Source organism: Danio aesculapii, chromosome 24, assembly GCF_903798145.1.
Source record: "Danio aesculapii chromosome 24, fDanAes4.1, whole genome shotgun sequence".
NCBI classification, from domain to species: domain Eukaryota; kingdom Metazoa; phylum Chordata; class Actinopteri; order Cypriniformes; family Danionidae; genus Danio; species Danio aesculapii.
The window spans coordinates 37353164-37425252 of record NC_079458.1 but is presented as its reverse complement, the minus strand read 5'-3'; the positions used below and the strand labels follow the sequence as shown (position 1 = coordinate 37425252).

The 72089-nt window shown below is 36.7% G+C and overlaps 2 protein-coding genes across 2 annotated transcripts; both read right to left on the bottom strand.

The window, feature by feature from the left end:
* Positions 1–32685: 32685 nt before the first annotated feature.
* Positions 32686–41199, bottom strand: cpb1 (carboxypeptidase B1 (tissue)). The gene is made up of 11 exons (XM_056450744.1): positions 41090–41199; positions 40908–40983; positions 40313–40437; positions 39813–39912; positions 39628–39729; positions 38286–38390; positions 38098–38208; positions 37782–37872; positions 35725–35927; positions 35488–35572; positions 32686–32979 (listed from the first exon to the last, which is right to left on the bottom strand). Exons 1-11 carry the CDS (start codon positions 41152–41154, stop codon positions 32792–32794), a joined length of 1251 nt encoding a protein of 416 aa, XP_056306719.1. The 5' UTR covers positions 41155–41199; the 3' UTR covers positions 32686–32791.
* Positions 41200–45112: 3913 nt separating this feature from the next.
* Positions 45113–61413, bottom strand: agtr1b (angiotensin II receptor, type 1b). Its single transcript, XM_056450913.1, has 2 exons — positions 61273–61413; positions 45113–46452 (listed from the first exon to the last, which is right to left on the bottom strand). The coding sequence occupies exon 2, from the start codon at positions 46338–46340 to the stop codon at positions 45261–45263; it is 1080 nt and encodes a 359-aa protein (XP_056306888.1). The 5' UTR covers positions 46341–46452; positions 61273–61413; the 3' UTR covers positions 45113–45260.
* Between the last annotated feature and the right edge of the window lie 10676 nt (positions 61414–72089).

Genomic DNA, 72089 nt, shown 5'->3' with positions numbered 1-72089 from the left:
TTAACAGAGCAAGGAAATTTTCACAGTATGTCTGATAATATTTTTTCTTCTGAGAGTCTTATTTGTTTTATTTCGGCTAGAATAAAAGCAGCTTTTATTTTTTAAAAAACAATTTTAAGGTCAAAATTATTAGCCCCTTTAAGCTATATATTTTTTTTCGATTGTCTAATTAAGGGGGGCTAAACATTCAGACTTCAACTGCATATATGTAATAAAAAGAAACTCAAACAGGTTTGGAACAAAACGAGGATAAGTAACTGATAACCCAAAATGAAATCTGTGTTATCTATCACTTTAAGGCTAATGTTACATTATGTTAAACAACAAATTTATTATTTATTTGTGGTTGACAGTTGGGTAACATTGCAGTGTAAAGATTTACAATAAAAATTAATTAGTGTTTTTGGGTCTGCAACACAGAAAAAATTATAGCAACCAGTTTCCAACATTTTTCACAAAAGTTTGGAATGACTGAATGGTGAAAAAGTGATTATAAAAAGTTATTTTTTGTGTGAACTATCCCTTTCTCCAGCTCTAAATAATAGCATCTGTGCCTTAAATTGAAGCCAATCCATGGAAGGTCAAAAATACAGTAGAAAAATAAAAGACTTTACCCAGGGAAAAAAAAAAGACGTCTTTGCTTTAAGTGGCCTGTCGAAGAAAACATTGAGCAGAACATAATGATTAAAGAAAAGAATTCAAAATGAAAAATAATAGCAGAGGATTAAAATAGAGCGGGTAAAAATACACGTTAGGGAAACACTACGCTCTACAGTAGGAGAGACATGTAATTTTAAACGTGCTTCTGTAAGTAATTATAGCTCTCGAATAGACAAAATGAACTGAAATGATAAAATACCACCTATGCCCGTCAAAAGAGTCGTGCTCCATTTAAAAGAGCAATATGTTTTGGCACAAACGCATGCAAGCTGCCATTTTTAGACTTACTGGGAACGCATGAAAGTGAATTAACCCTCTCACTGCTGATATTTGCACAAAAAATACTAAAAGCTACAGTTCATTTTAAAAATGTCATTTGAATAAGAGATCTTGCTTTCTGAGGATAATTTTTGACATTAATACATTTTTAAGAGGTCTTAAACGTACTGTGTCAACAACGGGACGTCCCATCGTGGTGTCTGCATCCCATTTGACTTGCAATTGTGTTTCGTATATTCACAGAAACCATATTGAGCGCGAGTAATGTCTGTTTAAAATGTCATTATATGAGTAAAATAATATTCCATCATCATGCAGCAATGGAGAAACAACATTATTCTGACCTGCACTAATAAAATATGTAAAATATGCATACTGTAAGTGATCACTAAAATTTAAATGATAAGTGCAAATATTTAAAATGGCAATACAAATAATAGTATTATAAAAAAAATGGTGTAAATTTTTGGTGTTAAAAATTAAATTTTTTATGTCACTACATAATTCTTGTTTTAAAAATGCCTGGCAAGATTTTTGTGATATACTGTAAACTAAACATGTCGTCGAACTGTTGTATAAATGCAATATCACACTTGTAGCACTGCGATGTGGCTGTATATCGTCAATTTACAGACACACTGCACTGCTACTCGTGTGATATTTTATATATATATATATATATATATATATATATATATATATATATATATATATATATACATACACATACACACATATATTTATACACACACATACACAGATATATTTATACACACACAGTTGAAGTCAGAATTATTAGCCATTAGATAAATTAATATTTATCCACATAAATAAACAAAAATGTTTTTATGAACCTTTAAAAAAATAAAATAAAATAAGTGTAGACTCAATGGGATTAATTTTTGGCTCCAAAAACAATTGAAACATTCTTCAAAATCATTTTTTTGTCCTCTAGAGCAGAAAGAAAGTCATGCTGGTTTGGAACAACATCATATTGCACAAGATTTCCTCAGTCAACCATCTTTTCGGGCACAATCTGCTGGTTCACCCTCCAACACTAAACAGGATCCATTTGTGCCAGTCAGATAACTGGACAAGATACGTTTGTCATAGATAGTGATCATGATCTATAGCCTGAGATCAAATATGTCCCTAAATGGTCTATAATCTGTTCTCGTGTTCTTTGAAAGATATGTCAAATAAGCTCCAGCTGCGCTTGAAAATGGTGCCGTAACAAGGTTAGAGGAAGATGACAGATGTCCCAAAGTGACATGTGATTGAGAGCAGTGTCCCGGCTCCAGTATCAGATCACACAGAGCTTTGATAAGCCGTTCTGTGATGAATTGACTGTCAGGATTCTGATGATGCTATCGTGAGTACAGTGTGCGCAGAATGACTTAGAGCTGTTTTATAGACACTAAGGAAATGTATTGGTAATGATGGATGACACTTTTGACTCTTCTACACTGTAAAAAAATTAGGTGATTCATGTTTTTATTAGATTTCCCCTCGTTTATTTATGCTTTTGAATTGCATTATAGGATCTTGAACTTCTTGTAACAAATTTTAACCTTAAAAACTATTTTTAATAGTTTATATGAGCAATATTACACATGTAGCAGTGCAATATGGCTGTATATCGGCACTGGTGGGAGGCGTGAATTGGTTCGAAGTCACAGGCCAAGTGCCTTAGTGTCCCAGCAGTGACTATATACAGCCATATTGCACTGCTACGAGTGTGATATTGCGTTTATAAAACAGTTTGATGGCACAATCATGTGTATAAAAAAGAAAATCAAATACGGAGAGTCTCAGAAACCCTTTTGTAAGAGGAACTACTTTCTTCCGCCATTCATCTGCAGCTGACTGTCAGTCATGGGCATTCCTAGGCCTATTTTAGGGGGGCTATAGCCCCGCTATATTTCTACTCAGCCCCCCTAAAACTTTTGCGGTTAGCTCATGAACTGTACACTAAATTATCGCCTCAGTCCCCTTTAAATTTGATAAGAAAATGGCGCCAGAATTCGGCTCCTCCCCCCGTCTTTTGTTTTTCATCTGATCAGCAAACACAGATGTGCAGAGCGAGAGAACAAGGTGTGTGTTTATCAACAAATTTTTCCAATATCTGCTGGATACACTTGTATTACCTGTACCCAATGTCATGGAGCAATCGGATTTTCTTGGTGTTCCCCTCATAATCATAGCTGTTTCCTCCAGCTAATAATGTAACTCTTAATGAACATTTCGCTATTTTCTTTTCCAAAATGAACTATCACTATAAAATACATTGAAGCGCATGTGGCATTGACTATACCATACGGTCTTGCACAAAAAGGATTATACAGTGACAGAACCACTTAGTGAATGTACTCATTTTAACTGTCACTGACAGAGAGAGAAATTATTTATTATTATGATTCAGACCGTGAAATATGTGAATTAACCTGTAGGTTCAAAATATGTATTATCATGCCATTTAACTAGAAGAGTGGCAGTTTTATTTAACACATGGAAACAAAAAAATGTACTTGATTATAGAAAGTGTTTTTTACAACAGTAAACCGGGGTGCTGAGCCTATTTGGCTCATTTAGAACTCAAATAGCTATGCCTGTCTGTATAATGCAGTGGAATACTGCTAGTTTAGCATACAAGCCTACCATATTAGGCAAAAATTACTTTTAAATTACTACCTATACATATATAAGTAGCTGAGCTGAGTAGTTTGTCGCTGTATATGGGCAGAGTAACACACAAGGGTAAGGGGTTAAGAGGCTGGACGAGTGCTGTTACTGGCAGAATATCCCACGGCTATTAGCCAATCAGATTCAAGAACCACATATAACTATATTTATATATTAGAACTATATATATATATATATATATATATATATATATATATATATATATATATATATATATATATATATATATATATATATATATATATATATATATATATATATATATAAATAAGGGGTGTGACGAGACACTCCATGAGAGGAGACGAGAGAGATTAGGGTAATTAGGCAAGTCATTGCATAATGATGGTTTGTTCTGTAGACAACTGAAATAAATATTTCTTAAGGGGTCTAATAATATTGACCCTAAAATGGCTTAAACCCTAAAATTAAAACTGCTTTTATTCCAGTTTAAAATTAATCAAATAAGAATTTCTCCAGAATAAAAATATTATAGGAAATGCTGTGAAAAATTCCTTGCTCTGTTGAATGCACATTTTCATTTCACCTGACAACAAAACTATTTTTAGATTCCACTTGGTTACCTGCATCCAACCTTTCAAATCTAATTAAAACCTGCCTCTGGGCACTTTTAAAGCACTGATTTCAATTATACACGCATTTTAATGAAGAAATCCCTTTTACATAAACAAATACAAACCTTACACACGAACAAAAGCTTGTCATCTACTTGGCACCATGGGTCTACACACACCCTGTCTGGACTCCCTGCGTTCAATAAGTGCATGTCGACATGTAAGGTGTGAGTGACATGTTTATTTTAGTTCACAATTAGTCTCGCCAAACCCACAACACTGATCTCTGCCCATGTTTGCCTGTTGATTGACTTGTACATGCTCCAACTGTTGCATCATTCTGGGCCCACGGCCAGAACACACACACAAGCCTACCATGCAAAGAAAAGGGTTATAAAACTATGCACACAAAACTGACTCCTTCTGAAAATAAATATGGTTGCATCTTGATTCATGATAGCTTCAGATATTACAAATAATTCAGCAAAGTTATTTAAAAAGATAGTTCAGGATTTAAAGGTCTCATGAAATTAAAATATATATTTTTAGATATTATTATGCATAGATATATACACTAGATTTCGCATACGGACCCTGAGCATGCGTCAATAGCACCACCACATTTGTACAGTGCTCCCAGACTAAAGTCAATGAGAAGATGCTGGACTTTAGCGCAGTCTACGGGTGTAGATCATAAGGCAAAGTAGCACTAACTTGCTCTAAATACTAGGCGTATGCTAGTTTTGTTGAATAAAATAAGCAAACAATGTAAATTAAATATGACAAGATGCTGCAGTGCTAGAAACGTGTATTATTTTCGGCTAAATGAAGTAACGACTAGTTTTTAAGAACATTATAAGAGTGCCTGATAACATAAGTGCACGCACCTCAATGTGTATACTGTCCACCCTAAATTATTGAATATTATAAATGTTGTATACCATTTCGATCAGAAAGCTGGCTTTGCACATTGAGATGCAGGGATACCAAAGGAGTCTTTCATAACGGAGATTCATTCACAAATGAATTGCTCCCTTTGTTAGAATAAGCAGTGAACGCAGGACAGGGGGTGTGTTTCAGAACATCGATTAGATCAAATTTAACAGGGAGGGAGGATAATACATTTCCATGCACACAAACACACACTCTTTGTTGGCAATGCCCGTGCAATCACTTATCGATGAAGGTATGTAAAATCGTAATTATATAGTAGGAAAACTCCCTATCATAGATATATCTATGTGTATATATCTATGGCTCTGGATGGCCAGTCCTCCACTGCACTTTGGTCCCCTACTCATTTCAAAGGAGCACTACCCTGTACTTAAATGATGGCACATTCCTACCAATAGACAACAATAGCGTAGGCGACATCTAATGTGAATATCTATGATGTGCTTGAGCTCAACCATTCTTATTGGCAGAGCAGTTGCGCTATTGGCTGTTTTTCAAAAAGGGGAGGAGCTACACTATGTCCCACCCTCTCTTCGTGTTTCGGTTGAGATGACGTCAAACATTTAATAAAAATGCTTATTTCAAAGCACTTCACAGGACCTTTAAAGGGATAGTTCACTCAAAACTGAAAAATAGTTTCCATTTACTCACTCTAAAGTTGCTTTAAAACAACTTTTTTAATCAAAAAGTTTTTTTTTCTGATGAAGAAGTCAAATGAAGATATTTTGAAGAAAGCTGAAAACCTGTAACTATGGACTTCCATAGTAAGAAGCGCGAACACTATGGAAGTCAATGGTTACATGTTTGTTTTTGCTTCTTTAACTGAGGAAAGAAAAAGAAACTGGTTTGTGACAAGTGAAGAGTGAGTAAATAGTGACATATTTGTAATTTTCTAGGTCAACTATGCCTTTATTTTTGAGATAACCCAAAATAAGCTAACTTTATGTATTGGTTGCACCAAACTTGATGTCTGAAAGAAACCATGCATGATTCTGTGCTCCTTCAGAAAAGGTTAATTGCATCTCAGGCTGACTGGACTGATGTTATCATCATACTGTCACATACATTTACTTCTGTTGTGTCTGCTGTGATGTTTAGATAAAGGATCAGAAATGCATTCACTTTCTTTTCGGCTTAGTCCCTTTATTAATCGGAATGAACAACCAGGATCATAAATCAATAATTCAAATAAATAAATAAATAAATAAATAAATAAATAAATAAATAAATAAAGGGTTGGTTAGCTAGTTCATCCCCCCAAAAAAGAACTCTGTTATGAATTACTCACCCTTTCTCATATCTTAATTCCCTGAGACTAGTGTTGTCACAATACTGAAATTTTAAAAACATCCATTTCCCACAAACATTTGAGCACTATTGAGCGCATTCTTAAACAGCGCTGATTAGCCATTGTATACATTGCCACAGATACAGAGACACTGGAGCATTTCAAAGCCACGAAGATCAGTTGATTCAACACATATAAATTGTTTGCAGACATAATTTTTTTCAGTGCACTGGTAATTTGTTGGATTTTATAATGTGTGTTTTTAATACTGAACACAGTATATCTATTAAAATGTATTCAATGGCAATTAGTCCATTAGTAGTTAGAACTAGCCCAATTTCACGGCGTAACAATTTTATTTACTGGCGAATCAATTCATATGATTTCACATGAATTCATTTGTATGAAAATATGTGAGTTCAATTGGGCTGTTTGCACTTAGTGGTAGGGTACAGGTCGGTATGCTTTTATGGCAGTTTCCACTGTCAAAAGGTACCAAATAGAGAACCGTACCATACCACTTTTTTGGGTACCCTTTCAGAAGGATGTCAAAAGAATGCCAAAAGGTGTAGCTAGACACCTAGCTGAACGCTATTGGTTTACAGAGATGTGTGACTAGTGCATACACAAGCAGGAGAATGAAAACAAAGGAAGTGTCATTTTTAAATACACAGCCGAGACATTACACCGTAATAATATATACATATAATAAAGCCATGGTCGACCTGAGCTTAAACAAACCTTGTCGTCATCTTGTTGAACAGTTACTAAGCCAATAAGAACAAAATCTGCCATGTCCTGTTACTGTTTTACGAGGCTGTCTAAAAGTGGGAGTGGTTTCACTTTCTCCAGAGGGCTTGTGTGCGCTCGCTGCGCATCTATATTTGAAATAAACTTCTTGAGCTGATGATAATAATGTGAGCATGATTACTGAAGTGCTTCTAACATCCGGTCCTTTCAGAAACGGACAAAAGTGAGAGTGAAGCACAAAAAAAACAAAGAAGAACCCAGAAAAAACTAAGCAGCAAATGATTGTTTCAGCAACCTAAAAGATGAACGAACTACCATGTTTAATTGTTATCATCATATTTTGGACTATTAGGGACTCAGAATTACTTTCTAATAGAAGTTACATGTGCTGGTGAAGATTAAAGATACAGATGAGAGGTTTGCACTGACTGTGGACTATATGTTGCATGTTGTTTTTGAACCCAAATAAGGACTAAATGTAAGTTGTGTGTAGTTTTTCTGTAATTGATAACATATCGGAGACTGTAAGGGTCTGTATGTGTTCATATACGCTGCATTTATTTATTTTTTTATTTTATATAATTGCAGACATTACAGTAGACTATTTCGCCCTATCATTGATCTGCAGTCCTAATCGAATCATGTTCATAGAAAAGGTAGTAATGAACATTTATACACAAGTATTTATGTGTATAAAGCATCTGTTTTGTGAGAAGTGCTTCTTATATGATAAGTGAACGACCCATTGAGCTTTAGTTTGATATTTCTTCGAGCGAGAATGACGTCAACCGAAAGCTTCTGTCGTACACCACATCCATTGGCACCATTGGTACCCTTTTGGCAGTGTAAACACAAGCCTGATAAAGGTGATCTGTACCCCACCGTCCCATACCACTCAGTGGAAATGGGCCATAGAAGGACGCGTGCCCCAAACCCCACACCTAACCCTACCCCTCATTAGGGGATGAGCAAATTGTACTAACATGTACAAATGAGATCACATTAACAAATATGAATTAGCATCTAAATTAAAATTGCTGTTGAGATTTGCTATGCGATGCGGGATTCTTTTAGCCTTGAGCATGGAGTAATATATTGCATTTTTTGAGCAACTGGCCCAACACTGTATTATAAATGATTCCGTTCAGTATTTATAAATTCACCTAGCAATGACAGATGTGGAAAAAGAAAAGTTTATTACGGACACTAGTTATATGCCAAAAGTAAACGCGCATATCTGACCATCTCAAGGATTCCAAACACATGTAGTAGATCATTTTAAGATTGTTATTGCCAGCGGGTGATTAATAATACAAAAAAACAAACCGTGGCCCCTTCCCCAACTTTCTTGCTCATCCACCTTTCTCAGGGGATACCTTTTGATTGAATATATTGATTTGCTTGAGGCCAGCTAGTAGCCTGCCACGGGGATTCAGAATAAACCTTCACATCGAATGAACACAGCGGTGTAGTCCTGCATCTTAAACAGGAAGCCAACTCGACCAACCTGTTGGGACATAAACAAAACCTTGCCTTTTACAAAACAAATTCAACTCATGTCGAAGGCGCAAGAAACAAGTTAGTGCTGGAATCAATGTCAAAGTAATAAACATCTTAACACGCGCGTCTGTTTAAATAAATATACTTGATACCAAACAAAGCTGGGAGATGCTGGAGAAAAGACTGATTGATTTTTATACTTTGTTAACAGACCTTCCACCCTGTTCACAATGAATGAGATGGTGAATTCAACGCACAGTAGAGCAGAGAGTAGTGAAATGCTTCCTCCTGGTGGACATTTATAGATGCTCTGTTAAATTTATGTGGTTCTGTTAACCTTAAAACAAGGATGTTCATTTTGCTTCCTGAGGGCCAGTTTCCTGCTGTTTAGCTCCAAGACACGTGTCCCATGAAACACTAGTCACAACAAAAGAGCTCAAAGAATTGTAGAAGCAAGTTGAAATAGCATGGCTGCTTAAACAACAGTTGTTCCCCCTTTGTTATTATTTTGAGTCATTGTCCTTCGGCTTCGTCCCTTTATTGATCAGGGGTCGACACAGCAGAATGAACCACCAACTTATCCAGTAAATGTTTTACACAGCGGATGCCCTTCCAGCTGCAGCCTAGTACTGGGAAACATCCGTACACTCTCATATTCACACACATACACTACAGCCAATTTAGTTTATTAAATTCACCTATTGCGCAAGTCTTTGGACTATTGGGGAAACCGGAGCACCTGGAGAAAACCCACGCCAACACGGGTAAAACATGCAAAGTCCACACAGAAAAACCAACTGACCCAGCCGGGGCTTGAAGCAGTGACCTTTTTGCTGTGAGGCAACAGTGCTGACAACTGAGCCACCCTTTGTTATTAATTCAGGTTTGAAATTGGTTTGATGTTGACCAACATTCATACGTTGGCCGTGAGACCTTAACATGCTGCAATTCAAGAATACACATGCGATTACAAAAAACGCCAGAGAATTAAGAAAAGATCGGTTTGACAGCAGGCGTGTTGCCAATCTTCCCAACGCAAACACCTAAAAAAAAACGTACTGCATTTTCTCACAATGCAAACAAATGAATAAAACACACTGCATTTTCTCACAACACATGTAAATAGCACAGAACACAACGGAAATGTTTCAAGGGGACCCAAAAATGTGACGACCAGGCTATGGGTTGTTGCTAGATCGGATATGGTTACGGCAAGAAGTTAACAAGAATAATTTTTATTATTTAATAAATTTCCCATTTATTGTATTTTATTAACATCTACCTCCATCCCAACCCTAAGTCCAAGTAATGTAAAAACAGTAGTTGTTAACGCCGACCCCCACCCCATCCCTAAACCCAACCGTCACAGTACTGCAAAAATATTAATTATTGTTATACAGTGTCATTAAAAAATGCTGCTATATTAATGTAGATATCGCACTTCCGGCCAGCTGCATATCTGATCTAGACTTTACCCAGGTAAAGGGCTGTGTCCGAAATCGCATACTTTCTCGAACTCTCGCATTCAATCTGCCCAGTTGGTGGAATGAACTCCCTAACTGCATCAGAATGGCAGAGTCACTTGCTGTCTTCAAGAAACGTCTAAAAACTCAACTGTTTAGTCTCCACTTTCCTTCCTAATCTTAACTGCCTCTCTGGCTATACCACTAACTGTACTCTCTCAAAAAAAAAAAAAAAAAAAAAAAAAACTTTACTAATGCTTTGCTTCTTAGACTTTACACACCTGAAACTTGTCTATAGCACTTATTCACTGCTGCTCTTATAGATGTGTGAATTGCTTCCTTGTCCTCATTTGTAAGTCACTTTGGATAAAAGCGTCTGCTAAATGACTAAATGTAAATGTAAAATACTTTCATACTATATAGTATGCTAAAAACAGTATGTGAGCTGAGTAGTATATGTCCGAATTTGTAGAATTCGAAAAACAGTATGCTATAAGTACCTGGATGACCTACTACTTCCTGCAGGATTCTGAAGTGCGCATCGGATGTATGCTACGCTATTCCATATTGCACCGTGAAAAAATTATGAATAGGAGTGAAGCGACCAACTGACGCGGATCACATGGTCATGACAAAATGACAGATGTAGTACCATTCAAACTACTGACATTCATACTGTATAGAATGTACTTTTCTAATGGTCGAGTAGTAAATTTGAATTCAAATGCAGTACTTCAGGCGGTTTCAGATGCAGCAATGTTTATATAATAGAAAACAAGCGAATGGTGTAAACGGGATGTTAAAATAAACAAAAAACTCACTTTTCAAAGTTCAACTACGACTTCACGAAGCAAAAGTCACGGCACAATAAATAAATCCCAGCCGGGTCCATCACTTTTTAGTGTCCTCTTGAAACATTTCCATTGTGGTCTGTGCTATTTGCATGTGTCATGAGCAAATTCAGACGTTTTCTTAATTTGTTTGCATTATGAGAAAACGTAAAATAACAGAAAAAGTACTGGAAGTTAATTACGAGGTTTGTAATAGACATTATATTCCTTTAAACTGTGACAAATGTTAATAAAAGTCACTTTTTCATTCATTCATTTTCTTTTCAGTCCCTTTATTAATAAGGGGTCACCACAGCAGAATGAACCGCCAACTAATACAGCATGTTTTAAGCAGCGGATGCCCTTCCAGTTGCAATCCTTCACAGGGAAACTTTTTCGATCTTCTCAAGGTCAAACGTTGTTGGAAGAAAGATTAAGGTCAAAGATTCAAAAGCATAAATAATAGGGGTGTGACGAGATCTCGAGCTACAAGATCTCGCTAGACTAAACCGCGATGAGATTTCTCGTTGAGGTGAAAAGTTGTCTTGTGAGTTATGATGTTATGATGGAGCGTGAGGATGAATTTAGCACTGAAGATCGGAGGCAGGATTGGATTTGAACCGCAAATCAAGTGCATTGCACACATCTCGCTGCCTCGAGATTTCGCGTCACTCGTTTGCTGGGGCAGGTGTGATGTAAACTCTCTTTCAGAGTTCAAAGATTGCAAAAATAGTTTTTCAGTTGAATAAAAATCTATTTTCCCTTCATATATGATCAAATAATTTGTTAATATTTAAAACTACACACAAGCACTATTTTCCATTCAAATATTAGCAAAATATTTAGCAGTGTTTGAAGTGTTTGTCTGCAGTTCTGTCCACTGTGAGAAGAACTTTGTTACTGGCACGATGTTGCACTGGGAAGTGAACACGAGGCAGCTTCCCATCCCAGTGCCAAGTGTATATTTCAAGTCTTGTTTAAAGGCACTTACACAGGCTGTGAAAGTAGGTGCGTGTTTGGGTTAACCAAGCTTGAGTTTCTCCCCCCTCTGGCATGCAAACAGTTTGGTCCATGCTGACGTGGCCATGATTTACAAGGAGGAGATCGAGGCCTGTCATGTTGTATGGAGAAAACCTGACTGAATACCTCACATCTGCAGAAACTTGGAGTCACGGTTGAATGTTTTTTTTTCCTCTGAACAGGTTCCATCAGGGAATCTCGGGGAACCTGAGACAGCTTGTTGCGCTCCATGGCAGACCCTGGTTGCTAAATTCAGATTGATGGCTCGCTGGGATTGGCTGAGCCGTGAAGCTGGCGAACTGGGGGGGAAGGAACCTTAATACAGTTAGCAGATACTCCTGGCCATGGCTTTGAGTTATATCAACAGCTCTCACCTTCCCTGATGAGACAACTCTAAATACACACACACACACACACACACACTTCACACGCTCCTGCAACTTCATGCCAAAGACCTGTCATAGTGAATGTGTTTAGCGTATGCTAAGTTTGACATTAAAACAGGAAAGGGAAAAGGATCAACAAAGGACAAGAAAAAAGGTACAACTAGCGAATCGTCGTCTTGCAGGGGAAAAAAAAAAAAGTTTCCTCCTGATGGATGGCTCTGGCATTTTTTTCCAGAGAGGAAATAGTCACATTCTTCTTAAAGCCATGCTGTGACTCTACCGGATGGAGTTCTGAAATACAGCCCAACAGAGAGCTCCGCTTATAACCCAAGCACATTTACGAGCCCCATCCGTCATACTTTCAAACAGAAGCGCCGGCAGATGGAAGCGGAGGGTGGTGGTGGCGGTGAGGAGAAACTCTTTCTCTCTTTGCCGTTATGAAGTTGTTTCTTGTCTCCTCAGCTTTGAGTCGAGTGCCAGTTGTGTAATCCGTAGATGACTAGTTCTGTCGGTAAATATTTCGTTGATATCATCTATCCCTGCCCTTTTGGGTTAAAGAGGTAAGGGTAAATAAAGAATTTATGGAATTTTGCCAAACATAAAATACTAAGGTCATATCAAAACATTTGTTTGATAGTCCTTACCTGCCTGACACAAGTAGGGTCTGTCTGTGGAGTGAAAGACAGGGGCATAAGGGGTTGGAGATGGACGCCGAGTAAGCTAACTGTCATGACAAAATGGATGAAGAAGTCAACAGGAGTTGCATGGTGGAGTTGGTAAATGAATGAGCATAATAATATATCAAATGAATTGGTTGTGGATAAATTTGAAGAAAACTCATGAAAACATCTGGTGAAAACGTTCTCTGGAAAGTAGTTCTGCCATCTTGCCAACAACATCCCATTGTGACATCCTCTAACTTACTACAAGTTACGCACCTTCATGTTACACCCCTGTCTTGCAGACTGCAGACACATACATTGGCCTGACACTGCAATCGTTCAACCAATGGTGAGGGTTTGGAGTGTGTGACTATTTGGTCACCTGAAAAAAGGAAATTGGGTTGGGAATTGGGTTTATTCCAAGCGGCAATTCACCAAACTTCTACTAAGGCTGGCTTCAAAATAGAGCACATTTCTATTGACCCCAATAGCTTGACACCCGGTGGTTGAACTAGGTATTGCATTCCTGGATCAAAACAAAAACAAATGCAGGTTGCTAGATTGAGGACCAACAGGAGTGAATCTGACGATCGAGCCTAAAGGCTGATCTAAATCATGTTCTATATAAAAGCAATGGCACGCGACAGAAGGAATATTTTACATATTGAAAGGGGTTTTTGTTCTAACCAACTCCTCGAATTGATATATTAGAAACGCTTCTATTTGTTGCAGCTGAACAACAGAAAATGAATCTGAATCTGCATCTCATTTCAAAGGCTGCTACTGTCCACCGAAGGTCTCATTTTGGTCGCGGACGCATGCTTTCTGAGAGGCTTTCTGAATGAATGAATGAAATAAACTGTTTTGCATCAAGGCAACCAGGGGTGCTGAAATATAATTGGCCAAACTGGCATTGAGAGGGACCAAAACAAAGACAGGAGTTCCGGCATGGAACTCCCATTTTCAAAGCAAAATATCTGACTTCAGCATAGTTTTTCAGATAAACAAGAATGTTCACTTGGCATCTTTCTTAAATATCTGCAAACATATTATGGTATGCTTATACTTTAGAAGAGTCAAAACCTTTAAAATGGCCAACTTCACAGCAGAAAAAACGTGTTTACAACCTGGTGCAAAAAACGATTTTGGTGTATATCTCTAATTTCATCCTTCATGACAAGATTTTTTTTAGAATTCATCCATTTCATTTAAGTCTGTATAGTTAAGGGCGTGGCCACTTGAGTGACAGCTAGGTCTCGCTGCTCGCCGTCACGGCACCTTAGCTGATTCTGACAGATTAGCCACTGAACTCGGCATATATATTGTATTTTTTCTTCAGTAACCTATGGGTGACGTCACAAACACTTCAAGCATATTTTTTTACAGTCTATTGTTTATTTATTCATATATTTATTAATTTGCTATATATTTATTTATATCTGAAATAAATAGACAGTTATCTCTTTAATACATTTGCACCCTAGTGTTTTATAAATAAAATTTTTTATTTAATTTTATTTTTATACAGCAAGACTAAGTGGTTGAGGTGTCTACTATCCATAGGGTCCTATGGAATTTGTATTATTGGATTACCATCCATCTTTTTTCTTACTTCCTCCCAAATTCCACATTTACATTTATATATTTTTAAATATAGATATTTTTTCTTTAAATATAGATATTTTTTATTAACAGACTTAAAATATTTGGCAAAATTAGAGAAAATTCACATTATGCAGCTAATTATGTTTGGTTGACTGGATTCCATGAGTCTCTTCGCATTTTCCACATCATTTATATCAGAGCTATGTGGCTCTACTTCCCAAAACTGATCAATATTTGTGAATTAATAACCACCTTTTTTATACCTAGTACACTCTTCTATGTTATAATATCGGAGTTGTGGCAAACACATCTGTGTCAAGTTTAGAAATGGGTATGCGTGCAGTCTGTCAGCAGTTAACAGAAGGCAATTAAGCGAGCTGTGTACAGTGTGATTTCATTAGGCTGTAACAGCTGTACAGTCGGTGAGGTAAGTACGGATTATCCCTCATACAATGAAATGTTTGTGCCACGTTACGCCTGCTCCAAAACGTCAAGGATTCAAGTTGATTGGACGCAACACTGAGAAATGTTCTCTTAAAGTTGAAGCTTCAACACAAATAAATAAAGTGCATTAGGCAGGGTGAGAGCAAGATATAAATAATAGAGCAGAATGGATTTTAAATTTGTCAGGCAGGTTTTTCCACTGCATTTCCAGATGATGTTTTGTTGCTCCGCGGCGGCCTCAGCGAGTTTTTTTCCCCCTGCTCTGGGTCCAAAATGTATGAAATCAACTTTCCTGCACATTCTCATTAGCCAGGAGGAAGCCTGGCCCACTGTTTGGGGCTCTGACGAAGTGGTGCTGGGAAGAGGTGAGCTTTATTCCCCATGTCTTGGGTCCTGACAGCTGGGGAGCTGACGTCGGCTCTGGCCCCCTCCGCTCAACCTCTCTGCCACTGTAACACACTAATGAGGCCCGTAATAGCTGTCATTGCCCATTGAGCTGCTGGAGGAGAGGGGAGAGGGGCTGAGGGGGGTTGGTGGTTTGGTGGAGAAAGAAAGAGAGAATCCTGGAACAGGAGTGTGTTGCTGTGCAGAAGCTTACTCTAGAAAAAAAAACGAAAAAAGGAGGAAAAAAGAAACAGCCCAGCCAGGCTCACTTGGACTCTGTGGCCACAGAACTGAGAAAGCTGCAGATTTACACAGAATTGGAGCGTGCCTTGCATGTCATGAGTGAAATTGAAACTAACTGATTTTTTTACCTCAGGCTTTGGGTGGAATGACCAAAATTGTATAGCATATATTTAGATTTTAATGTTTTATATTTAGGGGCGACAGGGTGACTCAGAGCTTAGTAACGTCGCCTCACAGCAAAAAGCTTGGTGGTTCGAGTCCCGGCTCGGTCAGTTGGCATTTCTGTGGTGTGGAGTTTGCATGTTCTCCCCATGTTGGCATGGGTTTCCTCCGGGTGCTCAGGTTTCCTCCACAGTCCAAAGACATGCGCTATAGGTCAATTGAATAAACTAAATTGGCTGTAGTGTATGTGTGTAAATGAGTGTGTATGGATGTTTCCCAGTACTGGGTTGCAGTAGGAAGGGCATCCGCTGTGTAAAACATATGCTGCATAAGTTGGCGGTCCATTCCGCTGTGGTGACCCCTGATGAATAAAGGGACTAAGCCGAAGGAAAATGAATAAATGAATGAATGAACTTACTACTTACTTATCAGCAATTGTGATAAAATGTTTCAGTAAAATATTAGGGAGTATTTTGTTTATTTTTTATTATAATAAAAGTACACTGAAAACTGGAGTAATGACACAAAAATTCAGATGCTTATTTCAGATTTAAATGCTTATTTCCAATTGTAACAATAGTATTTTACAATATCACTGTTGTTTACTGTATTTTGGAGCCTGCTATGGTGAGCATATAATAAACTTCATTTATAATCATTCAAAATTCTTCCTGTAAATATCCAGGTTGTTTGGGATTTAATGGAGTAAACTGTGCATAATGAATTCAGTCGAGCAGATCTGAGATTTAGAACCAGCTTGACCTCACAAACCACTGAGGGCTACATTCACAGGCCAAGAAAAGCAGCTAGAAACTTATGTAAAGATTATTTATCTCAGTTTTTTTCACTAATCAGGAGTGTGTTAGAAACCACCAGCCCTGGGAGAAAAAGAAAAGAAAAGAATAAGCATCTAGGTTCAGGAAATTAGTTTTGGTGCATGGTATCTGGGTCTGTTTACATGACAATTAAGTCATAGAAGTCATAAAAGATGCATGGCTATATCCAGAATCTCCCCTATACCCTTTAAATAGTGCACTATTTAAGGGAGCAGCCATTTCTAGTGGTGTCAGAAACCATAGTGGAAATTGTAAAGTGCACTCTATCAACCCCAAAATACATAGCAATAACGTTTGTACAACCCATGTACACTTAATGGGCTCTATTTTAATGATCTAGGTGCAAAGTCGCATGGGGCAAAAGCATTAAGGGCATGTCCGAATCCACTTTTGCTATCTTAAGGACGTAAAAATACGGTTTGCACCACGGCACATGGTCTAACAGGGTTGTGCTTGTTCTCTTTATGAGTTATGAGTGTGTTTTCAGCATAATGTGCATTAAAATGTGCAGAGTCTGATCTCCCATTCTCTTTAAGATTCAGTTGTCATGCCATGGCGCATTTGCTATTTACATGGTGGATTTTGTAAGTGGATAAACTGAACGCTTCACTAGCGAGTGAACAATTAAACAGAGCATCTGCAGCATGAGGATAAAGAACGAGCCTCCTCCGTTTGGCCTCTTTGCTTTCTCTTTACTTTACTTTTACTCTTTACTCCTTTATGTTCGTGGATAAGGAAACGGTGTTGTACGCACTTCACTGAAGACATCCATTAGCATACATATTTAATCTTATTTGTTAAGTACAAAGATTTGTTTCAAAACTATTTCTAAATTCAGTTCTAACTTCCAGCAAATGAATAAATAAACAATAATAACGAAGTGTGGAGTTATATCCAAACACACGTCCTATTCTTATGTCCCATATGGTGATGCATACGTCTCCAAAACCTGACAGGCGAACATATCTAAGCTTGTTTTTATTAAAACAAATATAAATATGCATATAATAAACAATACTGCTAATAATAATAACATTATACAATTGCAAATAGTCATGAATAAACCCCCCCACCATTAGATTTTAATATTTAAATTTGTTTTCATATGTAAAGATATTTGTGTATTAAGCAATGTGTAAGCGTTTGAACCTGATTAAGCGCATGACTAACGTGCTCTGCGCTGGACTTTAAACCAGCTTTTAGTTGGTCAATGGCGCAGTCTATTTCAGTTCCTTAAAATAGCAACGCAGAAACAATGTGCCTTAACACACCTCCTTTTAAAGACAGGCACACCCATGAGTTCACAAAGTGGTGCAAATGGATTTGCTATTCAAACAACGTGGCGCAAAATGTGAAAATTACAGTTGCACTGGTCTGAAAATAGCAACAAATCGCGCCATACACGTCTTACACCTTATTAACGACATAGTGCATTTCTGTAATTTAACTTCTGCATCTGTCCACAAGATGGCATCCACAGTGGAATCCTCTTTATGTAATTTTAAAAATGAAATATTATTTAAAGGGCGCATTTGTATACAAGACAAAAATCAAAATACTTTGTTTTATTCATAAAAGTAGGCCCACACGGAATCAGATTTATGCAGATTTTTAGCCCATCATTAAGTCTATTTATTTACTTGTGTAAATGTATGTACATTTATATTTATTAAGTTATAATATTGACTAATATGTAAATGTTCATTTGAATTATTGACAATACAGTTTGTAAAGTAATATTTTCTGTCTTTTAGTAGATATACTATATGATAGACTTGCTTTGTTTCCCAAATAAATGGACCTAGATGGATTTGCATTGTAAATATTAAATACAATTTAAAACGTTTTTTTATTTTTTTTATTTCATATATTAGGTTTTTAGTTACAATACTCCCAAAATAATTCCGCATAAATCTGCAGACTTTTTACAAAATTATCCAGAGAAAAAGCAAAAATCGTCAGCAGATTCTGTCTGGTCCTAAAAGACAACTTGCTAAGTGTTAAAAACTATCACAGGATCCGACTGAGAAGGATCTGATCATCTCATCATATATCTCATCTCATATATAAAGATATCTTACATCTCTAATCTTGAAACAGTAGATTATAAAAATAATAGAAAACCTGTTCAACAAGCCATGCAATCCGATATCCATAAAACAAATGGCGTATCAGTGTTTAAAATATTAACAGGGATCTGCTTCGGTCAAGGTAAACAACAGTGATTCCAAAGACGACATCTTTCAGATCGCACAGCATTTTTCAAAAACCAACATTTTCCGCATGCGTTTCTGATGGTATTTCCTTTTAATATGTAAATGCACAATGGGGTGCATGAATATATCTTTATTCCATGTGAACTGGTTAGCATCTGCAGAACAGTTTTGCTCAGGCTTGCGTCAGCTGCTACTACAGTACTCTGTGTGGGCACTGCTCCTCCAGAAAGCATAAATATCTCATAGATAGGTGGCCCATATATCGATGTGCTGTTCTAAATGTGTCAGGGGTCAGGTGCGAGTCAGAGCAGGATTACTAATGACTGCAGAGATGAAATGAGCTGCATCTATTATAAATGTTACGGGCTGCAAGTGTAAAGAACAATCAGCAACATGTTGAGTCATTGCTGACTAAAATATTGAATTGTTGGAGACTGGTGTTTGATTTATTGGCTTATTGTGCCATCTAACGGACAGATGGTATTATTACATACATCTAGGCTTTCAGCAGAACTTTGAATGTCTACATTAATCCAAGTACTTTTGGATATGGAAATAGTATTTTAAATTGTTAAGGCTCTCTGCAGAAAACGCTAAACATCATCTTACATTATATACAATTTAATCAAAGCTCACTAAAATGATACAGAGAAGACCAAAGAAAATAAAGATCTCACACTTATAATTCTTCAACTATATTAAGTTTACTTACTGGTGCATCTATAATGCATATGCCATCATACCTGGCAACAAAACAGCAATTGTGAGTAAATGCCTTACTATCTTTGAATGCTTGGATGTACAATTAATAGAGATTAAACAAAAAGTTCAGTTTTCACTGGACAAAACCATTGTCTGTGTGGACGGAAGGTCATAAGTAGGGAAGAGCGGGGACGAAAGTAATATGAGATGAAAGTACCAAAGCGATTTTCTCGAAGCCCTGACAACAGTTGCTTTCAAGGCTATAGAAGCACATTTAGCATGCAACCCTTGATGGAGCTGCCAAATATAATGTGATTTCGAGACAGACTCCTGCAGTTAGCGCCATAATTTTCAAGTCCAAGTTTTTAAGTGCAGAGAGTAAATTACTGCAGCAGTTCTTTTTTCCTTGCTGTGTTTCTCTTTACATGCATCACAGGAATGATCAATCTATAGGTTACTTAGTGCATTCTTAAGATTTTCAGTTTAAAAGTAAATGAGATTTAAATGGCAAGAGTTCCTCTGAGGACGACAGAAACACTGTTATTTATGTCCCACTGCTAATAGACAGACCTTATTTTTCACTTCCACATTACAGTTTTCAGTGTTTTGATTCAGATGTTTCATAAGATCAATGCATATTTCCAATAATAATAAAAAAAAAATCAAAAATTTTAGAAAATGTTATTATACTGCATTATTGGATTGCTTTAGAAACATTCGATGAAGCTGGAATTTAAAATGAAAATGTAGTTTAATATTTAATAAGTTAATTAACGTAATTATCCAGCTATGCAACTTACAACAACAACAGCTAAAAAGTTCACTAGATTGCAGTACTACCTGACAGATGTTTGCTTGTAATTTGTGTTTTCCATTTTTGCTTTTGGTTTGTATTAAAGGACATGTTGATAATTATTTCAGACTCTTTTTTTTACATTTTTAGTCTTTCTGAATGAAATATTGACTGGTTTGGCCAAGCAAATCACTTTACAAAAGCTAGGTAAAGAACTGTAAGTATATAATACATTTGGTTAACTTACATTTAATAAGAAAAATTACATTTAATCATCTATCTATCTATCTATCTATCTATCTATCTATCTATCTATCTATCTATCTATCTATCTATCTATCTATCTATCTATCTATCTATCTATCTATCTATCTATCTATCTATCTATCTATCTATCTATCTATCTATCTATCTATCTATCTATCTATCTCTCTGACTGACTATAGACTCTTAAAATTTTAATTAACTCCAAACTACTACAAGAAAACATTTCAAACTTGTCAGACTTTCTGAAGCCAGCATCAAAGTTTGATTTTGTATTACCAGCCAAATGTATTTGTGGCTTAAAAATGTGTTTCTGTGTGTGTTTCTTAGTGCATGGATTGGGCATAAAGTTAGATTTAAATAAACAAATTTCATTATCTATAACAAGTTAAACAAATTTACTGAACATGTTACTAATTTGCTGCAGCATGCAAGCTATGTGTTAAAATATGCAAGAAACAGGCTAATAATGTGTTATCTCATGCTAAATCATTATGATCAAGCTCAAAATCGACAAGTGCAAGCTTTAAAGCTACTTCAAACGTGACAATCTTGAGCTGAAACTTTTAAAACGTTTTATTCAGGCTTTCACAAGCCAACATCACCATTTGTCTTGCCTATTATTTATTCATTGATTGACTGATTTAATAATTTACTTAGATTTTGATTCCACATTTATGTTAATGTAATATCACTTCACGTTATGTCTATGCTTTACAGTTGTCTTTGTCTGAAATGAAATCTGCAGAATAGGTTTGTGAGAGCTGGCTGACATCTTGTGGTGATGAGCTGGTACAGCTGTTTTTACCACTCAAAAATACAAGGCTAGAACTAAAATTGCCTTCAAGAATAACATAAGCGACACCATATGATTTAGACCGTTTTCTCATCATAAAATCAAAAATGTGACCAAGATAATAGTTTAATTACTTTCAGGTTTAATTTAATTTTGACCTCCCAACTACATCTTGAAACTTTGAAAGCAATGTTTGTCAAGATCTTATGTTCTGTTTCTTCTGGACGGACGGACGAGATGAGAAAACAGTCAAATGTAATTTTGCAAAGATGCAACTTACAACAACAACAACAAACTAAAAACAACTTGCAACAACAATATATGTATTGTATATAACAATATAATATAACAACAATATAATATAACAACAACATTTCTAAATTATTGGACAGATGTTTGCTTGTTATTTGTGTTTTCCATTAGTTGTCGCTTTTGGTTTGTAATATATTACATGGTAAAGAACTGTCAGGATAAAATAAATGTGGCTCAGTTACATTCAATAAGTAATATCACAAGTTGTTGGACCAGAGAACATGCTCCCATAATGCAATTTGAAAGAGTACATTAACAAAAACTGCTTGTTAACTGTAAGCTAATGGGAACCATTATTTATAATGTTTTTACAGTAATAATGATCTATCTATTTATCTATCTATCTATCTATCTATCTATCTATCTATCTATCTATCTATCTATCTATCTATCTATCTATCTATCTATCTATCTATCTATCTATCTTAACGGCAAACTACTACAAGACTAAGTGTGCGCGACTAAGTGTGCAAAAGTGATATTGTATAATTGTATGTAATTTATTTTTTAAATTTATAATTTTATGGAAAACTACTAAATTAATTACTATAGTAAAAACTGTAGTGGTTTTTAACCAGACAATCCCAACTCAGAGACTTCCATCCCTCAATGAAGCAGAGACATGTGGCAGAGGAGTTGGGGGACTTCATAGGTGAGTATGAGGAGGGCGTGGGCGGGAAGAGTGATGGAGGCATCCAATTGGTGGTCAAAAGTAAGTCACAGTCTTAGGGACCTTGGCTTCAGTTGGGGGGAGGGGGGTGCCCAAAAGGCTCACACTCCACCTGGGTCTACCTCTTGCCACTGAGCACCAGCCCTGGTGACTATCTGGTCCATCGTTGGGAATCAGTGAGGTGCAGTGAGGTTTGTGGCTGGTGAGGTACTGACTCTTTCAAAGTCAGATTTACAAACATATCCACCTAATTATATTTGCCAACTACAGATTGTGTTTCATATACCTTATCAGCATTTTTTCAATGCACATAGCAGGTACATATTGGGCCAAGTAAGAATGTAAAATGTATAGCGGTCCAATATGCCTCCCAAAAAACACTCAGCTGGATGCTACAGTCAACTATAACAAGTGACACACAGCACCACGGCGGATGCGCTCACTCTCTCTCATTCACACTCACACACATACAGCACCATGGCAGATGCGCGAGCTCTCCGATTCACACACACAGGATTTGATCACTGGTCTTACCTTTACTTGTAAATGAAGTCCTGAAATGACTCGAATTGCTTTGAAATGATGGAGTTATCTTCTGTCCTGTCCGTTGAAGCTAGCCCTTCAGCTCCGGCATTGGTCGTCCATTATTTATTCACATTTTGATTGAAAGTCCAATTTTATAATACACATGTCTACATTGTATAAAAACATTTTAATAAAGCATTACATTGCTAGCATACACTGAGAAAGCAAAAGGCATGCGCTCAAGCCAGTTTCCAAGGGATCAGACGTGAGGCACAGCTCAGGCTGCCTCACCTCGCATCCTAAACTATAACTGAACAGGAAATATGCAAAATACAGTGATTTTGATTATAAAAGTGATTGAAATCATTTGAATCATACAGAAACTGCTTTTATAGCACAGATCAGTGGACACTTATTTATTTTATCATTAGTGTACATCTCATGATGGCAGGTGAAGATGATGACAGGAGAGGCACTGCCTCACCACCCTCCCCTGACCACACCTCCCTGCTGCAAACTCAGAAACCTCTTGAATTTGGGAAGGGAGTATTCCTCCATACCACTACATGAAACAAGTGTACTCATGCAAAGTGTTTCTGAGAGGACTTCCGTCTGATATGGATGAGGCTGATCTGGCCACACACACTTCTCATATGAATTATTTGACAATTTAGAACAGAGCTTGTGAATGTCTGTTTTTCTCACTGTAGAAATGCTTTTGAGCACATTTAGTGCTTTTAGACCATTGAAACTGGCTAGGTAAAACATAAACACCTGCAATGATATCCTTATATTTTATTTTTAAATCTCTAATGGCATACTGTATATATATATATATATATATATATATATATATATATATATATATATATATATATATATATATATATATATATATATATATATATATATAGCAGGTACATTTTGGGCCAAGGAAGAATGTAAAATGTTCATTGATTAAACATGCCTCCCAAAAACACACTCAGCTTGATGCTACAGACAGCTATAAGAAGTGACAAACACAGCACCACGGCGGATGCGTGAGCTCTCTCATTCACATTTACACACACACAGCACCACGGCGGATGCGTGAGCTCTCTCATACACACACAGGATTTGAACACTGGTCTTACCTTTACTTGTAAATGAAGCCTTGAAATGACTTGAATTCAGGGCTAGAGTGGGACTCCTTTTCAGCGCTGGAGTTTCAAGCCTTAGACCGACCCACTTCAGTTCACGACTGACTATATTAAAATAACATCATTTCCAATTCAGTACTTTTGTTAACACAATGTAATGTAACAGTTAACACAATGTAATGTTTACAGTATAAGAATCTATTTTCTGTAAGAATTAGTGCTCATGAATATCCAAACCTTGAATTGAAAAAATATCAAATACATATACATGCATACATACATATATATATATATATATATATATATATATATATATATATATATATATATATGTATATATATATATATATGTATGTATATATATATGTATATATATATATATATATATATGTATATATATATATATATATATATATATATATATATATATATATATATATATATATATATATATATATATATATGTATGTATATATATATATATATATATATATATATATATATATATATATATATATATATATATATATATATATATATACACACACACACATATATAAAACAAAGATTAAAATTAAATGTATTGAATTTTCTAATGACACTATCACATCGTTTTCAAGGAAAAACTGCTTTATAACTATTGATTATTTTTCATAAATATGAGAATAAAGGGTAGCTAAACCTCCAACACAATCCTTTAAAACATGACAATGTTCTTTTCTGTAATATCTGAATATATATTCTGTGCAAAATTGTTCACAGATATCCAGTCCTTAAACACAAATAAAGAATAAAACAAGTACTGCACTGTACTCTGACAGACTTTTTAACCACAGTATTACTTTCTAATGATGGCTTCATGTTTTTTCCCCATTTTTTTAGCTTTCTTATCAAGTTAAGTCAGAATAGTGTAGTGAATCACCTGACTTTATTAACTGTCTCGGGGCATTTTTCATTCAGCAGGTGTTATGTTCATTAATATTAATTATTTGAATTCTCATATTCACTCAATGACAATCCTACCTGCCCATTCATGCGTGTTGGGCTCATGACTGGTGCTTGGTAACGTTACGGGGCCTGGCTCTTCACCGTTAGCAGCAAACTGGACAAGAGGCTGCTGTAGCTGCTGAAAAGCTACAGTACAAGAAAACGTTCGGTACATCAACGGTGGTTTGCAGACATCGTTGTTTTGTACTGCTCCTGGCTGGCTAGTTTACTGCTAACTTACCGGCCGTTTCATCGTCTTCGTGTGTTGTTGTACTCTCGCTGCCGCTGGTTTTAACGAAAATGTACTCGGCTTTATTAATTCTGGCCTTTTCAACGGCACCTTTGCGCTTTTTGTTATCAATTTTTCATCTCTGGCGTATCTCAAACAAATGATTTTGCTGATGACTGAGCAAGGTGCCGCTGTTGGGGAGTCGAACGATAATTACGTCATCATTAACCTGCAGGCTGCAATTTGCTCATGGGGCTGCGAGAAAATTATTAAAAAGTGTAGCTGTTCTAAAATAATGAATTAAAAGAGTGAAGCTATGGTCAAATAACTAACTAAATAAATAAATAAATAAATAAATAAATAAATAAATTTATTTAGCCATTAGCTCCGGCATTGGTCGTCCATTATTATTCACGTTTTGATTTAAAGTCCAATTTTGAGACATTTTTTAGCTGAGATATTATATCGATTTTTGCAGTTTATCTGTTGTTAAAATATAAACACGGCCGCATAGAGGCTATATGAGGACGATTCAAATAGCGCCAACCTGATTTCACCAAGTTGGACATCTTTCTGTATTTATTTTACATCTGTGTTGATCCTGCAACGACATTCCAATCAGCCAATCAGAATTAAGGGATGCATTTACTGTTTATGTCAAGTTAAAGTTTACGGTTATGGGTTGCACTTCTACATGATTGTTGTCCACCTATTCCCTCTGATTTTGGGAATAATTTTCAGTTATGGTTGGATTTAGGGGTAGGGAATAGGTATGGATTACATTTTCGAACAAAAATGATGTACCATCAACATAGATGTTAATCCAGGATCGCATCGTACTTTGACATTGAACTTCATGACAAGTTAAAATTGTGTTTACTGCAAACTTTGTAATGGCATTTAAATTATACATAGATTTTTTTTTTCAATCAGGGATTTAAAAACAATGACATATCGCCCAGCGCTACTATCTTGGTACCACGCTTGAACTCACTAAGCTCCCAATAGTGAAATTCTTTCTCGTATGTTTGTACAATAGTAGCCTGCATGCCAAGTGCTTGATTTTATACACATGTGGCCACTGAAGTGATTGTATCCACAATACTATTGGATTTCAATGATTTCAATGAAAACTTTTGCGAATATAGAGTGTATTTGCTAATGGTGAGACGTTCCTGTATGAAACATTTGAAATTGGACACAGTATATATATATATATATATATATATATATATATATATATATATATATATATATATATATATATATATATATATATATATATATATATATATATATATATATATATATATTTATATATATATATATATATATATATATATATATATATATATATATATTTATATATATATATATATATATATATATATATATATATATATATATATATATATTTATATAGTGGTTTTATATATATATAACATTGAAATAATGTAAATAAATGTGCAATATTATTTTTTTGTATCTGTAAATTGAAAACAAGTTCTTAATATTGTTTGAATAATACTGCTTTTCGCCAACTTAATTATACTGCAGTCTGTAACTAATGTAATGTCTTACTGTATGTACTGTAGTTATTTTAAATACTATGGTGGTGCCATGGCGTTACTATCTGTTACTTTACTCAGCGCTGGTGCTGATGGAAATGACATTTCTGAATCAAGTAACCACAAGATGGCGTTAGAGTCATATCAAATAACGGTTGTTCATGGTTTCCATTTTTCAATAAATTATATCTTTTTTTTACCGATAATTAAAAACAGGGGTTCAGCTGCGATATATTTTTTGATACCAAAACGAGGTAACCATACTTCCTGATGTAACCAAACATCAAAAAGACACCAGCGAGACTAAGTGACAAAGCAGTTTACTGAAGTAAAAAAGGGGCAAGAGTTTAGTTCTTGTCTAGTGTGACCATTGTCAATATAATTTTTGATGTTTAAGATTGTGCAGTCTTTTCTTAGATTATTTAATTATTTTTTGGTCAACACACATATGGAACCATTTTGAATGTGCAGAGTAATTATATATATATATATATATATATAAGATATATATATATATATATATATATATATATATATATATATATATATATATATATATATATATATATATATATATATATATATGAATTACAATAAAAACGTATCCACATGCTTTTTATTCACATACTTTCCTCAGGATCCCCGCTTTTTCATGGACACCAAATTCAAGCACTTTTTAAATCACAAATATTTTAAATCGAGCACCTTTGTATTTCACTCCCCAAGCTTATGTAGCGCCATAAAAGTCCTTCCTGACTTAACATTTCATTTACACTTAATATTTGCATTAAAATGTCACAATGATGATGTTTTAAATATTAAACATGTTGATTGACATTTCAAACATCCATTTAAAGTCATGTCTAAAGAACTTTAATACAATTAGTTGAATTTTGTACTGCCAATATTCAATTTCATTTTCTTAAGTATTGATAAAACGCATAATTTGTCATAGTTCATGTATAAGATCAGGCTTTGAAAGCAGCACAGTACAATTGTTGAATTAACACTATAAACTTTAAATTCGAGCACTTTCAAGGACCTATGTTTGTTTTTAAGTACTTTCCAAGCCTTGATTTAATGTCTGAAAATCAAGCATGTTCGAGTACCCTGGGAACCCTGTTTCCTGCTCATACTCATAGTAGCCTCCCTGTGCATCACACTTAGCACTCCTGCAAAAGTATTGCATTTTGTGATTAGATGGCACGGTCTAAATGCAATCCAAACATGTACGCACTGTAGGTTAGCAAACGTTACCACCCGGACACACTAATGCATCTCAGCTGACCACTTGTGAGTGGATCACTGAAAATGGCTGTTGGAAACAAAGCTTGTATGCATCTGTTTTATATAAGGGGTGCAATCACAGAAAACCATCTCTTGTGAGTTTGGTTTTGTTACTTTTCCCATCATCACCATAATGCGGAAACCATCTGGATGTTCAAGCCAATTCACTTCACTTGGAGGTGGAATCAGTAACAGTAAGGTTTTAGTAATGGACATTGACAACCTTGCTTTATATGTCACTTTCTGTCAAGCAGAGTGGTTTGGGACAGTAATGGAGAACCTTAAGGCTATGGTTTCATCACACTTAAAGCTGCTGAGTTGGCAATTAAGAAGCTATTTTTTGATGTTATGTTGCTAAATGACCATCTAGTGTCTATAATACGTCAAAATAAGCCATTAGAGAAGTGCTTAGCTAAGCGAAAATCCAGTATATACCCATTAAAAGACAGAGTACAGACTTCATGTGTCCAAACCTCTTTAATAATTCTCTGTTCAGCTTTCTATTTCCTGTGTTCAGAAGTGTCTTCAGTGGAAATGACGAAAAGCATTGATTGTGGCTTGGTCAGAGCAAGAAGAAACGGATAAATACATATACATTTGCACAGATTAATCTATTTTAATTATTGCACAGAATAAAGAGTTTGAATATTTGGGTCAATTTTTTTTGACACTCTTTTAATTTATGAAAACTGAAGCATCAATGAAGTAGAGACCGAAATAAGGCTTGATACCTTTAATCAAGTATACTATTTGACTTATTTGATTGTTGTGCAGGAGAGACATCAAGTGATGAGGCTTGAACTCTATCAACTAATGGTATGTGTCCACATACCTCTTAGAACAGATGGGAACTACAAAAGTTGTCTTATGACATATGTGTATTTGTAAAGCGCATTTATTGTGTATGGCCATACACCCAAAGCACTTCACAATCATCACCACCATCATCACCACCAGTGTGCAGCATCCACTTGGATGATGTGATAGAAGCCACAGGACAACGGCGGCAGTGCGCTCACCACACACCAGCTATAGGTGGAGTGGAGAGACAGTGATAGAGCCAATTCGGTGGACGGGGATAATTGGGAGGGCATGATGGGCCGATTTAGGGACTTTGGCCAGGACACAGGGGTTACACCCCTACTCTTTACGAGAAGTGCCATGGGATTTTTAATGACCACAGAGAGTCAGGACCACGGTTTAACCTCTCATCCGAAAGACGGCACCCACAGACAGTATAGTGTCCCCCTCACTTTTACTGGGGCATTAAGACTCACACAGACAACAGGTTGAGCACCCCTGCTGGCCTCTCTAACACCACGTCCAACAGCAACCTAGTTTTCCCATGTGGTCTCCCATCCAGGTACTGACCAGCCTCAGCCCTGCTTAGCTTCAGTGAGTAACTGGTCTTGGGCTGCAGGGTGATATGGCTGTGACATGATGTTAATTCATTCATTCATTTTCCGTCGGCTTAGTCCCTAATTTTTCGGAAGTTGCCACAGTGGAATGAATCGCTAACTACTCTGGCATATGTTTTATGCAGCGGACGCCCCAGTAGCATCTGGATGAAGACTTGGATTTGCAAGCTGAGACTGCATATCTCAGAGATACAGTGTCAGACACAATGCACTATTAAAAAGCACTGCATGCAGCTCAGATTGCAACTGCACCGAGTCTGCATTCAGACCCCTCTCGGATGCCCTTCCAGCCGCAACCCAGCACCATGCTGGGAAACACCCATACACTCTTATGACACGTACAGTGTAAATTTTAGAACATCCTTGGGCCTCAAATATTTGACTAAAATGTCAGGACTCTGACTAGATAGCGTCACCAACAGGATTTTGCGCCTCAGACTAAAAATTGTATATCTCCAGAAAAATTCATTCTTAAAATGTAGCCCTACTGTATATAGACCATTTTGATGGATGTAAACAATAACAATGGTCCTAACATAATTCCTGTATTACATTTTTAATTTCCATAGCTTCCAAGAATCCAGAAAGGTCCACATATTGCTAAATAATGTTAAGATGGCTTTTTTAAAGTTAAGACATGATTAAATTGGCTCTTGTTAGTTACGAAATAGCTTGACAACAAGCAGGAAATGTTCATGGGCTAGTGACATCGCCACATTGAAATGGTCTACACATTTCTAAAGATTGCAAATTATGTAGGCAGAGGAATGTATGGCTCCGATGACGCCGTTCCTTTTCTCGCTTACCAGCTGACTGCTTACCTCCATATGGATGGCTTTTTTTGCTGTGACCAGTTTGTCCAGTAGCTTGCGGTGTACATCTGTGGACTTGAGACGCAGAGAGGAATTGACCTAGTGAAGTCTAGTGAAGACTCGTTCCAGAGAACAGGTAAGACAAAAACAAAAGCTAAAAAATAAAATAAACAAGTAAATAACAGAGTGAGAATGTGGTAAAAATCAGGGGCCGTTTCTTTTTCTGGATTGCATTTTCAAACACTGTCGGTTGGGTTTAGCGAAGTGGGTGGGCGGGTCAATCGGTGCTTTTTAAAACACTTGGTTGGGTTTAGGGGATGGTGGGGGGATCGATTGGTTAATCAGTCAGTAAGTCAGTCGACAGCGGCCTCTGGTGGATTTATGCGAGAACAGCAGGTGTAAACATAGCTTCTGGGACGTATTTTGCTCTCTCCAGAAATGTACAAAGGGGTATGTTTTTAGAATGAGCCTGGGTTGAGGAACACAATGTTAAGTGTTAGGTCTTGTATATGTAGGCATTGGGAGTAACAGCTTCAGTGAAACAACAACATTGTACAGAAATGCAATATACAAAACAGTTACGGCTGTGTGTTTAATTAAAAATCATCCATTTATGAGTATACAAGTATTACAAGACAATCTTCTCAATGATATCATTTAGGGCAGGGGTTTTCAAACGCAGTATTGAGGCCTGGTGTTCTTCAGATCTTAGCTTCAACTTGCCTTAACAAACCCGCAGGGATGTTTCTAGAAAGCCTAGTAAAAGCTTGATTAGGTGTGTCTGATTGGGGTTGGAGCTAAAACACCGAACCTACAGGATCGAGATTGAAAACCCCTGACCTAGGGGGTAGTATGGAAATACAGAGTAAAAAGAAATGGTCTGGGTACTGAGCCTTGGGGTACTCCACAATAAAACGTTGAGTCTATTTCATTTACTGACAAATAATAATATTAAGAAAGGATGACTATGCCTGACTAAGATCCAGTAACACCAATAAGGAGATGCAAGCAGGATTGGACGATATGAATATTTGTAAGTTTGCAAATCGGCGTTTCAGTAGCCAAATTGGCCTAAAACTCTTTATTGGGGCAATTAGTTGGTAAATGGCAATTAATTTGCAACTTTCAGTCATCTAAGTGCAGCACATCCATGTCTAATTTTAATTTGTTTCAAGCCACAAAAATTCTGATCATCTTTAAATTTACATTATTTACACATGATTACACTGTACTGACATTTTTCAGTTAATAAAAGGTGGTTTAATGCATTAGGACAATGATGTTATAAGTGATATCACGTTACACCAAACTATGAGTCTAGATGCAAATAAACGTACAATGCTTAACGCGCAATTTAGCTGCCTTCCTTTACATCAACAGTGAAGTGTATGCTAAATTTGGTCTTTTAATATATCTGTAATTTTAACATTGGTATTTAGTACAATAAAATGAATCATGGTCAGTTGAGGAAAACCTTGTTTTGCTCTCCCGTGGGCATTTCTTCAGTATAAGGGTGTGATATCAAGTAAAACTAGCATGAATTTTGTATGAATTAGCATGTTGCTAGTATGTTTATAGTATGAATTAGCATATTGCTAGTATGATTAGTATGTTTGTTAGTATGTTTCTAGTATGGATTGGTATACTGTTATTATGTTTCTAGTATGGGTTAGTATATTGTTAGTATAGATTGGCATGTTGTTAGTATGTCTAATGTAAAGTCAGTGGCAGTTTTTTTTACAATATAAGTCTATGGGACAGTTGCTAGGGTGCTGTAAGTGGTTGCTAGGGTGTGGCTAGTAGGGTGTGGCTAGTTGGCAGATTGGTAGTCTGAGTTAAATGAGCCCATCTTTAAGCGTATATGACAGTCTGGCGCAAAGTTATGAGGTCAGAAAGTTTGGTCCAATGTTAAGTCAATGAGACTTTTCTGAAATTTCCGGGTCAGTTATCGGAAAACCATATGTCGGATCAGTTAGAAAAGATATAGCAACTTAATTCAGTATAGTTTAGAGGTTTGGAGTTAGTTTGGTGGTTGTAGTATGAATGGTCTAGGAGGAGATGTGTTCTAAAAATAGTCTAAGAAGAAGAAGAAGAATAAGTTTAAGTAGTTTAGGAGTATGTTGGCTTTCAAGCCACCATAATAAAATATTTTTATCAATTGTATGTATCCACACAAAAAAAGGTTTGGGGTACTTTGTATAAGATAAGATTCAACAAAAAGACATCTGTGTTTTATTACTTTACTGATCATGATTATTTTGAGTTGTGCAGTAAATGTATCTCACATAACGCACAGCCATGTTTCATAAACTTTCTATCAGATGGTTCCCTCTCAGTACAGGTTGTTGAGGACGTGGTTAGCGATGTATTTGACTGCCAGCATGGTCTCCTCGCAAGTGGGCTTGATCTGGGACTCGGGCAGCAGGAAACCGTAACGGCCTTCATCACGCAGCTCAAAGGTGTAGGAGTATTTCACACCCAGATCATAAGCCCAGTCATCAGAGCCACCAGCAGCAGGGTCTGCGGTGAGATAAGGGTTTGGTTTACAAGATATCAGCAGTAACCTTCTCACTAAAGTGGATCTTGGTTTTCTTGGTCAGATGGTAGTCCTTGTAAACCATATAAAGGCTAAACGTTTGAGGTGACAAATGGAATCAATAAAAATGTTGACTATGTACTTATATAGAGTTGGTTTCAGTAAAAACAATAACACTTCACAATAAAGGATACATAGGTAATATTAGTTAATCCATGAAAAAATAAAATACAGTATGCTTTTACAGCATTTATTAATTATAATGTAACATTCAATGACGGATTACTTAATGCACTCATGAGTTGACAATTAACAATGAACAACTTAACATTGACACAGATATATAAATAAATAATGTAATAAATATGTTATTCATTCTTTGTTCATATTAGTAAATGCATTAACTATGTGTCTCGTATTGTAAAATGTTACCGTATGGAGTATAACATTGTTAGCTTAGCAACATGCTAGCATATTGGAATCGGCTGTGAATTGTGAGACTCCACTCAGGTTATAATATTACAAATAGATGCACAGATAGAAATAAGAAGGTCACTGCATTAAGTTTCCAAACTGAAATCGTATACGGAGTCCCAATTCCCATACTACACTACCTGACAAAAGTCTCGTTGTCGATCCCAGTTGTAAGAGTAGCAAATAATAACTAGACTTCTAGTTGATCATTTGGAAAAGTGGCAGAAGATAGATTTTTCCAATGAATCATCTGTTGAACTGCATCCCAAACATCACAAATACTGCAGAAGACCAATTGGAATCTGCATGCACCCACGATTCTCATAGATATCAGTCAAGTTTGGTGAAGGAAAAATCATGGTTTGGGGTTACATTCAGTGTGGGGGCATGCGAGAGATCTGCAGAGTGGATGGCAACATCAACATCCTGAGGTGTCAAGACATTAGTGCTGCCCATTCCATTACAAACCACAGGAGAGGGTGAATTCTCCAGCAGTATAGCGTTCTTCTCATACTTCAGCCTCCACATCAAAGTTCCTGGAAGCAAAGAAGGTCAAGGCGCTCCAGGATTGGCCAGCCCAGTCACCAGACATGAACATTAACATTCAATTGAACATTATTGAGCATGTCTGGGGTAAGATGAAGGAGGAGGCATTGAAGATGAATCCAAAGAATCTTGAACTCTGGGAGTCCTGCAAGAATGCTTTCTTTGCCATTCATATTTGGGTCATTGCGGAGATGTATGAAGGCAGTCCTCCAAGCTCATGGGAGTCATACACAATATTCATTCTGTTTACACTGCGCCACGACTTTATAGTCTATACTGTACATTATTTCTGTTAATTGACAAGACTTTTGTCTAAGCAAAGTCAGATCTTCAAGGCATGGTCATATTTTATTTTGGTCAAATAAGCATAATCTAGAGGCCTTTGCCTTTTATATAAGCCACTTCTGATACCAAATGATCAACTAGAAGTTATTATTTGTTGTTCCTAAAACTCAGATAGGTGACAAGACTTTTGTCAGATAGTGCATACATCCTAAGTAGCATTCGAAAATAAAATTAGCATGCCTCAAACTGTAGTATGTTAAAAAGAGTATGGCAAAGGTTCCCGAATGATCTACTCATTCATTCATTCATTCATTTTCTTTTCGGCTTAGTCCCTTTATCAATCTAGGGTCGCCACAGCGGAATGAATCGCCAACCTATCCAGCATATGTTTTACCCAACGGATGCCCTTCCAGCCGCAACCCATCTCTGGGAAACCCATACACACTCATTTGCACACATACATACACTATGGACAGTTTAGCCTACCCAATTCCCCTGTAACGCATGTCTTTGGACTGTGGGGGAAAAACCCAGGGAGAAACCCACGCGAACGCAGGAAGAACATGCAAACTCCACACAGAAACGCCAACTGACCCAGCCGAGGCTCGAACCAGCGACCTTCTTGCTGTGAGGCGACAGCACTACCTACTGCGCCACTGCGTTGCCCCCGGATGGTGTACTATTTCAGGTATATATTCAAAGTGTAGATCGGTCCATACTCTAACAGCTATTGCCCACAATACATTGTGCGTTGGATGTGAATTTAATTAGAACTACAGTACAATCTGTGTAAACAAACCACAACATGGCAGATACACGAGATCAACCGTCAAGTAGAGAGGCTTTGGTAAAGTTGTTCGAATGACAATTAATATCTAATATCTCCTTGTTATATTTAATCTGCAACAACAATGTGAATTTCTATAAAGATATGTTTGGACATTAACTTCTGAGAGCATAATTATCCAAAGACCTGAGGAGATTTCTCTGCATGAAAGACCCACGAATGGCAGATTAACCTGCTGCTGCTTCTCCAATAAGGTAGGTAATTACATATAAAAGAAATGTCAAGGGTGTGTCAAGTTGATTGACAGGGGATGTAATTAAGCAACATAAAAAAGTGCATACTTTTAGGATATAGTATAAGAAAGTGAATTGGCACTCGGCATAAAACTTTTGATACTCACAGATGGTCACAGCACCAGGGCCGCTAGTGTATTTGGTTCCATACAGACTGCGCAGAGCTGCAATAGCTCCTTGAGACACACTTAACTAAAGGATTGAGAAAAAGAATACATTACTATATATAAACTAACACTCGGGTCTTAAATCTTATTAGATATTGCTCAGTTACATATGAAAATATAATAGATAATATTGAAGCGAGCTTAAATGCATGTCTGTCTGTGTTTGTGAAGCGGTACCAGCTCAGAGTGGTGTGCAGCCAGGTCATATTTGTAGGAATAGGGGAAGAGGAGCAGCTGGGAATACGAGTGGACTGTCAGGTAGGCCTTGATGACGGACTTGTTGGTGCGGATGAAGTTGGCCAAATTCTTGGACTCAATCTCAGACTCTGGACTGCTTCCACAGTAGGTGTCACTGCAAGGGTTGCTGGAAGCTCCAACGGCTGGAAAGTGAACGGAATACATTAAACATACTATATATGAACCACAGAACCAGTCGCATGTATATATTTGTGAGAATAGCCAAAAGTGCACTGTGTCACTATTCATATTAATAATATGCATGTCTAACAACTTCATTTGGACACCTTTAAAAGTGATTATTCTTAGTGTTTTTATTTGATTATCTCAGCCAAATGTTGTCATATGCCAACAAATCATGCATCGATGGAAAGCTTATTTATTCTTTCTGTAAATAGAGTGATAAATGTTGGGACAGTATGGAAAACACAACTAAAAAAATAAAGTAGTGATTTCTAAACTTACTTTGACTTGCATTTCATTGAGGACAATACAGCAGCACATTATTTAGTGTGCACCTCATGATTTTTATAATTTTTTACTTAATAAACATGTATTCAAATGTTGGTTTTTGCAACAAGTAAAACAAAAGTTGGAACAGTAAAGCATTTACCACTTTATAATGTTACCATTCCTTTTCACAACACTTTTAGAAACGTTTAGGGACTGAAGACACCAAGTGTTGAAGTATTTCAGATGTAATTTTGTCCCATTCTTCCTGCAAGCAAGTCTTATGGTGGGCGACAGAGCGGAGTCTTTGTTATTGCATTTTGAGCTTTAAAATGCACCACACATTCTCTATTGGAGACAGGTCAGGACTGCATGCAGGCCAGTCAAAAACCTGTATTCTCTTCCTCCACAGCCAGGTCTTTGTAATGTGCGTGGAATGTGGTTTTGCATTGTCTTGTTGAAATATGCATAGGCATTCCTGGAAAAGATGTCTTCCTGAAGGCAGCATATTGTGCTCCAAAATCTCTATGTACTTTTCAGCATTAATGGTCCATCACAGAAGTGCAAGTTACCTTTGACCATGACAGACCCTGGCTTTTGGACTTGTTGCTGATAACAGTCTGGATGATCCTTCTCTTCTTTGGTCCGGAGCACATGGCATTCATTTGTTTATTTGTACCACCACACTGTATGATACTGCACTTATGGAGCTTTGGCAAAGATTCCTAAATGACTTTATATGATTGGTTTTAAATAATGAATGGTAACAAACTGGTAAGGATAACCTGATTGTTCATTTAATTCAAAATTTGATTCAAAAGGATAACCTGATTTAATTCAAAAACACAAAATGTTTTGTTGAGTCATGGCACATCTTGTGGTTGATTAAATGGAATGTGCTGGGGTCAGATGAGGTTTCAATTCGGATCTTCCTCCCACCAATTTAGTTTTTGATCGCAGCATATAACCAGCATTAATACGCACTCTTTTATTATAGACCTAGCTAGCATAGTATTGTTTTTTTTCACATGCTATTTTTTAGCTTGTTGACAACAATTTATTCATTAATTTTCCTTCGACTTAGTTCCTTATTTATCAGGGGTCACCACAGTGGAATGAACCACCAACTATTCCAGCATATGTTTTACACAGCGGATGCCCTTCCAGCTGCAACCCAGTACTGGGAAACACCCATACCCACATGCACACATTACAATGCAGCCAATTTAGTTCATCCAATTCACCTACACTGCATTCTTGGGACTCTAAAGAAAACCAGAGCATCCGGAGAAAACCCACTCGAACACCAGAAGAACATGCAAACTCCACAAAGAAATGCCAACTGGCCATGCCGGGACTCGAATCTGTGATGATCTTGCTGTGAGGTGACAGTGCTAACCACTGAGCCACCTGGTTGTCAATAGTGTTTTTGTGAAAATGGAAGGTCAAGGAAGTTGGTTTAAGTAGTTAATACTGTGTGGAGACTACACCTGTTTTAGTACACAAATATATAAGCACAATAGCTTTAAAAGGAAGCATGTACTCACTGCACCATCCAGCATTGAAGTTTCTGTTGGGGTCAGTACCGATACAACTGCTGCCACTGTTCTTGGACCGAGTCTTTCTCCACATTCTGTCCTATGGGATCCAAACAAACTCTTTGTCTACTAAAATACTGTTCGCAAAATTAAAAGTTTCATGGATAATGTTTTCCATTAAACCATGCTAATTTATGTTCCCCACATATATATATATATATACATATTCAACATATATATATATATATATATATGTTGAATATGTATATGTCCCCCTTATGTACAGTATATGTTGAATAAAACATAACACATGTTATGAACATACTCTGGTCCAGGTGTATTCATAGCCATCAATGTTGAAGACAGGCAGAACAAAGAAGTCCATTGTATCCAGAAGGTTGGTCATGTCAGGATTACTGCCATATGTGGACACAGCCTGATCAAACGAATAATGAAATTTAGATTTAGAGTTATCCTGAATTAAAGACACTGAATAAAAAAAGTCTTCTGTACCTCATTAACAAACCACTGGCAGAAAGCATGGGTGATCCATTCTCTGGCGTGAAAACCACAGTCCATAAAGACAGCTGGCTTATTAGACCCTGTATTCTTTCCAATCTGTACAAAATTTAAAAAAATAAAAATCATTATAGATAGATCAGTATTTTGGGACAAATTGCCTGATGAGTGAACAATTATACAACTCTTTAAATGTCCTTTTCTTTACTGAATGTGCAATTGAGATGTACTTTAAAATGTAGAAAAAGTTTATTCAGAAAGTGTAAACTCTACTTGCAGGTAATATTAATGAAGTGCAATAGTACTGCACAGCAGATGCCCTTCCACCATTACAACCCTTAGTGCTGGGAAACACCCACACACTTTACAACTCACACTACGGGCAATTTAATTTATCCAGTTCACCTATACCACATGTCTTTGTACGCTCAGCCCTGCCTACACTTGTCACCAATAACAAGCTGACCAATTACAGATCTTGCTCTTTGCCTTTTCACAAGGTGTACAGTAGTTACATTTTTTGAAAGGTACCAGACACCAACAAATGATATGCGACTGTTTCAAGGCTAATGCCCCATTCACACGGGGCGTGAGCGTCAACGCTTGACGGAGGGCGTTGCTAAAGTTGGAACTGACGTGATCAATATGGCAACTGTCTGAGCTGGCATATTTGCATAAAGTGATCTGATTGGCTGACACTTCCATAGGTGCTTGAAATCCCTAACTACTACAGCGAGCAATGCTGCTGAAGTAACGCCGATGGATCCACAATTAAATTCAGCAATTCTTAACATCACCCATTCAAAGTGAATGGGGAGCGTTGACGCTGACCTCTTGTGTGAATCACCTGACCTACCGTGTGCACTCAATGCAGAAGTATTAACTGGCCTTTATTTTCTTCATACTTCCATGATGATAAGATCTGAATACTTCAGCTCATCCATGAACATGATTTCTGCAGGAATTTCGTAGGTTGCAATGAAGATGACAACTCTTCAAAATATGCCTTTGTTTGTCATGAATATGTTCCCTCTAGTGGTGAAAATTACATACTGTGCCTTTTATATATGTATATGTATATATGTGTGTATATATATATATATATATATATATATATATATATATATATATATATATATTTACTTTACTTAAAAAAATGTTACTTTTTATATTTCAGTAAAACTAAAGCGTATTTCTTTTACCAAAACATATGCCAGAGTAATTGGTGGTTCATTCCACTGTGGGAACCCCTGATAAATAAAGGAGTAACTTGAAGGAAAGTTGTGAGTGTGAGTGAGTATTTCTTTCATACAGGAGTGTTCTGAACAGACTTTACCTTCAGAAGGTGCATGGTTCTTCCCTCATAAGTATTGCCGATCGACTGCCTGCTGATCAGGTCAGGGTTGGCAGAGCTGATGGAGATTGCCCAGTCATTGATCTGAAGATGAAAACATAACAAAACACATATGTCAGAGCAAAAATAATGTTTCAGGAAAATTGTAAGTGCACTGACAGTCATACCGTTGCCCAGCTGTTGTACTTTGTGTAGTCGTGACCCTTTGTTGGACTCTTGTTGTCCATCTGATCCTCCACAGCCTCCTGAACATTATCAATCATCACCCTGCAAAGACAATCACTCATTTAAAAGGGGGCCTTGATTATGATTTCACTTTTTTTTTTGGTGTGTGTGGATGTAATTTTGCCTTTTGAGAAAAAAACATTTACAACGCTCATATTTTCTTTGACAGAATTTGCTTTTTAAGGCCTACACCAAATGGCTTGTAAGAACTACACTATAAGCGTCTTCCTGGGTTTTTGACATCATGTCTCTGGGCAATGTGCACTAGCTGGCCAGTGAACCAGAACACATTGGGCCAGCTGACCAATAAAATAAAAAAAGGGAAGTACTTGTAAAATGTTCAAATATTGTCCAAATACCATCTACAGACTTCACCAATGTATCTTGGAGTATATATAAACTATTTTCTATTTCTTTGTGTCACTTTCTGTCCAGTACCTACTTGACTTCCATGTCGCTCTGCTGTAGGATGGTGGAGACCATGGCGAGCTGAGCTGCAGGAACGTGGATATCAACAGTCATGTCGATGGTCACGAGATCAGCACTGCGAGGCTTCCAGAAATCCAGCTGTAGAGGGTTTAATGTGCACAGTTACTGTTAGATTAGTCAATTAGATTTGTATTAAATCAACAAATAAAGCATTAGAGGATAGCAGTTGAAAGGAATAGTTCACCCAAAACTGAAAAAATATGCAATCATTTTACTCACCCTGAGAAAATTCCTTAGTGTTCAACAGAATAAAGAAACTTATATTGTTTTGGAAGCACTTGAGAAAGAGTAATTAGTGAGTAAATTAACTGTTTTGGGTTGGATACTGATTCGTTTGTTTATAGTGCGACCTAGTGGTCACGGTTTGACTTGCATTCATTGTTATCATTTTAAAGACATTTTTTAAGGAGAGAAACATACATAAAAAAATTATAATTTAACATAAAGAATAATTTTAACATTGTCTCTCAGAGCTTCTGTACAAAATAAAAATATATTTAAATAAACAAAGACATATTTCCTCATTTAAATAATACTTTACACTTTACCTTGATTTTCTCGCCCAGTTCCCTGATGATGGTCACATGGTCATCATTTATGGGTTTCAGCTGGAGGACCTTATCTCTATAAAATTATGCAGAAAAACATCTTTAAAATCTTAGATAGGCTATTACACCTCCACATAGTGTAATATTTCTTCATACCATAGTGAAACAATATCGATATTTACCCCACAAATGTGATTGGCTCACAGAGAGCCACAGCCACCAATCCCAAGAGCAAAAATAGCTTCATTTTACCTGCGTAGTCCTTCTCTCCACACAGTTCTCCTTTTATAAAGTAAGGCCCTCACAGGGACCACCTCCTCCAAAATATCTCCAAAGTTTTCATTTATGATTCACCAGTTGCACAAGGTGTTCATGATATTTTTAGCTATTTGAGACGACCGCTTCAGATGCTTTCAATCATTAATCGACTGAAAGACTGATCCCTAAATATTCACAAATTCACAGGAAGTTTACACACACATTAAAAAACTGAGTTTTATTTAAATGTTACAAACAATATCTCTTTTAGTTTCTGTGAGTTCAGTGTAGATAAGTACAAAACAATTCAATGAACTGTACATTTAGAAAAAAAGAGCAGTCTAAATTTCACACCAGAGAAGAATTCATCCTTATGACATAACATTAGAACCTAAATCACAAAATACAAACATTAAACAGACAATCTAAATCAGTTTTTTCATGTTCAGTGTATAAAGTTTTAACATTCAAATCTCATAGAAGTAGTTCATATCTTACTCAAGTTCACAATTAATTGATTTTATTATCATAATAAACAACACAAAGTCTGGAAACAGCACTAAAGAGACTCAAATCTCAAGTATTATAGGTAAATATGTAATTTTATACAACAGTTCTGTCTGGTTCTCGAATCTGATTGGCTGAGAGCCATGCGATATACTGCAATATCAGAACTTGTACAGCATCCTCACCCTTCTGTATTACTCCGCCCACAAAGACTGACAGCAGATCAATAAAAATCACTGCAGTTTGACAAATATTGCAGCTGTTGGACAACATTATTTTCCTTTGAGGCGTTTTTATGCAAGAATGTAGTTGTTTAGATTGCAACTATGCAGTTTATTCATAAATATTGATCATTTCTGAGATACAGCGCGTCCGCGTCCATCAGCCTGTCATTTAGCACAGCAAAGAAGGTAGACATTGTCCACCCACAAGATGGCGACCGCATTATAAGCCCTAAGAGGAGAAAAGATTATATTCTAAAAAAGTCAATTTCTTTCTTTTTTATGTTGCAGTGCTGTATTTATATCATGTAGTTGTAGTTTGTTGAGTGTGAGATGGAACTCACATGTCAGTAATTTATGTATTTTGTGTTAGCCACTCTTCGTATAACCCTGAGTTACTTTTTATTTGGCCATCTGTTTGATTTTAATGCATCTCCAGTTTTCGTTACTGCAGACGTGTTCAGTAAAAAGAAAGAAAGAAGAAATGCCTGCATGTGTTTGGGGTTTTTGCTTATCGCAAACACAACAGTAATCTGGTAGAGATTGCGTTGCTTTGGCTTTTTTGGGGTTAATTATTGTGATCTCCCGATTGCAACAGAGAAATACTGGGAAATCTCTGTAGACTGATGGCATATTATGCCGTTCAGCCTTATAATCTTATAATGTGAGCAAAATCACCTGTTTTGTCATCATTTTAGACATTATGCTAGAGAATCATTCATATACTAGCTCTAAAGTGACGTTGGTGAATTAGCAACGGTTTCTGCTGTTCTGACGTCAGCTGCACATGTGAATGAATAGAGGAAGAAAGTAATTCCTCATACAAAACGATTTTTAGACTCTCCGTGTTTGATTTTCTTTTTTATATACACGATTTGCCATCGAACTGTTGTATAAACACAATACTATGGCTGTCTATAGTCACTGATGGGACACTAAGGCACATGCCGATATACAGCCACATCGCACTGCTACGAGTGTGATATTGCTCATTTAACTGATGTTTAAACATCACATGCGACATATACTGCAGTACAGTCTTAAATATGGAAAAACACACAGCTGTATTTACAAAAAACAACAACTTTACATTATTGAAGACATTAAAATAACTAAAGTAATCAAAAAATTTATAATTATACACACAGATAACTATATACATAGTTCGTTGCAATATGCAATACCTCACATACATTTAAGGGTTTGTTTATGGTAAATATAGACTATTGTGAAAATGATAGTTTTAAATTAACAAAACTAAACAAAAAACTAACAAAAATCAAAAACATGATGATCATCATCAGAATCAGAAAAATGGTGGCAATGATTAAAAAAAGACAATATAGTCTTGTTTACAAAAACTGAAACTGGCCATGATAGATAGATAGATCATTAAGTATATGTTTATATAAATATTTCAATAATCGTTGCTTTCAGCGAAACATGAAGCCATTAGCAGAGTAGCTAGCAAGTGACCGCAGAAAATAAGACCGTAACCAAACCACGGCTTCTGGTTGATATGGGTTTAAGGTAGGAGTGAGTTTAATCGTCTCTGAAAGTACATATTAATATAATGATTATTATAATAATCTAATACATTTGATTAAAAAGGTTACTTCATGATTTTAAGATTTAAGATTTGTTTTAAGATACTGAGGAGTAACTTACATAAAAAACATCAATTATTATAATATTTTTTATTAATTAGATTGTAAGGTATGATGACCATCAATGAGAATGTCTAGAAGAAGGGAATTCTACTACTGACGGACAGCATAAATGCTGGTATACAAGTTTGGGCAGGAATATAGTGAATATTTGATGATCAGAAGTGCAAATGTTGTAGAGATTAACAAAGCTGTTTTGTAAATCCAAAATTTGCAGACCAAATTACATTACTAACATTAGATTAGGAAACAGAACAGTTAAAAAGACAACATCCAGACTACCTGGATGAATTATTAAGTTATCATTCATTTTCCTTCAGCTTAGTCCCTAATTATTAGGGGTCGCCACAGTGGAATGAACCACCAACTATTCTGTCATATGTTTTATTCAGCAGATGCCCTTCCAGCTGCAACCCAGTACTGGAAAACACCCATACACTCTCGCTTTCACACAAACACACACACGCACGCACACACACACACACACACACGCACACACACACACACACACGCGCGCGCGCACGCACACTCGATACGCTATTTTATATACACATACACTCCAATGTAGTTTATTCACCTATATTCACCTATAGTGTATGCCTTCGGACTGTGGGGGAACTCGGAGCACCCGGAGGAAACCTGGGGAGAACATGCAAACTCCACACAGAAATGCCAACTGGCCCAGTCGGGATTCAAACCAGCGACCTTCTTCCAACCACTAAGCCATCGTGCTGCCTTAACTTATCATATCCAAATTAAAGTTTGTACATAACAGTAGAATTTTGGCTTTACTCCTTTTGAAGGAAATTCGATTTTCATTTCAGCTAAGTGGTAAAGTCGGCAGTGGAAATGAATGTTGCACATCATATGCATCATATGTATCCTGTGTACATCCTACTTACATCCTATGGCCAAGAGGGAATAAATTAATTGTAAATTAAAAATGGCCCAAACTGAGCCTTGAGGAACACCAGGCGTGACTTGAGATGTTGTATGAACTGAGTTTGAAATGCGATCTAATCCTAGGCAGAACTTTTTGATTGATTGTAAGTGAAGTTTCACAAACTAATTTCGAGAGGAGCATGTGATATAATTGATTATGGCTGGCCCATCCCTAATCATTAGTAACCCAATCAGATTAATCCAAACTCACTATAAGTAGCCTGTCTAAAACTATAAGTAGCCCTTATCTTCGCATTCCAAAGAAACCCCCCATCCCTCCCTTCTTCCCCCTTTACTCTTTTACTAGGGGGAGCTCTCGAGAACTATCTGATCTCGTACCCCCTTACATGTTTTCGACCAGGTGGGAACCCTTGGCTCAATTTTCTCCAAGCTCAGTGTTCTCTCCCAGGACAGCATGGCAAACTTACTGATATTATCAAGCAATATCTAAGTGTGAACTCTTAAAATAATATACAGTTTTGTGTCTGTTACTTCCAGTTCATGACTAATATGTTCTTCTACTTCTGTATTAAGTACTTTTAACATATGTTTTATCTATGTCATATCTTTTAACATATGTACTTATCTTTTCAAAAGGGACAAGGTCTGTAGAAGCAGTGTGTTGCTGATACAGTAACTTAACAAAAGCATTATGTTTAGCAAGCTTCTGTAATGCTTTAGTGAAGAATGTTGTATCTTGTAGTACCTCAAAATCCCTCCAGAAAGCATATATAAATATAAAGGTATGTTTTAAACTTTTAAGATGCCTTAACCATGGAAGCTGAATCATTCTTAGAGCTGGTTTGATTAAGCAGTCCTGAGTTACAATGGGAGTTGACATCAATCTTTGAGTTGATGCTAAAGCGATTGCTAGCTTCTCCGGACCCACAGCTTAGCAACCTCAGTAGGTTCTTGCGAAAGTTGTGTCCAACAAATCCGTAAAGAATGGGGTTTACACAACTGTTTAAATAGGAGATGCAGATGGTGAATGGCATGGCTGTGTCAATAACATCCAGCGTTTGGCAGTTTTCCACCACGCCAAGCGTGGCCAGCAGCTCCATGAAGTGGAAAGCTTGGTGAGGAGCCCAGCAAACAAAGAAAGCAAGCACGGTGGCGGCAATCATCCGTAAAGTTTCATCCTCTCGAGAGCGAACACTTTTCCTCAACAGACCCCTGGATCCCAGAAGTGCCCGACCGATGAGGCAGTAGCAGGTGATGATGATGAGGAAAGGCACAATGAAACCTAACACACTTTTTAGCACGCTAAGAGTAACTAGAAAATGGATCTGCTTGCTGCTGTGCCACACGGCGCACAATGTCAAATTCCCAATATCGTAAACATCCCTGCTTAGCGCTGTGGGCGCACTAAGGAGCAAAGCAAACAGCCATATGAGTACACATGTGAGGTTAGCGTAAAAAAGTGTGCGCTGGCGTCGGGAGCGCACCGGATGTACGATAGCAAGATATCGGTCAATGCTAAGAGCGGTGAGGAAGAATATACTAGTGTATAGGTTGAAGATCACCAGTCCAGCACTTGCCTTGCACAGAAAGGCCCCAAAAATCCAGTGGTAACCTGTGGCTGTGAAAGTGGCCCACAATGGCAGAGTGATAAGGAAGGTGAGGTCTGATATAGCTAGGTTGAGCACAAACACGTTTGCTACTGTCTTTAGCTTCATGTAGCGGAATATGACAGCCACGACCATGCTATTGCCAATGATCCCGATGACAAAATTGCATCCGTAGACTACAGGGATGAAGGTGAAGATGAAGCTGTGTCTTCCAGACATACTGCAGTTCACATGGAGGTCCTCGCTCATTGCTGATGTTTGGTTCTCCATTTTTTTTTGGTCCCCAGCGGGTGTGATTACGTGACTATAAATGGGTTCCGCTATCCACAGGGTGTTTCTGCAGTAACCAACACCAGCTTTGGGATAAAGACCTCACCGGCACCTATAAAAAGACGAACAACAAATGAATGTCAGCCGCAGTCTAGAGGAAGAGGCATCATTACCACAGATACAGGCAGTAAACACTGTCTGTGACGCATGGCCATGAAAGAGCTGCTACTACGCCCTCTCATTAAGCTCTGTGCTTTAAAAGTGTCCTCAGTGATCATGCCTCTTCTGTTTATTAAGACACCATTAAAAACACATGGTTGTTGACTCAGTGTTTAAAATGGCTTTTACCTGGAACCACTTTAAAATGATCTTTAAGTTGAAAAGTGTACACTGACTGTTTATCGAAAGGTTCTCACAGTGTTGGAAAAGTATCTATCTATCTATCTATCTATCTATCTATCTATCTATCTATCTATCTATCTATCTATCTATCTATCTATCTATCTATCTATCTATCTATCTATCTATCTATCTATCTATCTATCTATCTATCTATCTATCTATCTATCTATCTATCCTTTTTCAAACTGCTTCTATCTATCTATCTATCTATCTATCTATCTATCTATCTATCTATCTATCTATCTATCTATCTATCTATCTATCTATCTATCTATCTATCTATCTATCTATCTATCCATCCATCCATCCATCCATCCATCCATCCATCCATCCATCCATCCATCCATCCATCCATCCATCCATCCATCCAACCAACCAACCAACCAACACAATCTCATGGCAATTCGTAACTTTTTGATTTAGAATTCGTACGATCTAATTTAGTACGATTTGCTCATCCGCCAATGACGATTGGGTTTAGGGGTGGGGTTAGGTGCCACGCCTCCTTTTTAAAATCGTACAAATCGTACGACTGAACTCGTACGAATTCGTACGAATTAGCCACTAAACTGTCAAAACGTAAAATACTTACGTTTTCTCGTGAGATCGGGCTGATCCATCCATCCATCCATCCATCCATCCATCCATCCATCCATCCATCCATCCATCCATCCATCCATCCATCCATCCATCCATCCATCCATCCATCTATCTATCTATCTATCTATCTATCTATCTATCTATCTATCTATCTATCTATCTATCTATCTATCTATCTATCTAGTTTTATTAAAATAAGCGTGTGGTCACTTCACATCTTTAGGAATAGAAATATACTACATTTAAATTCAAATGAGGTGTTGCAAAAAGCAAACAAACAATACTTATTGACTATATTTAATATTGTGTATGGTTGTCTTGATTTTTCATCAAATGTTTCCCATATTCATTGGGGAGTACTAATTTTTGCACCATTTATCCATCAGTTACAGTTATTCTACAGTCACATCTTTATTTCATTTACATGTATTTAGTCGACATTACTGTGCATTGAAATTTTAAAACAAATTTGATGAATCCAGCTGTGGTGTAAAATTAATTCTAAATGAGTTTAAACTGATTTTTGGTCCTGTAATTAGCCATTGTTGATTTGGTTGTCAGGTATGTGCACATTACATAAAGCATGTGGCATAATGTCACTGTTTTCACAATATCACAGTTTTGTAATTTACACTTGAACAATAATTTCTCATTTTTACAGTAAACTACTGTATTTTATTAATTTATAGCGGTAATATGTCTGTATTTTGAATTACCAACATCTACACATCTTTTGTTAGTTAGACAGTTAGACACGTTAGCACAGCCATATGCAGGTGGTGATGAGTAAGTTACATAATGAACCAAAGCTCATCACAAACAACTTTCCCCACAAGTAGAAAAGCGTATCAGTGTAAGGAAGGTGCTTAGTATCATTCACACAGCTAATAAACACCAGTATGGTAACACACATAAAATTAAAGTCATGAAATAAACATTGTTTATCAACATTAGATGTAACATAAATCTCTAATGTACATAACTAATGGAGAAACAGCTAAAAAGATTCATAGTAATGTCAACAAAAAGCATAAAAAGTGCATGGAATTCTGGGAAAGTCAGTTTACGGTTATTCGCCGTATATATTAAGGAAACATTAATAGCATTTCTACAGTTATTTTCCTGTTGAAATCACAGCCATTTTTTGCAGTGTGCTCACTATTACTCATATTTAACATTTTAGAAATAATTGAATACAGTAAAATGTTTGCAATTCGTAATGTAATCACTAACTGGGGGAATATGGTGATAACTGTTCTAGGATTAGTTCCAGTATCTGTGCTCATGAAGGTTGTATGGTAGTAAACATGCTTTTCTAACTACACCATTATTTGACTAAAGAGACAAGAAAAGAGAGGGAGAGAGAGAGCAATGAATTCAAGCATTGCAGAGCAGTTTTGTTCCAAACACACTGTGCCGAAAAGAGCTCAGTATGAGAATTTCTAATCAGCAAACACCTAAATAAACAGGTCGCCAGGGTCTGGGCTATGGAAAGTGCCTGTGAGAAATTCAAACCTGTTTGCAGTAAAAAAAAAATAAAATTGCTGCTACCAGGATAGAATGAAGAAAAAAATGATCGATTTAGAACATTGCTTATAAATGTCCACACTTTTAATAATAAAATACTGGATTAACAGTAATATAATAGTCTTCACTTTGCCACAAGGGGGCGCAATTTAGTGTTATTCTATAATCAGATACAATCCTAAAGGGCTGCTTTCACACTGTAAAAAACGCTGCAGCTTTACATTTTTAAGCTGAATCAAATTAACTTTACAAGTATTTTCAACATCAGTTAAACAGACTTAACACATCAAGTTCAAATTTGCATTACTTAAAAAAAATTAGGTTGAAACCTACTTAACTTATTAAAATAAGTTCAAGTAACAAAAACATATGTTGTCATTACTTTTGGACAGAAGTGTATGTATAGTGTCTCATATTAGAGTGATATAAACAAGTCCCTTTTTTAATTTCCTGACGTTAAACTAGTATCCAAATCCCATCAATTTTGAGGCACAAAGCGGTTTTCCCCGCCTACCGATATTGATTGACACGTGCCTATTATCATGTCTTAGTATTAACGCATATTATCGTGTCCACAAGACAGGATTTGCAAAGAAACTGGGATTAAAATTTCTGTTCCAGTTATCTGTGATCATACTTTACTTTAAGCAGTAACTTTGAGCTACACTGTGTGTTTTTAATAGCATTTGGAGCTATACTTTTTAAGCTACATAATGCATAACCACTGGAATCACCACTGAATTAAAATGTTGGAAATTCTTAATTGAGAAACGTAAAAGTGTTTATCAATTAAATTATAAAAGATGCACAACCTTCATCATTCTGTGAATTTTTCATTTGCACACCTATAACAGTTTAGAGCCGTTTCATTAATATTTTAAAAGAACATAGATTTCTTGGGTTTCACATGCCAGACATTGTAAAAGCTTGCCTTTTTCTGTAAAAGCAACAGCGGTATCAGTTGCAGATGTGGTGTTCATTGCGAGAGGAGCACAACACCGGTGCCAAGAGCAACAGGATAATGAAATCTCACTCCTGCATCTCTCCTCCTCTGGCCTGCTGCAATAAAGCAGTTCCGCACATGTCACCATTTGATTTAGTCCTGTTTTCTTTCTTCAAATGAGTGTAACAGTAGGCGGCTGTAAATTTGACTGCACAGAAACTAAATGTGCAAAACTAGCCAGGTTCTACTTGTGCGTGTGTTTCTCTGGATTCATCAGACTGACTCGCAGGATTCATTAAAGTACTAATATCGTAAACACAAACCTGGAACACTGACCTTAAACACAAAGCAGCAAATTAATGACCGTCGAACTGGATAATAATTACTCGGTTGTTCCTCCCAGACAGCAATTACATTAAATAGAAACTTTAAATGGTGTTGCAATAATAGGCCCTTTTTAGTTAGCCAAACGCCATTAAAAGGCCCCTATTATGCTACTTTAAAGGTTCCTCATTTGTTTTGTTGGTCTCCCACAATAGGTTTACATCCCTCTAAGACCAAATAACCCTTTTATTTTCTTATAATATCCACTGCAGCATCAGCTCTTTTTTCACAGTGCCTGAAATGGTGGGATTTAGGCAGGGTTGCCAAGTATTCACAAAATAAAAATAAATTAAAAAGTAGTGCATTGGGTAAACAAAGCTAGCCCAATGGCCAATCATCAAACTAGTGTAAAAAAAGGTATGCATCTACTGTATAACTCGTGTTCAGTACTGCATGCATTGTACGGTTTCTTTTATTATTATTATTTTTAATGTTTTGCTACACCTTGTGGCTTATATTAAAATGATGAATTATATTTTTAATGGAATGAACACTATTATAAAATTGCTTATAACTGAATGTGAAATTTATTTAGTTTAGTTTATTTATTTAGTTGGAAGAATTGCCGAAGACATGATCTTTTTTTTAAATAAATTAATTAATATGTAAAAACTTTAATCATCTTCACAAAGAAGAAGACTGGTTGTTGTTAGAAGGGATACAGCTGCAGGAAGTTAATCTATTTATTAAATTATCTATTAATTGCATTTTATTAATGTCTACCCCAACCCTAAACCCAACCCTAACAGTAATCTTTAAACAGTAATTATCCAGAGTACATTTGTTATGATTATCAGCGATCTAGCGGCTGCAGATTGCTAACGAACTACAAATCTGCCGGTTTATGAACTACAGATCCAGTCATGCAACACACACACACGCACGCACGCACGCACGCACACACACACACACACAGCTGAAGCTGCTTTTGAACTGATTACTGCACTTTAAATACAGCACACTAATGTACAGTTGTTGCTGAGTCTTGTTGACTGTTTAGTGACATTACAATGTGTATTCCATGTTTTGCCTTGCCGTGTTACACCCTAACTTTGTTTTGTTTGTTTGTTTATTCCTGTCAGCTGCCTATCTTTTTGACCATCTGCCTGTTTATCGACCATGACTCTGGATTTTCTGTATACATCTGTTTGCTCCTGTGTTGACCATTGCGTACCTGACCATCCCGCTAATAAATCCTGCATCTGGATCCTCACCCCTGTTGTCAGCATCCACTTCACGTTACCAAAATAATATTATTTATTAAATTATTCATCCATTGTATTTTATTAACATCTACATCTACCCCAACCCTAAACCCAGTTATCACAGTAATGTAAAAAGAGTAATTGCTGAGTATTATTCATATTATTTATTATATTTTGCATTAATTGTAGTTTATTAAAGTCTACCCCCACCCCAACCCTTAACCCAACCATCACAATAATGTATAAACAGTAATTATACAGAGTATTTTCATATTATTTATAAAATTTTGCATTAATTGTACTTTACCCTACTAAAAAAAAAAACAGCTTAAACCAGCCTAGGCTGGTTGGCTGGTTTTAGCTGGTCAACCAGGCTTGTTTTTGAGGGGTTTTGGCCACTTCCAGGCTGGTCTCCAGCCATTTTCAGCCTGGTCTTTGCTGGTCAGGCTGGAAGATGACCAGCTAAAACCAGCTTGACCAGCCTAGCCAGGCTGGGAGCCCAGCCAAAACCAGCTATGTCCAGCTTAAACCAGGCTGCTCAAGCTGGTTTTAGCTGGTAATTTTCTGGAAAAGGCTGGAAACCTGCCTGGAAGTGGCCAAAACCCCTCTAAAACCAGGCTGGTCAACCAGCTAAAACCAGCCAACCAGCTTAAACTGGTTTAAGCTGTTTTTTTCAGTAGGGTATTCATGTCCCTTACCTCAACCCTAAACACAACCACCTTAGTAATGTATAAACAGTAATTATACAGAGTATATTCATATTGTTTATCAATTTACTCAGTCATTGTATTTAATTAATGTCCACCCCACCCCAACCCTAAACCCAACCATCACAGTACTGTAAAAACAGTAATTATACAGAGTATTTTATTAAATTACCCAATAAATTGTATTTTATTAAAGTCTACCCCAACCATCACAGTAAACTATAAACATTAATTACTGAGTATTATTAATATGATCTATTAATTAAGTTACCCATTAAATTGTATTTTATTAACGTCTACCCCTACCCCAACCCTAAAAGTAATGTAAAAACAATAATTATACAGAGTATATTCATATTATTTATTAAACTACCTATGAATTGCATTTTATTAATATCTACCCCTATCCCAACCCTAAAACCAACCATCACAGTAATGTAACAAACAGGAATTATTGCTGTCACTCAAAAAAGATATATATATATATATATATATATATATATATATATATATATATATATATATATATATATATATATATATATATATATGTATTTGATAGGGTGAAAATAGATAGAATTTTTTGAGTTAAAAAAAAAATAATTTTATGTTCAATCAACTTAAAATGGTACAAACCGTTAAATTAACTTAATTTGAGTTGACACAAGATGAAGATATTGTGTTGAACCCAGCATGTTTACAGTGTTTACATCAGCATCCTCATCAGTATCCCATATAGATGTTACCAAGAAAACTCCTAACCTAATCTAAAACCTTCTGAGGCCGGAAACAGCGTTTTCTTTTTTTTAATATTCAAGTCGATTTTATAGTGAAGTGTAGCTGAATGGGATTCAACTTACTCTGCAACTTAATTTGAAGTTGAAGTGTATCATTAGCACCACCCTCTGGCTGAGCACAGACTGACCACTAAAAGTCATCCGCAGTCTAGTTAAAGATCCACTCAGTCTGATTTTCTCTCACTTCAGAGAGGATCCACGTGGAAATTCACCTCATCAGCACAAGTGTGACCAGTAAAAAAAACAATTATGTTCTCTGGTATCCCGCTGAGACGCCAGAGATGGGCTTTTTTACACTTTTTTTGTGGACTGGGCTTTTAAAGCAAACGGCTGCTTGGATTAACAGCAGATGGAAAGACACGGACATCTGTCGGACATTTTGTTTAGCTGAGCACAAACTGAAGCCCAACACGGCAGTTTAGCTTCTGTTATCGTGTTCTGAGTTCTCATCAGAAAGATGGAGCTGCCGCCATGGGAGTTGTGGACAACAAATATTAGTCAGCCTTAAAGTAAAACTGCAGCACAATAAAACATTGGGTTGTGTCTGAGCTCTGGAAATGTACATGTTTTTTAACAAAGATAATTACGTCGTTCCCAAATTTTGTGTGGCTCTTGCAGTATTTAAGTGTCATTGGTTTGTTCCTGGCTATTGTAAATTAATAATATTAAAAATACAGCATAATTTTACTTCCACATTAAACAGTGTTTCTAACGCATGGCTTTCTATAGTAAAGTATTGAAATGTAGGCCTATTTATTATAGCATTTACAATACCTTTTCAAATTTCAAAAATGTATTTCAAATATAATCAATATAGTATTTTGGCATTTGTATTTGATAGGGTGAAAATAGATAGAATTTTTTGAGTAAAAAAAAAATCAGTAGGCCTATTACTAAGAATCTACCTGATGACAAAAAAAAAAAAAATAAAAGAAACAAAACTATTTTACTCCAGTCCAGACATTTATCAAAAACTCTGACTTAGGCAACACTGCAGCAAGACAGATAACTAATTTTCAGATATTAAATTGTGGACAATTGCAAAAAATATATAAATTAAATAAATTGTGTGTGTGTGTGTATATATATATATATATATATATATATATATATATATATATATATATATATATATATATATATATATATATATATATATATATATATACACACATACATACATACATACATTTTGTATATGTATGTTTTTTTCCTTGAGTATTAAAGAGTTAAATTGCAATAAATAAATAACTCTTCACATGTCCCCCCTTTAAAATGTAAGACTGTTAAGAGGTTGACTAATCATTGTAGTTTTCTTTTTACAATAGGGATGATGGATATTTTACTGGCCATGCAATGGGTAGAAACACAATCAACAGATGTAGTGTTGTGTTCTGACTCATCTGCTTTTAATGGCTTAAACACAGTCGGAGATCCTCTTTAAGACAGGACTTACTATGTACTGTATCACAATATTGACAGACAAGATGGAAACATCATTAAAATAAGATGTATATATGGAAATTAAGGTACACAATCTGTCACTAGGGTGGTAACCTTTCAAACGGTACACTTTTGTATCATGCAGATGGACATCAGTACCTTTAGGGTACACTTTTGTATTGTTTTGGTATTGATATGCCCATGTAAATACCTGTTAGGAACACAAATGTACCTTTTAAAAAAGTACCAAACCAGTGACAGATTTTGTACCTTTACTTCTGAGAATGTAAGGTAGTATTGTATATTAAAAAAAATTATTACTGTGTGACATGTATTACTGTGCAGCACCCTAAGCAGCATTCTATATAAATATGTAGTATGTCAAAATAAATAAACCAATCTAATGAAGTATGAGCGACTCCTGGTGGTGTTATGCTGCCTTGTCAAACTTTAATATTTAGAACACACCATTTCAAGCAGGGGTGCCCAAACTCTTCATATGAAGAGCCAAAATCCAAATATCATTGATATCTGTGGGCTGAAGAAAAATATACCAAACTTTTTTACATTAAAGTTGCCATGAGTAATTTCCTAATTTATTTCATAAAATGTAAACAAATGGAAAACATTACTTTATATCCTATTACCTATTAACCTATCCTATTAACTAATGCTGTATGCATTTTTAAATGATAACTAATTGCAATAAAACATAAACAATCACATTTATAACTGTGAAGTACAATGCTGAATGCTCAAGCAGAATCTGCCTTTGTCTTGATTTGCTCACCAAAGGCCTCTATCCGTCAGTTGACAGTATGTACATTCTGAAATAAATCTGATTAAATGACACCATTTGAATAGAAACATTTAATTTCAGTTACAGTAGCTTTATGTAGCTTAACAATACAACCAACAAAATAAATTTCTCTAAACCATCCGATGGTGGGCCAAATCCAAGGTTACCATGGGTCAGCTTTGGCCCGTGGGCCCTACTTTGGGCATCTCTGTTTTAAAGAAATGACTTCAAGAAAGTAACCTAATAAATGAATATTGACATTTTGAATCATGTGGTATGAGCTTTTGTGATGATTACTCGAGTGGATGACTTGCTGTTATATGAGCAATATCACATAAGTAGCATTGTGATGTGACTGTATATCGGAGGCATGATGGGAGGCATGCATTACCAGGGAAGGTATACAGCCACATTTCACTGCCACTAGTGTGATATTGCGTTTATACAACAGTTTGACGGCATAATTGTCTATATAAAAAAGAAAATCAAACACGGAGAGTCTAAAAACCCTTTTGTAAGAGGAACTACTTTCTTCAGCAATTCCTTCGCATCTGCAGCTAATGTCAGAACAGCAGAAATCGTTACTAATTCACTAATGTCACTTTAGAGTTAGTATTTGAATGATTCTCTAACGTAATGTCTAAAGTGATGACAAAACCGGTGATTTTGCGCACATTTCAAGATTATAAGGCTGAACTGCATGAAATGCCATCAGTCTACAGAGATTTCCCAATATTTCTCTGTTGCAATCGAGAGACCACAATATTACTATGGTATAAATACGCACTATAACATACAAAAGAGAGACATCGATATAATTAGAAATTATGCTATTTTTCTCTTAGGGCTTATTATGCGGTCTCTGTCGCCATCTTGTGGATAAACATCATCAACTGTCTTTGTTCAAAGACAGGCTAATGGCCACCGCCTCTCAGAATTGATAAATATTTTAAAATAGGCACTGTCCTTATAAATAAACTGCATAGTTGCAATCTAAACAACTACATTCTCAACTAAAAAAGCCTCAAAAGTACATTATGTTGCCCAAAACCAGCAATATTTGTCAAACTGTAGAGTGTTCTCTGTGTTGCTGTATGTGGGTGGACTAAGGCCAAGGGGTTAAGAGGCTGGACAAGTGCTATTACTGGCAGAATATCACATGGCTATCAGCCAATCAGATTCAAGAACCAGACAGAACTGTTGTATTACTATAAATAAAATACTCTACAAAGTGATGCACTAGTAATACATTTTTAAATATGGTAAATTGTGCTCATTTGATCAAGTGCACACACAACACATTCTGGCTAGTCAACATGGTAAAAGGTATATGGTTTATATGGCATGTGCTATTCATAAATAGGTCTACTTTAACTTTTTGTGCTTTGTTTTTCTGATCTACTTTTTTCTGAATATCATGTCTTCACTTAAAGGTTCTGTATGTACATTTTGACTCTTCTAAATCATATAAATACCATATGTTTGCAGACATTGAAGACACATGGTAATTGAGCATACATGTTTATCTGAAATGCAATGCTAAAGTCAGTTATTCTGGTTATTCAGGTGATGATTAGTACAAAAACTCATTTTAATATGGGAAATATTCCAATGTCATCGCTTTTAGCTAGGATACAGCTTTTTTTCTTTTATAACCTGCTTTAACACATTTTTATCTGTTTTTAATCATTTTATTGTTTGTTTGGTTTTTTTTCTTATACTTGTCTTTTTTTAAATTCTTGTTTATGTAAAGCACTTTGAATAGCCACTGTGTATGAAATGTGCTTTATAAATAAACTTGCCTTGCCATGCCTTGCCTAGGACACCGACCCTCCAAGTTTGGGCACTCATAGGCTAATTTTACAAGTCCCCTAGAGTTAAACAGTTGAATTTTACCATTTTTGAATACATTCAGCTCATCTGGCGGAAGCACTTTTAGCAAAAATCACATCAGACCATTAGCATTTTGCTCATAAATTTCTCAATAATTTTCTTAAATGAAAAAGTTGCTATTTTCTAAGCTGAAAACTATACTCTCCTTCAATCATCAAGGAGCTTTGCTTCGGTACAGTGGTTGCAGCAGGTGCAAAAAAATTACAGATATGGTGTAAATGTAGGGGTTGGTGCTGGGGACTATTTTCAGGCACTGCATAATGTCATTACAGCAAATTTCTTTGATTATTACGCTGGAATAAGAGTAACATTCTATATCAACCTATAATATATCATCATTTTATTTTTCAATCTGTCTTAGTACACAAAAGTCAAACTTAAAAAAAAAATATATATATATCTAAGTTATGTTTTTATTTTTATTTTGAGGAAGATGCTAATGGTCTAATCCGATTCAATGATTTATGCTAAGCTAAGCTAAGAGTGCTACTGCCAGACTGGCTGAATGGATGGTAAAACTGTTTAAATCCAGCAGAGTTGTAAAATAACTCTATTTTCAAAAAAGTTACCACTGCCATGCCTATGCTATGTTAAACTCTTTCATAAACATGTCAGTTGCTCAAAGGCAGTGATAATTGTTGGTAAACATAAATTGTATAAATGAAAGTGGTAAATATGCACTTTTACATTACAGAAATGGGGAAGCACATTGGCGAAGTGGGTAGCACAATCGCCTCACAGCAAGAACGTCACTGGTTCGAGCCCCAGCTGGGTCAGATGGCATTTCTGTGTGGAGTTTGCATGTTCTCCCTGTGTTCGCGTAGGTTTCCTCCGGGTGCTCCGGTTTCCCCCACAAGTCCAAAGACATGCGCTATAGGTGAATTGGGTAAGCTAAATTGTCCGTAGTGTATGTGTGTGAATGAGTGTGTATGGATGTTTCCCAGTTATGGGTTGCAGCTGGAAGGGCATCCGCTGCGTAAAACATATGCTGCATAAATTGGCGGTTCATTCCACTGTGGAACCACTGTGTGGAACTAAGCCGAAAAGAAAATGAATGAATAAACATTCCAGAAATTCATTACTTTGTTGCAGAATGGTCATATGGATTATGTTTATGATGGATTGATGTGCTTCTGGGAGCTTTAAAAAACTTGGGGACCATTGTAGCTCATTGCAAAGCTGGGAACAGCCAATATGTAATATTTAGTGACTTGAGTTTCTTGTGTCCGTCAGAAATAAGACAGACATATACACCTAGGATGGCTTGAGGGTGAGAAAAATGAAAAATGAGGCAAATTCTGTTATAAAAGCAGTCTTACCAAGACAAAAGTGTGTTTTGTTTTATTAAATTATGTAGATTGATCTTACAGTAAAGAGATAGCATTGATATCATGCATTCATTTTTTTTTCAGCTTAGTCCCTTTACTAATCTGGGTCATCACAGCGGAATAAACCACCAACTTATCCAGCACTTGTTTTACCCTTCCAGCTGCAACCCATATCAGGGAAACATCCATACACACTCACTCACACTCATACACTACAGACAATTTAGCCTACCCAAAACACCTGTTCCGCATGTCTTTGGACTGTGGGGGAAACTGGAGCACCCGGAGGAAACCCACACGAACGCAGGGAGAACATGCAAACTCCACACAGAAACGCCAACTGACACAGCCTAGGCTCAAACCAGTGACCTTTTTGCTGTGAGGCGACAGCACTACCTACTGCGCCACCGCATTGAGATCCTCTTGAATTAAAACACACTGTCTGTAAGTTACACTGAGGGCAGACATTTTAATCCAACAACAAAAACATGTTGTCTCTCTATAAACAGTGTGTCTACATGACTTGAATGACAATAAACTTGAGTACAGTACATTCTCATTTAGATAGCAAGATACAAGTGTATGTTAATGACAGTCTTCCTAAATGAGCCATGCCATACTTTACTGTATGTGCAGCATAATGGGAACAACACACCAGACTAAACAAAGTATTGTGAGTCTCATAACAGGCTTTTTGCTACAATAACACATTGTCAATGTATACGACAGGAACCAAAGTAATCACACAGCTTGGCTTTTTCTTGAAAGTTACCACATTATTGTTTGTAGTCAATTTAAAAGGTGTTTCAATGTGTTCTTATGAATATTCAGATGTCAAATTTTGCCATATTACCATTATTGCATATTATTTCACAGCTGTCTGGATTCATTCATTCATTTTCATTGGTTTAGACACTAAATTATAAGAGGTTGCGGAATGAACAGACAATTATTTCAGCATATGTTTTACTGTTTTACGCAGCGGATGCCTTTCCAGCTGCAACCCAGCACTGGGAAACACCCATACACGCTTGCATTCACACGTTCATACTTTAAAGCCAATTTTGTTCATCCAATTCACCTATAGTACATGTATTTGGACTGTGAGGGAAACCAGAGCAACAAATGTAAATCATTATTGATAAAATGTTTGAAGTACATCAATGTAAGTTTTCATTTGTTGTCATTTTTGATATTTTATGTTGTCATGTTTCTATTTTAACTTCTTCATATGTACAAATTGCACATTTCAGCATCAATAAAGAAAAAAAAAACACTTTGTGGCTGTAAATGTTAAATAACAATACCTATGTATAAACAATTAGTAAGCATGGTTGGAAATTAAGCAATTAATTAGGCCAAATGACTTGAAAATGATGTAAAATTAAAATAAACCCATTGTGGATGTCATGATTAAAGTGAGATATGAAGCATTACATGTTGCATCAGATTTTCTTTTTTTACATTTTTGCACCAGGCATACAGTAATAACCAATAATTATATACGGTAGTATTCCTGCTGGGATTCGTATTGAACACAGTGGCCGGTTAGTTTTATTTATTTATTTTTATTTTTTTTAGATTAGATTCAATTTATTGTCATCACACATGTACAAGTACAAGGCAACGAAATGCAGGTTTTGTTCTTCTTCTGAGAATTCTCACTGACTGAATTCTGAAAACTGCACACATGATATAAGAGATTCATTTTGTTGCTTTACTAATTCTGACAGGACTTTTCGCAATATTGTTAGACATATTAAACTAACAGCTACAGTAGTTGTACCTCCTTAAAATATTCAGATAGCTTGAAGATTGCTTACAATAAACACAACACATACAATTGACAAGGTCATTCTAAAAACATCTATCAAATAAAAGGTAGTGTCCCTTAAAGGAAAAGTCTTTCTGACACTGGTTGCTACTGTTGGTGGCTAACCGGCCCAGATTAAAAGGTGCATCCCCATGTCGGTTAGATTACTGTTCTTATCAGGCCAAAAACACAATCACAAGTAATAGCACACCTCTCGTTTTGGAAAGAGATGCAGTATGTATGTCCATGCATTGTCATTTTGATTAGCAATGCAACATTTTTAAATGTAATATTTGTAAGAAAGATGGGTCACACTTTATTTTGAGGGTCCGTTTGTTGAATTTAAGTTACATTGCATCTACATTCCAACTAATTCTCATTAGATTATAAGTAGACTGTTAGGTTGGGGTTAAGGTAAGTTGACATGTACTTGCAACGTTTCTTATAGTCAGTTAAATGTGTGTTTAGGAGCAGTATTAGCAGATATTAAGCAGACAGTCTACTAATAATCAAATGGACTATCAAAATGGAGCGTTACCAAAAGTTCAATGTTTAAAAGTAAGAGGAAACGACCAAGAGCAGTGGTGATATCGATTACTGACTTAATAAGTTAAAACATTTTAAGATCAGTATAAAGTTTAAGATTAATATCTTCCTGTAAATAAACTATAACTATAAGTGCTGCATGTTCAATCATTTATATTATAGTTTATTTTTGTTGTATCTTATAGATGATCAGGTAACACTACAATAGGGATCTATTAGTTAATGTTAGTTAATGTATTTACCAACATAAACCAACAATGAACAACACCTTTATTACAGTATTTGTTCATGTTAGTTAACATTCGTTAATGAAAATACAGTTGTTCATCATTAGTGTTAACTCATGGTGCACTAACTAAATTTTACAGTCATGGATGTTAATAATGCATTAATAAATGTTGAACTATGCATAGTAAATGCTGTACAAGTATTGTTCATGATTAGTTAATATTAATAAATACATCAATGAAACCTTATTGTAAAGTGACAAATTATCAACTATGTTTAAACAAATACACATTTAAATGTATGAGAAAAGGTCCTACCTGATGCAGTGGATGACGAGAAATAACAGTTTCAGAATCTGAGTCAAACGGCATGAACCGCAGACGGGTGCCCTATTACTGAACTGCAAGAAACAAGATGAGGAACAGTCAACGCGCCTGACACTTCCACACACAAACACAATCCACCCCCCACTGATGAAAACATGCCTCATGTCTGTATTTCCACAGTATCTGCTTGTTAAGAGCACCACCCTCAACATCCACCCACTCAGCCTGAACCCTCCTCCCACCCAAGGCTCAGCGGTCAGTTGTTTCCCGCCATCCTCCCATGCAAAACGTGACAGCTCTAATTGGCCTCCCCCAAAGATATATTAATAGCACTATCACTATAATCTCAGACATTGGAGATGAAGAGGAAATTGGACATCTCCTGTTCTTCTTACATCCTTCAAGATCAAATGGTCCCCCTTTATATTAAGCGGCCTTAACTAATATGTACTGACACTAAAATTAATCAATCATTACAACATATTTATTGTGTAAACACGTTTTTACATCGTACTTATGATTAATTAAATACCTGCATGCAATTGCCTCTGTCATTATTTTCTGCAATTACATTTTTAAATACACTGTTGACCACCTTAACCTACCCTTAAACCCAGCCATACCACCAATCCTGTCCCTAACTCTACCCGTATTCCACCTCAAGAGAACCAGAAGTGTTTTGCAATACCTTCTGAACACAGCAAGTACATTATATATATTTTTTTTGATGCAAGCACATTGTAGTTAAGGTCATTTAATATAAATATATTCTATTGAGGAAGACATAAAAATAGATGCGAAGAATGGACTATGTTGCCAGTACGTCATGCAGCCCTTCTGACGTATTGACTGTACAAACTGTAGGGCTTGATGGTCAGATGTGACATCCAAGACGGGGAAGGATAGGGAAGGAAAACAAAGTAGGGAAGCTGTTGAGTAGGTCAGAGCTGCAAAACATGAGGAAGAACACGGGGGACTTATTTTTAGGAAAGTTCGATGTACTGACCCCTGTGAGGTCAGGTTGACTGATTTGTTTACACCATTGGAGGGATGTTCTGTCATGTTAGTTTTGATTCAATTTACCTCTATTTTTATTTGACTTAGGGTGCTTTCACACCTCAATTGTTTTGTTCCAAATCAGGGATTCAAGTTGTTACAACTTAATTCACAAAGCAGTTTCTAAATGGACCGAAATAGTTCAAACAAGTCATGTGCAAGTAAACTCTCCTCACATTGGCCAGAGTTTGGTTTATTTTCCAGGATTCCCCTTAGCTGTCATACGTCATTATTTCAATTTATGGTCATGAGAAATGAGCAACCCAGGCTCATTTTGAAAACGTACTTCTATATTCATTTCTGGAGAGCAGCAAATACATCCCAGGAGGTATGTTTTTTGCAGTTTTTGTTTTCGTGAATCCACCAGAGGACACTGTGTATGCTTTCTGAGATCTCAAATTTCTCTCGCAAGTGCCATTCGTGCCTGCTGTTCTTGCATAGATCCACCAGAGGCCGCTGTCAACTGACTAACTGACTGATAGTTCTGTAAACCAAACCCAACCAACAGTTTTCAAAAGCAATCCAGAAAAAGAAAAGCCCTCGCCTGATTTTCACCGCGTTTTCAGATTTTACCACATTCTCACCCTGTTATTAACTTGTTTATTTTTATTTTTTGGCTTTTGTTTTTGTCTTACCTGCTTTCTGGAACCGTTCTTCACCGGACTCGAACCCCATTGTCGTGGTCAACTCCTCTCTGCATCTCAAGTCTGCCGATGTACGTGGCAAGCTAACAGGACAAACTGATAACAGTAGGAAAGCTGTCCATAGGGACGTAAGCGGTTAGCTGCTAGCATGAAAAGGAATGGTGTCATACCGCCCCGTAGCCTTAGTTATAAAGACGAAATGCAGTCATACGTGCTTCGGGCTACATAATTCACGATCTCCAGAAATGTATATAAGGCTACATTTTCAGAATAAGCCAGAGGTAAATCGGAGGTAAGATTTTCCATATATAGCCTAATTTCAATTGTCAAGGGTTGTAAAATATATATATATATATATATATATATATATATATATATATATATATATATATATATATATATATATATAAGATTCTATTTCAGAAGTTAGTGATATTTTATATATATTTTTCATAGTTCAGTTAGCATGCTTTCACTTTCGTATTCCACATAAAACACTTTTAATAGTAGGAATGATATCTCTACTCACTACATTTTCATAATACACTGTGATTCCGCCTGGTTTGTTATTTTGTTGGATTTTATTGCTTTCTCACTACAACTGAACCGCTCTAGAGCTCATTTCAATCAAGCTGAGACCACCTCATTCAGGCCATGAGAACAGCTGGCATTTTTAGCCCTGTTTTGAAATGTTTAAAAATTGTTTGAAATGTTCGAAAAAGGGAAACAATACTATTTTAAAACTACAAAACATTATTATCATTATTTGATTACATAAAAACTATATCTTAATTTACAAAAGTCCAACAACAAAACAACAAAAATGGGAAGTCTTGAGAAAAGGTAGCTGCTTATTAAAAACAACTGTATATTGAGAGACTGGTGCTTTGCAGCAAAATCAGCCAAGACAAACTTTGCTAGGATGTGAAGGTTGGTTTTATCACCTTCACAAATGTTTTTTCAAATCACCTCACGAGGGTAGTTAAATACAAACATATCTCTCTTGTGGATTTGCTTGATATCTAAAACAAAAGAAAACAGGCAATGAGGTCAGTTGGTCAAACAATGAGAATAAGTTTGCCTAACACAGAGATTCGATAAGCCACTTCTTCAAATATTTGCCAACACAGGTAAATGGAATGACTACTGTTATATTGATTGGTTTTAAAATGATAATGACTTCATAGTTAGCACATTTAAACATTTTCATTCCAATTCTATATTATTGGAAAGTATCGTATGCATTTGAGTTGTTTAAGTGATACACACATAATCTGTACTAGCTCATGAATCTTTTAAAAGAACACTATTTGTTTTTGGCAAATAGGATCATTTTACAAGTTAAACAGTTGAGTTTTACCATTTGTCAAAATATTCAGCTGATTATTGGGTCTGGCGGGAGCACTTTTAGCGTTTAATCGTTAGCATCTCCTTCAAAAAAAATAAAAAATAAAATAAAATAAAATAAAAATCAAAGAAGAGTTTTGATAATGTTCCTATTTAAAACGCAGCCCTATATACATTTCTGGAGATTGCGAATTATGTAGCCAGAAGTTCGTATGGCTGCATTTCGTTTTTAAAACGAACACTACAGGGCAGTATGATGCCGTTCCTTTTCACCCTAACCAGCTGACTGCTTACCTCCATATGGACGGCTTTCCTGCTGTTACCAGTTTGTCCAGTAGCTCGCCATGTATGTCAGTGGACTTGAGAGGCAGAGAGGAGTTGACCACGATGACGGGATTTGAGTCCGGTGAAGAACGATGCCAGAAAGCAGGTACTGTGCGACAAAAACAAAGAAGAAAAATAGTTTAATAGTCTATTCCAATTGATGATTTATGCTAAGCTAGGCTAAAAGTGACCCCACCAGACTCAGAGATCAGCCAAAATTGGTAAAACTGTTTAGTTCTGAGCCTATTTTTCAAATGAAGTTTAATAATAAACAAATTTCGAGAGGAGCACGTGCTCATGATTGACCCAGATTAGCTAATCACCCACTTTAGCTAATCACGATCCTCCAATCAAAGGATCCCAAGTCCCTATAAATATATATATATATATATATATATATATATATATATATATATATATATATATATATATATATATATATATATATATATATATATATTTCCTTTCTACAACTATCTTTATCTGGAAGAAACCCCCCTCCTCCCACTTTTATCCAGAATGGGCGGGAGGCACGGTGGCCCAGTGACTAGCACTGTTGCCTCACAGCAAAAATACTAAAAGCGCCAGGTCTTCGCTGGGCCATCTGGTATTTCTGTGTGGAGTTTGCATGTTCTCCCCATTTCCACGTGGGTTTCCCCCAGGTTTCCCGGTTTCCACCCACCATCCAAATAGGCTCTATATTATAGATGAAGTAAGCCCAAATCTTTTTTTTCTAAATGTCTTACAAGAAGTTCACCTTAGCCTCAGCAGCAGGGTAGTTTTGAGATCAACCTGAGCTCAATCTCTCCTCGCCCTGCGAAAGGGGGGGAGCCCTGGGCACGAGCATCCCTAGAGATCAGGAATCTCTCCCCGGACAGCATGCCAAACAAGCTATGTATAAATCATGAGCTAAGTGGGAATTCTTAAAAAAAAAAAAGAAAAAAAGTGGAGCAATCCTTTAATTTCCTATTGATATATACAACATTTTGTTTCAGTGGCATTAAATATGGGAAACAATTATTATATGCTATCATCAGAAAAAAAAGCTTTCACTTTAGTGGCAAAACCTCTGTTGTAGTAATTCTACCGTAGTATCATCGGGAATCTTCCACGCTGACTTTTATGTGTCATGTTATTGACTAAGGACAGTTTTTGTTCAGTACTTTTCCAGCCACCAAGGTTCTGAAAATATTTACAACCGCTTTCACAAAGGGCACATAAGAGGTTGTTAGCTTAGCGGCTGCTGCCTGACATTTTATCTACAGAAGAAAGTAACTGGAATGTTTTATTGGATCGTGTAGCTGTGATAGAGATGCGTTGGCTTCGGATGGCTCATATTAAGCCAAGTGTTACGACCCATAAACCAACATGAAAGGCAATTAGAGACCAAATTCCAGGTTCACGGATCTAAAAAGAAGTGATTATATCTGTGTGGCCTTCCTAACAGTCAGCTTGGATTGAAGAACAGTGTCCTGAGAAAGATATTACAGCAAATATCCGCTACTTTAATGTATTTAGTGTGCACTCCAGGGTCAGTTTCTTTTGACGGTCTGTGGAATAGGCGAGGAATAGTCTGCTAGTTTATGGAAATTGCTGACCTTAGTTTAAAATAAATGTTTCTAGCATACTATAGCTTGTCAGAGACACGCTCCCAAATGTCGAAAGACATAAACTTATTATCTCAAACAGGAAATGGAGACTGGGGGGAAATGGTGGGAAAGTAAAGGGTAAACTAACTACTACTTTATCAGATTTTAGCTCATTTTATAAAATGAGTTGTATTCATTTGGCATGATGAATGCTGAGGTTTTATAATTCATGCATATATTTATAGATAATACATGTGGCTCACTGAGCTGGAAAATGATGGATATGACAATTAGGAATGTAATTTCACTGTTTAGAATTGTGTGCCATGACAAACATTACTAAATATGTGTAATTTTATGTGTTGTGACAATGCTAAATCTGAGGAAATTGGATATAAACACATATTTTTTAAATAATATACACTGTGTATGTGTTAACTAGAACTGCTGCAATGTCTTTCTATTGAAGAACCATTTATATACACTGGAAGCAAAAACAGCTTGCAGCATGAGGTATAGTTGAATGGACTAGTCGGGGAGGGGAGGGGGGGTACTTTTTTACCAGTGCAAGTCGATAATAGGTTAGCTCTATCCACTGATCAGCCATAACTGAATGCATAATATTGTCTTAGTTGTCCTCATACAGCCAGAATAACATCAATATATTAGCAAAATGTGTTCCTCGAGGCAGAGAGTGCTCAACCCTGTTCCTGTAGATCTATCTTCCTGCAACCCTGATCAACACACCTGAATCAATTAATTAGAACCTAAACAGCACTTGATAATTACAGGCTGGTGTGTTTGATATAGGTTGTGACTGAAATCTGCAGGAAGGTAGATCACCAGGAACAGGGTTGGTCATCCTGGTCTAGGCCAACAGTCCTGCAAGGTTTAGGCTGCGGTCACACTGGACTTTTCTCCCCATAGACTTCCATTCATACGCACGCGAATGCGTCAGAGCAGAAGCGCAAGCTCATGCGACAAGTTTCGCAGTTCACAGCGGTGCAAATTTCAAACTTGGTGAACTCTGACCTGCAAAATCGCATCACATGACTGCATAAGACTAATCAAAGATCATGACCTCTTTATACAGAAATGTAATTTATGGAGCAATTGCTCGCTTTTTTAAATGTCTAATAATCTTGTTTAATCCCGACCCTTATTCTCAGCGCCGTACGACAGAATTTTGCACACACAAACTCGAGTGTGACCGTGGCATTATTTAGCATGTCTCTCTTGTTCAGCACACCTGATTAACTGTATATTGCCAGTTTGTTATTAGAAAGCTCCAAGCAGGAACTATGTTGAAATCAACATGTTCCCTACATAGTGTTCACTGCTCTCTACCCCCTGCACATGGTAAATTAACTAAATAAAAAAAGGATTTGCGCTACACCACTGTTTGCAAAACTGTCAATTATTACAAAATTGTGAAGAGTTATTTAACCATGACCAAGCAATTAGCATAGAAGTCATGTCTTTGACCGTTAGCCTTTGCATTGAACATGCTTTCAAACTCGAATCATGGCAGAATATTCTGTGATATCCACTTTACATGATTGAATGGAACAATTGAAGCGGTAAGCGAAAACCCAAATTAATTACACCTAAACCAGCTAATCAAGGTACAAGCAAGTGTGGTAGAGCTGATCGAAGCTAAACTCTGCAAGACCTTGGCCTACCAGGAGCAGGGTTGGACACCCCATGGAAGAGGGGTGTCAACCTGCGGGTCAAGGAAACTGCTTGAAACACTGTCATGTTTTAATCATCTCTAATCATTTAAGCTTTGTTGTTAACATTTTGGTATGTGTTCGTGTTTCCCAAGCAGTTTTCTGTGAAGTCTGTGCAGTCTTGATAAAAGCAAGGCAAGGGCTGGTCAATGAATTTGCTCTCTCGGCTGTGAACTCAGTTTCAGCTGACATGTCTACCAGCAGGCGTTCTCTTCAGTCTGATGACCAGCCCATCACTCTCTTGTTAGGTCTGTGGACTATGTTTACCTCTCAGCTGAAACAACAGATCCCATCCAGATCCCATGGTGGATCAGAGAGAAAAGGCAACATTAAACAACATTGTTACAGATGTACACAACTGATAAACCGTCTGGACCAAGCATGACTAAAGTGAGAAAAGACAACTTAAAGTTATGCTGTTGTAAAGATTTAAAACTGTCTATAACAGAGACTGAACAAACAGTTTAAATGGGTTGTGATCAAATTAAGATAATCAAGTCTATCAGTATACAAATGATCCAGATGCATACTAGTATCCTCGGTATAATTAACATTGAAAACAGGGATTGAGAGAAAATAGAGGGAACACTGTGCCATAAATGAAATAAATTAAAATTGTGGGTGCCCCATTTTAAGTATTGGTTCATCCCAAAGGTCCATCCACTCGTCAACACTTTCCTCAAAGTTTGACTGTCATGCAAAGTTTGGCTTCAGCCCTGATCAAACTCAATTGCCTTTAGTTTTCTAGTAATCCTGAACACCTTGATTAGATTGTTGTTGAGGTACAGAACTTATTGTAAGGGTTATGTAGTTAAATCTGCACTAAGGTAAATCTGCAGTTTTTGTTCCATTGTTTGTATATTATGTTACACTATTCATGGATAAGATCTATTATAAGAAGTACTTTAAAAATATTTAAGATATTCCAAGTTCTGCAACTCACATTAAGACTGATCCTTAGCTAGACTGATAATGGTGCAATGTTTGTAAGTGTCACGGTCACCAGCGATCATAACTCCCTAGATCGCTGGTTTGTACATAAGGACTACAAGTCTGCTTATAATGGACTACATATTCAGTCATGCCACACTCACACTCACACCTGCTCCAAGTCTCTACTGATTACACTTGCACTACCTGAGGATCGTCAAGGACTGATTACAAACACCATTTAAGCAGCACACACACTCATTCACATGGCCGAGTCTTGTTTTCTGTAAAGTGACATTACAATGCGTTTCCTTAGTCTTGTTTCTCCGTGTGTTTACCCTAGCCTTGTTTACCTAGTTATCCCTGTTTGCCGCCTGCCTTCCGACCTCTCGCCTGTTACTTATGACTATGATTCTGGACTGCCTTTATACATCTGTTTGCACCTGTGTTGACCATTGCTTCCCTGATTTTGAATAAACCTGCACGTGGACCCTAAACTCAGTTGTCTCTGTCACTCCCCGTGTTACAGTAAGCTTCAACAATATGTTCAGTTGTGAATCCTTGTGTAGAAGCCTAACTGCACATGATGCAAACAATAATGTGTCTTCACCTTAAGAGCATATTTGGACATTAGCCAAAAGATTCCCCTTGGATAACTATTGTAGCCCCATGTCCTGTTGACATACAATCACAGACATTGTCACAACATTCTTTATGTGGTTTTAGGCTTATATCTAGTTTCTCTGCTTGATGATGGTAACCTTCTACAAACAAATGCAGGGATGCACTAGAATCCAAAGTTTGCAGTTGTGGACAACAGATATTCTTTTACAATTTTTGCCTACTGTTTGGTGCCCACATGTGCAACAATGGGGAAGGATGTTATCCCATATCCTGTTTGCAGGAGGGTCTAAGAAGCCCTGTTGAGAAAAAGACAATGGGAACAGTTTGTCAGGAAATCTCACAAAACTATTTGTTGCAACATGTCACTCAAACAGTGAGGGTTATGACACTGACATGACTCTTTCAGCAGGTTTAACATGCTGAGAAATGTGCAGAATTGACTGTATTAACAGATGTCAAGTAAATCCAAGTGAAAGTTTCAAATCATTTCAGCTTTTTGTCCACACGTCACTAGCCTTGTTGGTGTCTTCAAATGAAAGTTTTGAATAATGGGTTACAGAGTGGAATAATCTCAAAATGCAGTAGTCTTAAAGGGCACCTAAGGTAAAAAATCTACTTTTCAAGCTGTTTGGACAGACATATGTGCATGTATGGTGTATAGACTGTCATATTGGGGTGATATAAGCACACCCAGTGCTTTTTTTTTCAATTTAACAACATAAAAAATGGTGGACCAATTGGAGCTGTTTTCAAACCGACCGCAACTTTACGTAGGAGAGCGGTCCCCCCGCCCACCAATATTGATTGACAGGTGCATCATCATATCCTCAGTTTGTTGATTCACGTCCGCCATTTTCAGCATGAGTCGAAGCGATATCACTAAAGGAACACGCTAGCTCTATTTTTAGATGCAAGGCTCATTGGGCTCAACACAAGAGCAATATTCTCCACATTATCGCTCTAATCGGAATTATTGGTTGGATCTTTAGGTAGGTTTGCAAACATGTGTACTTCTCATCGAGTCTACCTTATACTTCAGTCGTTTGCATTTCTCGCGATCCCGGAAGCTCCCTGTGATCTTAACTAGCATGCGTTTTAGAATTCTAAACATAGGTTTCTATCAGGGTACACTCAAGTCGACGGCTGGGCGCCGCGGACCGTTGCAGAAACCTATGTTTAGAATTCAAAAATTCGGGACAATTCGGGACACATGTTTCTGCCGCGCTATAGCGGAGAGTGTCTGGTGTGCCGTGTCGCGGCTTCGAGCGGCGCATCCGGTGCCTCAGTCAAAGTTAATTCAGTATGCATGGTTATTTGTTTCTGTGTACAAGCTCGGCACTTGAAACTAGCACACAGTTGGCTGTAAAACTGTACAAAGAGACACAATGATTTTGTACTCTCTGCTTGGTCTGTGTCCGAGTTGTACATGTACGACTGAATGCTGTACCTCACACTCCAGCTTGTTCTCGCAGTCTGCCTGTCAGACTCTGTTGCAAACGCAGAGCAAGTGAGCTCATGGCTCCGCCCCCTTGTTACGTTGGCGGGAAGCCGAAACTAATCTACATGTGAAGCAACACACCCATAAATCAGCGAACTGTGGACACGCCCCCAACATGACACTTTTTAACACATTATAATAAAAAAATCTGAATTGTGTTTTGAACTGAACCTAAACTGGCACACTCAGAAGAACCATAATATTAATATTAAATCATAAAAAAGATGTAAACTATGGGCCTTTTAAAAGACAAAACACCGCTTTTAAAGTACCATGTAATTAGGAGGAAGATCTCCACACAAAACAACAAGTAGAAACAACGACTTTGTCTTGTTTACAGTGCCACATACAGATGTGAAATATATATTATGCTTTTTAATCCAGTTTTCCCATTTCCATCTAGACGCAGAAATGTCTTGAAATGACACACAAAACATTTAAAATCCTCAAAAGGGACAAAAAACATGTTCTTTGCCATAAGGATGTGCCTAAATGGTAGTAGAAATGTAGTTGCAAACTTACTAACTGTATAGTGAACAGAATGTCTAAAGGGGGCCATAAAATTTTTATGTGATTGAAAACACTAGCTAATTCTTCAAACTAAGGTTATGTTCATCCAGACCCATCCCATTCAATCTTGGCATGGCAGTGTAATGGCTAGAGGGTCTTAGGTGGCACGTTTAATAAAAACCCAAGAAGCCCATTCAAGTAAATATGTTCACCCCCTCTCTTTCCAGACAGAACAGATCCCCAACTCAGACCTTGGCTCAGTTTCCCTAATTAACCACATAAACACACTAAGTGTCATGCCAGGACAGTGGTGGCACCAGGGGAGGACTGCTGCTCTCCTGATCAACACCCTCCCTCACACATTGCACAGAGTCACTGGAGCCCAGCAGAACTTCAGTGAGCTGAATCTTGCCCAAAGGTCAAACACCACAGGGCTTGTTTTGCATCTAACTTTTAGATTTCCAAGCACCCCGGGCAAGAAATCAAATCAAATCTCAGCATAAGGTATGAGAAATGTTTTTAGGGATGTTTTGCACTTGTCATTGGTTGTTTGAGT

Coding starts and splice junctions, on each gene's coding strand:
- agtr1b (XM_056450913.1), bottom strand. CDS start 46,340: ATGGAGAACCAAACATCAGCAATGAGCGAGGACCTCCATGTGAACTGC.
- cpb1 (XM_056450744.1), bottom strand. CDS start 41,154: ATGAAGCTATTTTTGCTCTTGGGATTGGTGGCTGTGGCTCTCTGTGAG. Junction 39,913..40,312: donor CAGAGCGACATGGAAGTCAA/GTAGGTACTGGA, acceptor TTGTCTTTGCAG/GGTGATGATTGATAATGTTC. Junction 39,730..39,812: donor AGTACAACAGCTGGGCAACG/GTATGACTGTCA, acceptor TTTCATCTTCAG/ATCAATGACTGGGCAATCTC.